The following is a 62,813-nucleotide window of genomic DNA, read 5'->3' as shown; positions in this document are numbered from 1 at the left end:
ATTTGTGCTGATAAATAAATAAAGGGAGACTAGTGTAGATCTATTTCAAGCTATTTAGCTCTCATCAGCTAGCCATACCCTTACTGGGATTTGAACCTGGGCTATATGACATACTAGGCAGACTTCTTAGCCATTAGGCCACAGGCTCTTATCCGTTGTCAGCGAAGCCAGGGTGAAAGGTATCTATTAGATTTTTACAACCCCTGGTAAGCCCCAATTATGGGAGGAAGCTAACTGCTTCCATCATCTGTCAATTGGCTCGTCACAAGAGTCCATCACGACAGAAACCCAACATTTTTACTGTTGCCTTTGTTATATTTGTGTTTTTTTTTAATTTGTGCTGATAAATAAATAAAGGGAGACTAGTATATATATATGTGTGTGTGTGTGTGTGTGTGTGTGTGTGTGTAGGTATGTATGTATATATATATATACACACACACACACACACACATACATACACAGACATATATACACACACACACACACACACACACACACACATATATATATATATATATATATATATATATATATATATATATATATATATACACACATATATACAGACACACACAAAATTTATATATAGACAGGAGGATAAACAGTAGTTTCTAGTATTGGCTAAAATTTGCAGTATGACAAGTCAAGATGCTTTATAGTCTATTGAGCAGTTACGTGGTTTTGTGATGCTAAATTTCAGAATAGGATATCTTTGCAGGTCTTAATAGAGACCAGACATAGAAAAATACTTCTTTCCTAATACAATATATTGAGTACTTCTGTTCATAAGAGTTTTTGCACATTCCTATCAAAACATTTTGACCCATTCAGCAATCCAATTTTCTGTGAGATGCTATTTAATATTAGATTAGTTTTGCTATTGCTGCAATAGTCAAAAGATGAAAAAATATAGTAATATCCTTTAATGCTTTGAGAAAACAAAGTTTTTTTACATTAAAGTTTTAATTCATGAATTAATTTCTACTAAAATTAATACTTACTCTTTAAGAGGTGTATTGTGATCATTATGTTTTCAAAAAACATCATCTAAAGTGTAATGAAAGTTACTTAAGGTTTCTTACTGTTCTCTACAGGTGTGAGACCCATAAATAACAAATGGACGACAGAAGCTATAACAACCTTTCAGATGTATGCAACTGAGAAAAAGTTGAAGGCTAGAGTAATTTCTGTAGTGAAGAATGGTGTTGAAGTGGACCTTATTGATAATTCTAATAGCATTCCCATGATCAGTGAAATATTAATAAAGAAGCATTTGGCTTTTAAAGAAGACTTAATATTAAATCCAAATACATTACCATGTGAGTTGATAACAAGTAATTTCCAAAATAATGTAATATTACTATGGTTTGTAATGGTATGACAATCTCTAAAAATTGCTTGTCTGAAAAAAATTGTGTTCCAAGTTTGAAAAATAAACTAGCCTTCTATAGAACATTTTGCACACGTTTCCTAACATAGGAAGCAAGACTTAAGAATACATTATGCCCGGGATGGCGAATCCATGGCATGCATGCCACAGGTGGCACACGGAGCCATTTGTCAGGGCACGCAAAACGTTGCCCTGTAAGTTGGCCAGCACGCATGAGTGTGCTGGCCATCTGAGTTCAGCCTTTTTAAAAGCCATTTTATGGGTGCGGCACGCCCACACACGACCCCCTGCACTCCCCCCCACTGCATTATGCTGTTTGACAATAGAAATACCCATTTTTTCATTTTTATTTGACATTTATAGGCCGCCCTTTTCCCTGAGGGGACTCAGGGAGGCTTACAATTTGTAGGAAGGGAGTGCAAGACAAAACACAAAAAGAAAATGTGGAATATAATAAAATAAAACAATAAAACACAACATTCATTCAGCATTCGGTGGGGCGAGATTAGGGTCTTATCCCCAGGCCTGACGGGATAGCCAGATCTTGAGGGCTGTGCGGAAGGTCTGGACAATGTTCGATTTTAGAATTTTAAACATTGCCTGTAATAAACATATCCTAAGCTCAGTGTTATGTTTGGCAACCTGGCTGGGGAAAAACTAAACACGCACCACTCATAACATTCAAGGTCAGTATTTTATAATCACCCATGAACTCTTAACTTCCGAAAGTGTAGGATTTAAAAACAACAATAAACTTAACTATCATAATGGTAGTAATAGCTACCTAACTCTTCTTCATTTCTACTATACTATATATCTCATCACAATTTTTTCCAGCTACTGATAAGTGGGAATGCACTTTCTGGTTTTTTTCAGGCCAATTGCAGTAGATCATAACATGGCGTAAAATGTCTAAATTTATCCCAAATTAAGGCAAAAAATCAGAAATATAAAATATTTCGCTTCAAACTTGGTACATTTTGCTTAACTTTTCTGTTCTCTTTTAAGACTAGATTATAATTATTGTAACATTCTATTCAGAAGATACCAGATACCTTAGTACAAGAGATTTTGTTTTGAAGTGCATGATGTTCCATAAGATTTTCATTGGATATTGCTGTATAAAATATGGTATAATTTTTAAAATTTCATCTGATATTATAGGTACATCTACCACCATGCAGTGGACAATGCCAACATTTTCTATTGGTGAGACATTATCGGCTCTTGTATTAGATGTGGTAGATCCTGGCTTATTTTATGTTATACCAAAAGAAATGAAAGGTAAGAATCAAAAGTATACTATGCCAACAAAAATATTTATTGACCCCATTCACAAATGATGTATTTATATAAATAAACTATATATGCAATGTGCCGTCCCCATGCATGTACCCCTACACATGCACATGCAGTCCCCTGCATGCACCCCATCCCCCATGCATGCACGCGCACCATGCAAGCAGCCACCCACACATGTGAGACAGAGACCCGAAGACCAGCTGGCTGGCATGAGGCGTACGCAGATGCGCAGCATAGCTGAACTGGAGTGACGGTTCGCGTGCCTACAGAGGGTAATGCGTGCCACCTCTGGCACATGTGTCATAGGTTTGCGATCATAGTTCTAGTTGCTTCTCTCCTGATTAGTTTCCATCCATTGTTTCTTGTCCTGCCTTCAGGTGCTGGGGCGAATAGGTTGATTCCCTCTTCTTTGTGGCAATCCCTTAGATATTGGAACTTTGCTATCATGTCGCCCCCATTCCTTCTTTCATAGAACTAGACATACTTAATTCCAGCAACCGTTTCTTATATTTTAGCCTCCAATCCCCTAATCTTTGTTGCTTAGCATTCTTTCTAGAGTTTCAACATCTTTTTTACACTGTGGCAACCAAAGCTAGATGCAATATTGCAAGTGTGGTCTTACAAGGCATTATAAAGTGGTAGTAACACTTCACATGATTCTATCCTATTGGCAGTTGGCACACTGGAAAGGATGCCATACTGGAGACAGCTGAGAGTAAAGGGTATGAAATTATGAGTTTTGCCCTAAATGCCTCTTAAAATCACTCCAGGATTTCATTTTGCTTGAAAATTGGACTGAATTGTTGAGTTTGCAACTAATTTTAAATGGTTCAGCAATGGAACATAGTAGCTTGCTCCAGATATGAAACAGATTATAATTCCTCTGCACATTTTAACAGGAAAGCAAAAATTATTTTTGATACATGTGAGTCCTATAATATTGTTAAAAAGAAAATGGCTGGCAAGAAGCTTTTCAGAGAGAAGTCGTGGTCTCCAGAAATCATTTTGATTTCCCTCAATACTGCTTTGCATGAATCCAAAGAAATCCTCAGATAATAAAGAAAACCAGAATCTAAGGCTAATAGTAATCTTAAAGCACTTCTGGTTAGCCATAAAAAGGATGAGGAATAGACAGATTTCACTGCTAGCTGATTAGCTTAAGAAGGCAGTGGGAGGAAATCAGAATAGTGTGGAATGATGTCCAGAGTGGTGTAGCTACAGAGAAGTAGGGGAAAATATATTATGATCTAGAATGATAATTAAAGACGAATGTAAAATCTGTAAGCGAACTATTTCTGTTTGCAACTAGCAGTGAGGAGAATAAATGTTTGAAATAATGGGTTTATGATTTCGAAGTTGTATCTCTATACAGAGCTGAAACCAGTGCTGAAATTGTCATGGTGTGCAACTAATAATTTTTCAAGTTTAATATTTCTATAACATCTCAAATGTGCTTCCTGATATCCTTTCATTAGTAGGCAAATCTGAAATTTTAAATAAGTGGATAGTGGATGGATAGTTGTTTTTTCTCAAGCGCACTTGATTTCCCTTAAAAAAACAGCCCCACACTTGCTAATGATACAGTGACTTCTTTATTCTTTTGAACCTGAAGTATGGCAAAAAAAAAATGTAACCAGTTTTTTTCAGAATCTGGCAAATGTTGGATAAAAAAGCACTCAAACTAAATCCTTGGCACTTTCACATGATGAAAGCAGCTTCAGAATTCTGTTCCCATTATGTCAGCACAGTTCAAAAGCTTAGCTGGTTTATTTCTATTTTAGTTGTGTTGTATTTGAAATTGTTGAAAAGCTAAGTGTGTTTGAGACATGGTGATCCATTTTCTCAACTATATTGTTCAGTGTACCTACCTAGCTTCTGAGTTTCAGGTCCAAAATAAGTAGGCTAGCTTAAAGGTTTTGTTTAAGTTTTTAGCCTTCCATTCAGTAGCCCATTGATAAGTATGAGGGTAGTGAAAAGACAGCAAGTGAACTGGGACTAAGGCAGATTTTGTTCTTTGTTACCAGTATTTCAGACAGGCAGACATAAAAACAATAAAGCCCTGTAAACTACAGATGAAGAGAATGCGGAAATGCTATGAGAACTAGAAGGCTCTTGGTGATTAGTTCAGGAGTAAAAGACAGAAAACCTCCCAGAATGGGAAGTAATTGTGCATGAGAGAGGGAGAGAGAGAGAGAGGGGGGGAGAGAGAGTGTGTTTATTTTCGTGCACACATACATAAATTTTAAATGCACATAAGTTGAAAGATCACTTTTCAGGACTTATGTTACTAAAGTAAGCCAAGGATGACATGCAAAAATAATTCTTGATCTTAAATAAAATGTTTGGGTATGTTACTCAAAAGCAGACCTTTAAAATGTTTTTTTTTTATTTCAGTGGATTTAGAAAAGCTTGAAAAACTAATGATTGAACTTGCGGACTATTGCTGTGCTGAAAAAGATAGCATCTTCCAACCAAAGATTGGTGAACCCTGTTGTGCCAGGTTCTCAGGTGAGGGAATGGTCTTGGAAAACTGAAATGTTTGTGTTTAAATAAATGGATAAAATAAAATTTTTACTTACTGTAGAATGTTCTGCAGAGATTCGTGGATTAGAGGAAAGCAGCATCATTTTAATGTATTTAAGTTTATTTCATTTAAACTCAGAAATCAATATATGCATTTAGTGATTTAACACATGATTCCAATAGCTACTGGAGAGCTGTAATAATAAAATTGATTACTTCACAATTTCAGTAGTTATATTAGGTGGTCAGTAAAGGAGACAATTTTTTTGATTCACAGGAAAAGTTAATTACACTAAATTCAGAACAGTTGGGCTCAGCAGCTTATGCATGGAAAAAGCAAACATGTTGTTCTGAATTGTTTCGTTTGATTCAAAAGCAAGGCAGAATGTGATTATTTTAAATAGAAAATTATTTAAGTTTTCTGTTCTGTTTTTATTAATGACATTGATTTCCTAACCTTTTACAATTAGGAGATATGACAATGTCTCTTCTGCTAGTGACTTAGGCCAGAAGGGGTGTTTATTTGAAATGGAACAAATCAGTAGGTCTTTAAGGAATATGTGTCACAATGAGGGAAATATTCTGGATGTGACTTCACTGAGAACAAGCTATGAAGAAATAAACCGCTGCGAGGGACTCTATGCTTCCACTGTTGTGATGGTGTTTGGTCATACTGCTTATTGTGGGCTGTCTCCCTCTTAAACAACTTCCATAGTCCCATTCTTTTTTAAACTTGTTTTGAGTTTGTAGGTAGATGACAGTTTAAATTAGAAAAAGAGGTTTTCCATTATCATCTACCCACCCTTGCTATTTGAATTAACCCCTTCTAAATTTAAGGAAATGTATTCCTTCCAAAATAAGTTTTACCTCAAATATGACTTGCTTGTTTATTTGGGAGAATTCTCAAACAATTATAATCGGTGCACTATAGGTACACTGATAGCACTACTGTATACTAAACAGAACTAGTTTTCTCTTTTAAAAAGATACTTTCTTTTAAGACTTCTCCCCTTTTCACCTTTCACTCTTCAGTTTAGAAATAGGGACATTCTCCCTATTTTGCTATGTAAAAAAACTCATTGAAGAAACAGTTGGATAGAAGAGCAACAAGTGAGTTAATCAAGATTTGGTTAACCAAGACTTAATTGGAGTGAGTGAAATGTTCATAATAGTTAAGAGAATTTTAAGAGCATTTGCATATATGCAGTTGATTAGTTTGTCTGTAATGATGACCTTCTCAGTCTTGATTTTTGGCTCCACTATTTTAGGTGATGACAAATGGTACCGTGCTCTTGTTTTGGAAATAAATGTATCCGAAGTCAAAGTAGTATATGCCGATTATGGAAATGTGGAAATGTTGCCTTTCTCTAGACTTCAGCCTATAACTTCCCCCTACTTACAATTGCCATTTCAAATACTTAAATGTTCCTTAGCAGGTAACAAGCAAACCAGTTCAATTTGTCAAAAAGTAAATATTTTATTTTAATTCCATTCTGGAATCATATATTTGTTTTATGTCTGCATAGCATTAAATTTAATGAATTAATAATCCTAGTGAGTTTCTTTTCTTTTTCTTTTTTTTTGCTGCTTCTGGATAACCACAAGAGAAGAAAGATCAGATATTAAATGCAAACAAAAGTGTGGCAGAGGGCAGGCTACATCTTTTTCAGTTTTTCATAATTATGAAAATTACAGATTCAGATGAAATTTATGCTATAAATTTAGTTATTCACATGAAATTGTATTAGTGACATATTAGTATCAGCATAAAAAAAACTTTAAAATTGATTCAGGGAGAGTTCACTCCCTTGCTTGAATAAGCTTCCCCCCCTCTTTTTTTTGTCTTAGTTATGTCCTAAAAGTCTCTTGATGTGTCAGAGATTCAGTGAAGTGTATTGATGTCTGGGGGATATTAAAGAGACGAATCTTCCTTTATCGAATTGGTGCTGAATATTAAGTTGAGCTCTAAAAATGATTCTAACATTACCATTCTGTATAGAGTTGAGTGAAACCTCTTTGAACATTTGAACCATCATGTAGTTTCTCTCAATTCCAGGTATTATGGGACGGGATGGAACGTGGTCCATATCAGCAATAGAGAAGCTGAATAGTCTCTTAATGAATAAACATGTCATAATTACAGTGAAAGACGTTACTCAAAATATTTATACAGTAATTGTGCAAAAAAAGAGTGAAAATCGTGTTGTGGATATAGCAGAACAGTTAATAATTGAAAACTTGGCAAAATACAGCAGTAATGGGAATCGTAAGTACTTCCAAACAAATACCTGCATATTTATCTGCTATGTACAGTATATGCTTTCTGAAACATAGTATAGCTAATTTTCACTTGAGTTTGTCACTAGTGGAATAAATACTTAAATGTATTTTTCCTTCATTTAGAATGCTTAAAGACAACAGATTGCTGCTGTACTGAGTTGAAAAAGCAAGTAAGTTTCAATTTGAAATTAGTTCTCTTAATTTCTAAGTACAGATTGTTTACATAGAAATGATCCACAGAACATCTATTTGTAAGAATATATTTATTGAACAAAAAAAGTAATCAATCTTTTCAAATGTATAACTTGCATAGTAAAAAATATTAACAAAAACTTGAATTTTTGGAGGTCACTGCATAGTTGATATTATGCACCCAAATGAAACTATAATCTATTCCTGAAATTTCATTAGAAATTTCTACTATCTTAAGGCGCTCAGTATATTTGAGTAATTGACTGTAAAGGTAATAAAGAGAATGGATTAGAGGGGTCCTTCCCCAAGAAATGGCTATGAATCCAAAATTAATGTATATTTCAGTAGTGTTAACTTTTACTTTAACAAAAAAAAGGATACTAGTATGAAATTAGCAAAAGTAGACATAAGAATGCTCCAAACTATAATTAGAATAATAATTAGAAAATATGTATTCTATTATTGAGGCTCATAATTTGTTGAATAAGTAAAGTATATAAATTGCAGCATTAAGCAAATACAATATGAACTAGAATATTTAGTGGTGCTTTCTGTTTGCATAAATTGACTGAAAACCTAGTTTGAGGCAAGACAATTCTATTATAATTTCTGGTTTTCTTCTATATTATAGGTTGCAAAACTTGAACAGGTTCTTTATTTTCTTCTGAAAGATCGCTTTGGTGAAGATAACATTCCTGACATTATAAAATCCTTTGAAATATAAAATTATGTATATATCATATACAGTAATATATCAAATATTGTAAAAATAATACTAAAAGTTAATGCATTTTGTTTTATGTCATATTGAAATTTAAGTTGCTGATTTTTTTAGGCCCAAAGTGCAAAACTAGTTTTTCTGTCAAGAGATACCATGAAATAACTGGTATAATTTAGAAGCAACTATGTTTTGAGTGCAATAAGTTTTTCAGATGCTATGACCTAGAACAGGAGTGTCAAACTCATGGCCCATGGGCTGGGTGTGTCACACGCTGACCACCCCACACCCGGTTTAGCTAAGGAGGAAAAAGTCACGATACGTTACATGATGACATGAAGAAGTAATTGGATCCCTAAAGTCCATGATATTCAAAGGTTGCTATATTCTTGGAATAGATCTGTGCAGAATTAAAATGTATGCAAGATAAAAATAGTGTATAATCCATATTAAAGCAATACTTTTAGATCAAGGCTGAAAAGTTCTTTTACTTTTGTGTTGCAATAATTTACCAAAGAAATAGTAAATAAAATTTCTCCATACAAGTCAAGTCGCTTCTCAGAACCATTATCTACATTTATCTCCAGTCTTAGATAGAATATTGACATTGACTATGGAACCAAACAGAGTTGTTTGATAGGGGATAGAAAAAAATGGTTAACTGCCATAACTGAACACTTATAAGTTGTGTTTTACAATAATCTTATAGTGTTCCCCTGAATTTCTATGAGGCACGGAATAAACCGTCTCTTCAAATGCCTAAGGATGCCTGCAGCCCTGCCCACTATTTCCCAAGGTATCTACAGATTCAACTACAGACTTAGTGAGAGCCAAAAACAATTACAATTTTATACATGCTCTCAGATTCCAATAAAGCCAGTCTCCAAAATGCACAAGCTCTTCTGCAGTGAATCTTAATTTAACAGCTTCCCCATTATTCCCAAATGTCTGTTAAATAACATTTACAAACATATTAAAATTCATGTACATTTACATGCTTCATTTAGTCTATTTAAAATGCAACTCCTCTTCAAATATCTAACTGAATGTGGATCTGTTCCTTGCTGAGATAAAGTCATTTGCATCTTAAGCTGAACACCTGAAGCAACTTCCTGACAAAAATAACCAACATTACAGGAGATTTTCCTAGACATCACTACATGATATACTAGTACCCAGAAGGGCCTTCTCTGGCGGCTTCCTCCTTCTGGAATATCATCCCTCTGGAAATTAGACTGCCCCCAACTCTCACTCTTTCAGAAAGCCCTGAAGACAGGTTTCTGCCAGCAGACCTGGGGAACCCAGAGTGGGATGGAGCCCCTTAAATGACTGGTATTCAATGTGTTTTGTCACTCGGGGGAGGGGGAGTTATTTTATTTATATTTATGTTGTGTTTTTGTTTCAGGTAAGTTGCCCTGAGCACGTAGGCAATAAAAATTTCCAAATAAATAAATAATCAGATCTTCGGGGGAATAGACAGTTGATGTTAGGTCAGTCCTAAAATACTGCTTTACTGATGATAGCTATGTCCATATTTCCCTTTCCTCCTGGACGCTGGTTGCAGCAATTAAATTGATGGTGTGAGATCTTGAGAAGACAAAAAGTATTAGGCATCTTTACCACTGATTACTGGACTCACTGGAGAAGAGCCTAATGTTGGGAAAGATTTGAGGGCAAAAGAAGAAGGGGATGACAGAGAATGTGGTGGCGGGATGGAAGCAGTAGGTGTGAGCTTAAATGGACTCCAGAGGATGGTAGAGGACAGGAAGGCCTGGAGGAACATTGTCCATGGGTCACGATGGGTCAGACACAACTTCGCAACTAATAACAACCACTGATTAAAGCAGAACTGGAGTCATTGTTTCAGTGGTGCAGTATGATACAGCATAAAACGTGAACTCATGCCTCACTCAAGTGCTTTGAGTAAAAGTGCTTGGTTTTTTTCCTTTCTACAGTTGCAAAAGTTGTAAATGCAGGAATTGATTACATTTTCATCACCATAACACTGAATGGTTGCTAAACAAGACAATCGGTAAACAAGGACTACCTATATAGTGTCCTCTTGCTATTGTAAGAAAAGATTTCCCTCAGATTGATATGAATGCTGCTAAAAAGTCCCAATCCTTGTTCTATCTCTTACCAAATATTTTAAACAGTACAGCAAAATCTTTTCAGCCATTAAAACTGATTCAGGATTATCAGGATACAGATCATTAAACAAATCAGGGATCTATTTTGCTTACCAAGACAATCACTGATTATAAATTTCTTCTACTCTCATATTTTACAATTTAAGAGAAAAGCTATGTGTTTCTCTGCATGTTGCAGATGCACCACTACTCTGCTGTTCGTCTCATACTTTCCTGGTGTATCCTCAAATGTAGTTGGGATTGGTCAAGATTTCAGTTTCCATAATGGCATGTGGGAATGATCTTGGGGAAAGAGGAAGAGATGCTGCCTAGGAAACAATCAGATGAGAAGTAGGAACTTTCTGCCTCTCATCTGTGACTTAATAGTCAGAGAAACTTCAAAAGGCCCACCCTAAGGGATTAAGCAGTTAAAAGCGGAGATAGGAAGTTTTGTACTTTCAGACTTGAAAGAATGGTTTCAGTCCTTGCAGGTATACCAGACAGGAAATACTACTAGATGAGCTAAATATACAATTACAACATTTAGAAAATGTTGCAAGTCTGGAAGTACAAAACATCTCCACTTAACTGCTTGATCCATTAACTTCTCAATGAACCACAACTCAGGAAATTACAACCTAGTGTTGCATGGATTGAGTCCACATATATGTGAGATACATAATAGTGATTATGTGCAGGAAAATAATAGGTCTGCGACTAAAAAGCTGTTTGATTATTTTCATCTAATTTTCATGTATTTTGGTGTGCTGAAAACAAAATATTGAAAAACTCCTGGACGTCATGATTTGCCACAACATGCAAAATTGTCTTCAAATTTATCAATTTTTTTTTAATTTTTGGTATTTTTTTTTATATTATGGATTTTTAACCAAATTTAAAGTCCAAATTACTATTAATTAATTCACATAAGTGCATTTAAGATATAAAATGCCAAAAAAACCTTAAAGGGTTTGTCCAAGTTATGTAAAAAAATATATATCACTGTAAATCTGATGGTCAGCAATATATACATAAGCTAAGCAAGTTTTAAGTCTGGGCTTCTAATGGTAGAAGGTTAATCTTTCCTGATCCAGTGGGAGGGAGACACAGGGCAGATAGCAGCATCTCCAGTCAGTGCAGGGGTGTGGCCCCTCGTGACTGTGATGTCTCGTGTACAGATACAGAGCTGCTCTCTCCTGCATGCCACACTTGTGCATGAATCATCAGGTTCTTGGTTCTAGGCTGTTCACACTTTTTCGTCGCAATTCATGTTAGCTCGTCATTCTTCAACTGTTACGTTATGGCTCCGCGAAAGTGTGTTAATTTGCCAAACAGTTTCTCTTTCATCTGTGGTGAATATACAGTGTTGAAGCAACAGCAGAATATTACAGACTTTGTGAGAAAAGTATACTTTGCATACTTTGGACTAAAAATTGGAGATCAAGATAAAGTTTGGGCGCCTCATAAAGTGTGCAAACGGTGTGTTGAGGACCTCCGAAACTGGTTCAAGGGTAAGAAAAAATCTTTCTATTATGGGAGTCCTATGGTATGGCGAGAGCAAAAGAACCATAGTGATGACTGTTACTTTTGTTCATGCGATGTGAAAGGGTTTAATTCCAAATGGAAGCATTCCATTTCATACCCCAATCTTCACTAAGCAATTCGTCCCACCCCCATGGCACAGATATACCAGTACCAAAGCCCCCTGCTACCTTGGAAGAGATACCTAGCTCCGATGAAGGTGAAGTCATACCTGAACCAGATGAAGAATCAAGTTCTGACTTTGAAGATGATACAAGATTGTTTTCTCAGGAGAAGATGAATGATTTGGTAAGAGACTTGAATCTTCCCAAAGATGCTGCTGAGTTTACTCGGATCAAGGCTGAAAAGCAGGAATTTATTGTTGCCAGGAGTGTCATCTTCATGATTCAGACATCGTGAAAAGGAGTTTGTTCCTTACTTCACCCAGGAAGACAAGTTGGTTTATTGCATCGATGTCGAAGGTCTGATGGGTCAATTTAAAATCCAATATGATTCAGAGCAATGGAGTCTTTTTATAGATTCTTCAAAAAGAAGTCTCAAAGCAGTTTTACTCCACGACGGTTTTTACGCTTCCATACCTGTAGGTCATTCCGTACACTTGAAGGAAACCTACAAGAACTTGGAATTGGTTCTTCGTAAACTTAAATATGAAGACCATGGTTGGCAAGTGTGTGGGGACTTGAAGGTCTTGTGCATGCTGCTCTGGCAACAAGCTGGGTATACAAAATACCCTTGTTTTCTGTGTCTATGTGCAGTTGAGATCACCTCCGAGAAACTTTGGTACCTTCCCATAAAGTTGTTCTACCACCTCTCCACATAAAATTGGGATTGATGAAGCAATTCGTAAAATCACTTCCAAGAGATGGAGAATGCTTCAAATACTTGGTCACCAAGTTTCCATGCATGTCGGAAGCAAAATTGAAGGAAAGTGTGTTTGTCGGACCAGACATTAGAAGGCTTATAGTTGATCAAGAGTTTGTCAATACCATGACGGATCCTCAAAAAGAAGGGTGGATTGCATTTAAAGAAGTCGTACAGAAATTTTTAGGCAATAACAAAGATCCTCACTACAAAAAGATCGTCGGAAGAATGCTGAACGCATTTCAAACTTTAGGTTGCCTGATGAGTTTGAAAGTGCATTTCCTCCAGTCCCACCTTGACTACTTTCCTGAAAATTTGGGAGCTGTGAGTGAGGAACAAGGTGAACGATTCCACCAAGACATTAAAGAGATGGAAAGGAGATACCATGGAAAATGGAGCATTACAATGATGGCAGACTACTGTTGGATGCTTCAGAGAGACATTCCAGGTGCTACTCACAAGCATAAATGCACCAAGAGGAGCCTCACAAGGAGGAAGAATTGAGTTTAGTGTGTGTAGGTGAGCTCATTTCAGTTCAAAACAGGATTTTCATGAAAATACTGTAATAAAACTTTAATTTTATAAGTCTATTTCCATTTATTTTGAGGTATTGCCTTATTTAACATAGTTACCTAAATTGTCAGGAAACGTGATGTCCTATGACAAAATGGAGGTCATTTTCGGATTCAGCACACCAAAAAACATAAAGATTATGTGGAATAACCAAAACAACTCTCGAAAAAAATTTTTTTTGCAGACCTGTGTAATGAAGCCAATGTATAAAATAAGCCACTGTGTCTCTAGAATTTCAGTAACCATTAAAACAAGATGCAGACAGGAAGAAAAATATGCCACAACTTCAGGTAGAAAAGAAATACGCCCCTGACTGAAAGGGGAAAAGCAGGAGGGGTTGCCTGTCTCTTTGACCCCAGTGTGTAATCGGTTGCAGGCATTCCTGCCCTGCATTCCTCACCTTAAAGATACACACCTGTAGTGCCGACTCCCCAATTTCCTTGGCACTTGCCGCCTTTCCGAATAGGCAGAGGCGTAAAGTCCTTCCCACCTACTCAGTTTTTCAAACGTGACCCAACGGGCCCTTGGAAGGCGAAACAGGGAAACACCCCTTTGACTCCTGTGAAAAACCTTCCACGCTTTGGTGTAAGTTAGTGCAGAAAGTTGTCTTTGCTGAAGCCGCCTGATCCGGGGCTGGGGAAGAGTGTTAAGAGTGCTGCAGAAGGGAATACAGCAGCAGTTCTCAGCGTGCCTGGGGGGGAGAGTATAACCATCTGCCCCGCGGACTGTTTTATTGCGGCAAATAAACGTTGCGGAACACAGCGCTCCACCTGGTTCACAGAAAAGAGGGGGTCGGTGCAAGGGAAACCCCGATGCTAAGTGCGGCCAGAGCTTTGCTTTTTCCTCCCGGCAAGTTTACTTTGCATGTCTGATGGGCTCTACCTTCAGTCAATAAGTTTCTTGAAACAAGGACAGGTAAGTTTTAACCTCTTCCATCCTTGCAAACAAAAGCAGCGGCGGATGAAGGATCCGAGAGGCGAAAAGTTGCTGCACGGGGGATCGTTCCAATCCGAAGAAGGGAGCCTTGGGCAAAGGCTTAAAACAGCCTCCTAGAATTGGGCAAGCTCCCCATCTCGCTCCCTCTGTTCTCGGTGTAGCTGTAGATCAGCGGAATTGAGGGATTTGGGGGAGGGAAGCATTTGGCAGATTTTACGATAATCCGATTACGAATTAAAATGCTTTCCGGGGCTCGTTTTTGCAGTAAGAGCTCGTTTTTGCAGTACGAGCAGCGACGAAGAAGAGATTATGTTCTTTATTTCCTCTTGTAACCCATATTTCCAATATTTGGCAAAGTTGTCCTGCACACAGAGGGTTTGAATTAAACAGCACTGTAATTAAACGAGTTTGGCATCCTAGCATTTTAATCCTGGAAAATGCATTGCACAATATTTTGGAAACAAGTGTCTGATGCACAATTTTAGAAGTATTGGACCCCACACCCTATCATTCTCAATTTAGTGTGGGGGTTGTAGTCTTATACACCAGGTTGAAAGGGGATAATGTTAGTTGGTGACCTAAATTTTGGAAAAGGAAGAATTTTCACCTTCTCTCCCCACCCTGACTCTAAACTCAGTTTTCTTTTTTCTTTCTTTTTTAATTCTTGTGACTGGATAGTTATAAACTGAATCTTATTGCACATTGGCTGTCCAGATCATATGACAAATATATTTTTTCCATATGCTAAAAGATCCTAAGATTGTAAGAGGTCTCATTTTTAGACCAGAAGTATTTTTCAGACCACATGTTAAACAAAGAAAAAGAAAAAAATTGGGGATTATGTTGGAATATAAAGCCTAGTTGTGGTGCCAATCCTAACATGTTTTATTCTGTCCCTGTATTTGCATATTTATGTATATATATAAGATGTTCATATGTAGATTGTTCAGCATAAAGAGAGTTTTAGAGAACTTGGAATTTTGTTTTGAATAATAACTAACTGTGACTTTTGACTTTCTTCTTAAATAAGCAGGCATAACTAGCCACATATTTTTGAGAACTGAACTGAAGAGAATGCTGTTCCTTTCAGTTCAGAAACACAATATTGTATATACAAATGGCAATAACAACTTGCAAGTGATTTCCAAGTGATTTCTTTTTTATGCCAGCAGTTCAAAAGTTGGAGAGGATTTGTTTGCATTCAGCTGTGACTTGAGCACTGTCCTAGTTTCTTCTCTGTGCAGCACACTTAGCAGATAGCTGTCTCTGAGCTATGCCAACTACCGAAGAAAGATCTACTGTATATGCTTAAGACCTTAATAAAATAGATGCCCTACCATACATGTAATCATTGCCAGATCCTATCACTTATGTGAGCTCATCTGCCTTGCTAAAGTTTCCTAATATTGCCCAAAGCAACACAGCCACTTTTCTTGTTGAATCAAACCAGGTTAGACAAAAATAAAAAGCTTTGTGTAAAAGGGAATGTTAGAATAGATGCCTGGTGTGCCCATAATCTCAGATTCCTCTTAAGTCAATTCACTTCAAAGATCTGTAACTTCCTGGACTAAGGCTCATAACTGACTTTTGAATGACAGGCTAGAGTGGTACCTTGGAAGATAATGGTTGGAATCAAGATGGATAACTAAAATGTTATCTCATTTAGATTTCAAGCTACATGCATGGTGATATGAATCTGTCCTTGCTTTTTATTATTTCTCAGCATTTCTATTTTCATAATGTGTGTTACTATTTCAAAAACATGTTCCTGTAATTGGATTCATGCCCTCAGTTAGTTTATTTTAACCATGGTTTATTAACTAGAACACAATATGATTAGTCTCACATAATAAGCTATGATAAATCATAAATTATGCTTTAATATACTAATATTATATCATTAGGTTATCTATCATTTATCGTTATGTTGCTTTTGTGGTGTGGAGACAATAATGTGGTCCTTAACACCAGTAAGAGCAAGGAGCTTATAGTGGACTACAGAAGGAATAGATCAGACATCCAGCCCTTGGTTATCAATGGAGACCAAGTGGAGCAAGTGGCCAGTTTTAAATTTTGGGCATTATCATAAAAGAGGACCTGACTTGGGACGCTCACATTTCACCCCTGGATAAAAGGATCCAGCAGAGATTATACTACCTGAGACTTCTCAGGAAATAACAACTGAACAAAAAACTGGTGACCTTCTACCGCTGTAGTATAGAGAGTATTTTAGCTTACTGCACCTGTGTATGGTTTGCTAATTCCACAGTGGCAGATAGGACAGCACTCCAGAGGGTTAACATCATTGCCTAGATGATCATTGATTGCCCTCTCCAATCTTTGGAAGAGCTTTAGAGCTCCCACTGCCTTGAGAAAGTTCAAAACATTCTTAAAGATCCATTTCATCTCAGACACCTTTTTTTGAACTATTACCATCTGGCAGATGGCCCAGGACAATAAAAACAAGTACAAATAGGCTGAAAAACAGCTTCTATCCCAAAGCAGTAACTATATTGAATTCTACTGCAGAGTGTAATATTAATGCAGTATGAGGGTTTTCAGTTCAATTGTATAGAATGTGAAGGATGTGTGTTCGTGTTTTATTTTTATAGTTTTCTTATGTATGATGCACACTGAAGATGGCATTTAATTTCGTTGAATAATTGTAGTGGGTTCACTGATGGGTGATCAAAGTGTGTCCAATTTTACAAATAGCATAACAAAATACAGCTGTGTTCAAGAAGAGTGAATCGTATTGATTTAATAACTATATATAAAAGAGATCAGAATTTCCCAGTTGTTTTACCAAGTAAGGAGTTACAAGGCAGGTATTTGAATTGTTCTAAAGGGTACAGTTTAACTGGGCGTGACCTGTAATTTCAATGGCTTCTTTGCAGGGACACAATCTTCGCTCATAGCAAAAATCTCTTAGATTGATCTCCCAAAATTGCTGTGGGAGAAAGTGTTGAAGCATGCCAAAGTTAGTGCTCTTCACAATTTGGAGATCCTTACATTATGTAAATATCTCACTTGTTTGTAAAAGGGGCTTGACTAAACAGAAGAATAAATTTTGGCAGAGCAGACAAGTCCAGTTGGACTTCCAATGCTGGTCTTCGATTCTCTGTGCCAGTACACAGCCAATCATTAAGAAGACTCCCTGGAAAAGCAAATATGTTGGACTTTTTGTGAAATTGGCTTGGTGCATATAGATTTGTAATTGTCCTTAATAAGGAACATGGTGTATGACTACGTTACCTCTATTACCTGTGTAACTTCATCAGTGTGTCATAATCCAGGCCCATACACTGTACAATTTAGCCAGGCCTGCTAAGTAAGGTAGATTTGTGGGATACATGAGTATTTTCTTGTCCTCCATTTTACAGCCTAGTAAGACAAATGAGTGCTTATACTTGCTTTACACAGCAAAACAAGTAATATCCTTATTTAATAGTATTCTTAATACTCTGATGAGAATTCAGGAAACAATAAGAGCTTGCTATCAGTTTGTACTTCCTTGTTTTCCATTCCAAGACCATAAGGTTAGGTAAGATGGATGGACTCCATACTAAATGTTACTTATCACCCAAAATGCAAAAGAAAATGGCCCAGAGCATAATTTTAAAAACAGTTCTGAAAAAATAAAAATAAATCAGCATAGGAAATAAAATGAACACAATTTACTAAATGAAAATTCTCTTTATAACAACATTTCTCCCCCTCAAAAAAATCATCAAGCCCTCCCATAAGTAACAGATAGACATTCTAAGAATTTCCTTAAATAAGCCCTCTGAATTAATTGTGCAACAGATTGCAGTACAAAGACTGACAAAACCCTTGCATTCCTTTCAATTAATGGATATGCTCTTAAAAATCAACTACATTGTTTATTCTTGACTGCAAATCAGGTGACTGACTTCTTACCAAAAAAGAAAAAACAAAGAAAGAAGAAAAGAAAAAAAAAAGAAAAGAAAAGCTATCAGTGCTTCCTTAATTGCATTAATACATGAACATTAAAACTGAGGTTTAACAAGACAAATCAATGTGCTGGAATTATTGATGTTTATTTATTGGAATTTGTCAAACATAAATGAAAACAAGAATAAGAGAATAAAAATACAATGACAGGGACATTAGGCACGTTAGTGCACTTATGCACGCTCCCTCTACTGACCACTTAAGTATGAAGTAAGACCCACATGTCAATTTGCAACGGAAACTCTGAAAATTTGTAACTGAGACAACTGGATAAGGTAGAGCAGTGGTTCCCAAACTTGGCAACTTTAAGACTTGTGGACTTCAACTCCCAGAATTCTCCAGCAGGCTCTGCTGTTGCTCCGAGTGGAAGTTCTCTGCACGAGGTGAAACAGCCGCCGCCGCCCCCCTTCCCTGTGTGCAAGAAAGCCTTTCCTGCACACAGGGAAGGGGAGGGGGCGGCGGCAGCTGTTTCACCTTGCGCAGAGAACTTCCACTCGGAGCAACAGCCCGGAGCTTCTGCTGCCGGTGGCGGCGCCTGTGCTGCGGTGGGAAGCGACCATGCCTCGTGGACTCGCAAAGGCTCGGGCTCTGGAAGAGGCGGAGGGAAAGAAGGCGGCGGCAGGGGGACCCGCAGCTCGGTGGGCGTCTCCTCGTGGGAAGGAACCCTCTCTCGCTCTCTCTCTCTCTCGCCGCTGCCCCATCCATCCTGTGACTGCCACCATGGACGGGGAGGAGGAGGAGGTGGAGGAAGAAGAAGAGGAGGAAGCGGTGGCCAAGCTGAATCCTTTGAGAGGGGACGGGAGCGACCTGGGAGACACAGGGAAACTCCGCAAAGGGGGAGAAGGAGAGAAGGGCTGTCTCCTCCCCCCAGCGCCTCCCGATTCCCACCGGTACCGTTACTCACCAGTTAAGCAGCAAGCAAAAGACGAAATGAAATGGAGACTCGCGCGGCGTGCTAAGCTAAGCGGACTCCAGCCAATCAGTCAGCTGGCTGGGATGGAAAACTTTAAGCACGCCGTGTGCTTAAAGTTTTCCATCCCAGCCAGCTCACTGATTGGCTGGAGTCCAGGCCAATCAGTGAGCGGCAGGCTGGGCTGGCTTAGATTTTTAGTGTAGAACGGAACGAGCAAGCAAGCTAGCAGCTGATGGGCGGGGGAGCGAGCGAGTTGCGAACGCCAAAATAAAGCAGGGTTTTTTGAGAATGGCCTGGGACGTGGGAAAAATTATGGAAAGGCGTGCCTGTCCCACTAGATGCGGGACGTCTTGTCACCTTAGTTACCGTAGTTTTTGATGGCTAGAAAACTTTTAGGCCACATTCAGATTTTTTTTTCAAGGTTTTTAGGCCACATTCAGATATTTTAAAAAATAAGAAAATGATCTTTGAGCATGTTAAGTAGTAGTTCATATATTGGCAAAACTAGATCTTATTGGATCTATGGAATTAATGTGTTTTCAACTCAAAGCATTTTGGGACAGAGCATTACAAAATTGCTCTGGCATTGGAGGTTGATTCTAGAACAATTCTGTCTGAACCATATAAGCTTGACTTTTGAAGGTTAGAACATGTCAACCAAAGCAGACTTAAGCCTGTCTGATTCATCTCCCTCTAGAGTTTATGGTTATACACACTGATATATCTATTTACAGAAGAATGCTTAAATAAGTCTTTTGCCTTCAGCCAAAAGAGTGTGAATAAATAAGAATAAGTGTTTGGATTCTAGCCTGTGTTAGCATCAGCTTTTCATAATACCTGACATATATTCAAGACAAAAATACTCTTCCTTTCTAAAATGATGATACTCTGGTATTTTCATGGAAATAGAAATGTTTATAGCTATTGTTCGTCAGCCATTTTTATTTAATGATTTTCCATAAAATGACACCTATTTTTGACATTTCCAAATGAGGGTGTTTTTTTTTACTTCTGTATGATGATAATACTGATGATATGATGACACTTTTTATTTATTTTTATTTTGAGTATTGAACAATGTAATCCTATCTTCATTGTTACTCTAGGAATTAGCATCTAGCTAACATTGAACAAGGTGAGCACATTTCTGCCTGAATAGTATTTAGATAGAAAACCATGAGGATATCCCAAGGTTATAAGCTGGATGGGGATATTGTTAAAAATGTAGAAAGTAACCACGGCAAAACATTCCAATATGAACCCCAAGCAAAACCTACTCTCATCTGACACTGATAATGTTACCTATTTGGGTATTGAAATGTTTGCAAGAAAACAAGCAAGAGAAAACAACCAAGGACTCCACAGTTCCATACTACTACAAAAGGGTGTCATTTATATGCCGTTTTTAGAAATATATGTTGTAATGAGTAGAATGTGTTATGTGTAATAAATAGAATGTGTTATGTGTAATGAACTTTCAAGACATAAACTTGGCATTTCCATTTAAAAAGCTTCTTGATTAATTAAATAGATCTGCTTCCAATGCTTCAGGCACAATTGTCCTTATTTGGTGTATTTTCAGATTCATGTGTTTTGATATAACATCAGAGCTGGAGGTTGTCAAGACTCAATCTTTCCATTTTCTTTTAATTAGTAATATTTCATTTCCTGAAGGAGAGAATATGTGTTGGTGTTTTACTAGATTCATACTGTCCTTTGTTGCTGATTAGTTGAGATTTTGATTCTCACATTTTTGCTGCGACCTTCAATGCCTTTGATTATCAGTGCATTTCTAAAAAAGAACAAACCATTGGATAAACTTTGTTCTCCAACCCTTGTTGCATAAAAATCAGCCTAATTGTCTCCCTTTTTCTGCAGCTTCAGAAAGTCACCTAAGTTACAGATAAGCAGAAACATACTGGATCACTGGCTAACTTCTGATGAATTTAGCATAGTGATTGCTTATAACATGGGTGTCAAACTCGCCGCATCACATTGTTGTTGTGTGATGTATCATGATGGTTTTTTCCCCTTCGCAGAGCTAGGGGTGGAATGGGGGCTGCATGTGAACATCCAGTCTGCAGGCCACTAATTGACACCTCTGGCTTATAACCACAGAGTGGTAGGTGGGAGATCCCAAAACTCTTTCCCTCAGAAGTCATACTCTTAACAATAAACAATGAAAAAAAGAAATTAAAACTATTAAATATAACCAAAATAATCACCCCTTATTTAGATACCAAAAAACTACTCCATTACGCCATTATCCATTCAACATCACCAGAAACTCATTATTTAAACCCAATCAGGTAAGTAATCTTTTTAGTTCTCAATTTTTTTGTGAGGCAAGCAAAAATACGCAAATATCTCAGCTGTTTCAAAATAATGAAAATTGCAAAGAAAAAGATTTATTCCTATCTGAAGAAAGCCTCCTTTTAATTGAAGTAGAAATTTTACTCCCAAAAAGTATACTCCAAAAATTATATTACAAATGAAAGTCAGCTGTAGTGTCCATAAATTTAGACTGCACTACAGCTGTGCACTTGATGGAAGACCCAGCCTCCTTGTCACTCACTCAAACCAGCTCATTCAGGAAATCGCTATTTCTGTTACTTTCTAGCAATGAATGACAATCCAGAGGACAGATAGATTAATTTCAGGTTTTCTCCTTAAATCTGGAGGAAGAAAAAGCCTTCTTCCTGAGTAATTGGGGGTGAAAAATTTGCAATATTGTCCAACTTCGAAGACTGCCATTTTCACCACAGCAGAAGTCAGAATCCAATTTTTACAATTCTTTATCTGTTTACGTCTTAGAAAAAAAATTCAAAACAAATTGACTTTCCCGTGGCAAGTATCTTTAAGTCTATGTAATTTCCAAATGTAATTAGAAAAGAAAGTATGGAATCTGTCTTTAAAAAGGCACTGAAAGCAAGTTGAACAAGATGTCTGTTGCGTTATCTTTCAGTGCTCAAAACCTGCCGACCTCTTCAGAAGGAGCAGCTGACTGAAGCACTTATAGGTGTTCGCCTATATCTATCACCCAGATAGATTTAAAGAGCCGGTCTGCTCACCAGGTGTTTGTTCTTCACTGCAATTGATATTGTGGAGCTGTCTTAGTTTCCATTTCTTTCTCATCATCTTTCCACACATTTCTCTGATCAGTATAAAAACTTTTTATACTGATCAAACTTTTTCTGTATCTAATAGAGGGAAATGCTGAGTTTCTGACTAAGAGCAATTGCTTACTCCTAGGAGGTTGATTGAAAGTCTAGGATGACATGTAGAGTCACAACAGCCATTGTCCTGTGTAAATCTGGACATTGTTTCTAAAGAGTAATTGGATACAGAAGTGGTAGGGAGAACAGATAGCCAAATATTGCTTCAATATACAATTAGAGTTTCCATTTACACTGGTAAGCTTTATTTATTTTACATTTGAACCTCATTTTTTTAAGGAATGTATGTCCTAGTGAGATCTAAACAAGCATCTTGGGTTCATATATTATGTCTTTTGAGATAAACATTCACTGCCTCCAAACTAAGCCTTATGGTAGGGTTAATACAGTTTTAACAGAACCAGAAACAATGCTATAACATTATTTCCAAAAAATCCTCTCTCCCTCCCTACCCGCCCCAGCCTTTTCATTCTGTCCTGATCATTGCTCCTCTCATTCTGTCAAAAAAATTAAGTGATGCTTCCAATCCCTAAAATAATAACCCCTTTGTTTTAATAGCAACACTTCGACAAGGTTTAAATCTGCTAGTTGTCGTGGTTTGATTTAATACAAACTTCACTTCTCTTCGGTTTATGTATATTATAGCTATTACTACTGTGTAGTAGGAATGTCTGTATTTGAAACTGCTCTACTGTCATCAAGAAATATCCATCCCTAGATGTTATATCTTCCATCTCAGGATGAATGACTAAAACTTGCTACAAAGTACTACACCTAAAAGCAAAAACGAAGCCCTGAATATTGATGGCGGGGATATGATAAATGGCATAACACCGAGTTCCAAACTATTCACTGAAGTTCATTCTGAATCATAGCAGCCTTATTTCTGGGTCACAAGATGATAGTTTCCATGGAAAGTTTTTGCTAGAATAAACTTGGGTACTTGCCAGCTAGATAAAGGCGTGTTTATTAGAAAATGTCACTGCTATTTAGAGCAGCACGAACAGGTTTGTAAGTTACTCATATATTTAAAAAGCAATAATACGTGACCTGAGACTGATTCTCAGATTGTACAATGTGCACCAACAGGCCACCTATTATTCTTTACCTCTGGTAAAAATTCAGGATGTATGCTATAGCATAGGTTCTGTGCCCACAGACTTTCTGCAGTGGAGATGCAGATCGGCCGGCTATATAATTGCTAATGGATCTTTCCAACCAAGTGCCTTAGAAAATCCGGGAATTTTGTTAATGATTCCCATCATTAGCTCAGCAATGGCTAATTGGGCAATAGCAGGAGCCAGATACTGTCAAGGAGAACATTTCCTGCAAATTATACAGCATGGTATTCGCTTTCTTCACAGACCAATGAGCTAAAAATAGGAAACATGAATCATTTTTTTTGTAAATTTATTCATGTTTTTCTATTTATAGCTCATCAGTTAATTTAACTTTTTAAATTTTTTAAATGAATCAAGTTAGTGGCCCCAGAACACTGCCTGAGTAGATGGCATGCAATATGAATAAATAAATAATGAGAAATTTGCCTCTGCTGTTTTTGGTTTGCCAAATATATAGATTTAACATGTTTAATCATGACCTAGGTGTATTTCTTACAAAGACATACAGAGACGTTGCAAAGAGAATACCACTTGATACCACAAGAAGCAAGAGCACCATCAAGCCATAATATGACAGTACTTCATTATAACTTTATGTCATAATGTAAAGGTATATCACTATGACTTTACAGTTGCATCTCCATCAATACAATGTCAATACTTGGATCAGGGTGTCTGTAGAGATATACACATAAAGGTTTCCATAGATTACAAAGGCTATATTTAAATGGAGGTCTTTGTGTACAGGTCCCCACTTTAGAAAATGTTGTGTTCTTTGAGATCGGTCTTGGCTAACTTCATAGCAGAACCTTTCAGAAAAGAACAGCTGGTCACTGCTTTTTGTATGGTGAATTATGAAGCCAATGCCAATACTTTTTCTGTCCTATTGTGGGAAGAAAAGAAAGTATTTCTTAATACCTCTGAGACAAATGCACATACTGTGGGTAGATAAATTATTTATTCATAACAAGTTTATATGGCTGTTGAGTTAAACAATCCTAAAGCAAGTAATGATGCAATGCAAAGAGAATGCTTAATAGAAAGTTGTTATAAACTCTGCATTTTATGAGAATATAAGTTCCTTCTCTAATCTGGTACCACCACCACCACCACCCCACACACGGGTTAGACTATAAACCTCATGAAACAGAGCCTTTTCAGCTGCTAGGAAGATGAAAGTTTTACTTCGGTGCATGTGAGGGCAGGGGCTTAACTTCAGTACCATTTGTGTGTGGTAGCTGTGCTAAATTGTGGGATATAAATGCCTTTCTGTCACATAACTCAAAATAAGTACCTTTGTCTTCCCAGCAACAGTTTATATATTGTGTTGGGAAATGAAGAAAGGGCTGTTATGCAGGCCTAGCTAGTGGAGATGGTTGGGCAGCAAGCATCTTCCTATGATCTTCCTAAGCCTTTCCTGAGTTGACGGAAAGGGAGACCTTTGGAAAGTGAATTTTATGTAGGAGTATGTGCCTTTTATTCTGTTAGAAGGAATTAAATGTAGTGTTGAGCTTCCTCTTTCACTCTGAAGCTCAAAAAATTTTAAAGTGAAATCTTCATGTATACAAAAGAGGGTAAACTTGAAGAGAAATCAATTCTTAATTATTATTGGACAAAAGAGAGTCATGAATGTTCTTACAGAATGCTTGATGTACTTGTAATGCTTGTTTGGTCTTCTCCACTTTCTACAAACTGCCCCGAAACTTTTCCAACCAACAAGTTGTCCAACCAACAGTGATTCTATCTCTTTAGCCAGACTTCTACTGTTTGCAGAAATGCCTAAGCTTAGCAAAGATATTTTCCATCAAGACGGTTAATGACTTCAGTTCTTCCCAAATTGGCTTCTGAACTGGAGAAAAGTACTGTATAATTCTTCTTGATTAGCCTATGTTGTAGCTTAGGGTTGTTGTTTTTTTTGTTCCTTCTCCCCAAATAATGATCAGGTTGGTAATTTTATGGCAGGCAAGCAAATAAATAAGGCTGCATGCTCTGGGAGGGGAAATCCAGAGTTCCCCAACTACAAGCCACTTTTATTAAGTAAAACAATTGGTAGTTGATTTTCTTGCTGGTAAATGATGCTTTGTGAGAGGAAAAAAGCCATCCCACATTAAATTGTGTATCGGCAGCAATTCTATCTGAGCTTTTTCCTGATCTGTAGTAAACTTAGACTGGGAAAGCACAATTTATGCTCAGTTACACTTATAGCTACATTTTGCTTCCTCTTATAAAATCTCTGCAAGAAATCACCCATTGAAAATGGTCCATTTATTTTTAACATTCTTCTCTCCCATCTTTTGTTGTGTTTAAATATTTCTGCTAAAATCTCATTTTGGATTGAAGGCTTAAATTTTTCACCAAATGGATATTAAAGTCCCCTATTCTCTTTACAGTCTATGACTGTAATACAGATTTGATTTGATATTAAAGTATGGGAAATAAAAAAAACAGTCAAAAATGGGTTAGTACTTATAGTAACACATATCTTTTCCCTTTTCAGTATGGTCTTCATGAACTTCCTACATTTTGAGTCACTTTGCACTTTCCTGTTTTCCCAAGGTAATTTTTAAAATTTACTTTTAGACAGCAGCGAATGAAATGATAGTGTGTGGTATAGCATGCAACACCCATCTGTTTATGACAGGGTATGGAAGGAAGGACTGCATCTACAGAGAATAAATCTGGATGCTTAGTTCTTTGAAAATTAGCATCTACCATGTACTATGTTGTAACATAGCAAGAGAATCAACATCTTTGCTCTAAATACGGTAACTTGATGGCAGTTGAAAAAATTATGCATATTACATTTGGCAAAATTCATTGCAGTTTTCAAAGATTTCAGGTATGGACTGAAATGTCTTGAGGTTGTTATCTCCACATTATAAAAGACTGGATGATTTCCAAATATTTCAAACCTTAGGCTGGTTTTTTTGAGTGTCATTAATTTTCCACTTATGATTTAAACATATTGAGTGTAATTCAAGTTTTTTTTTTTAAATAAGTCATGCACTGTGTGCTTTGTTGTATGCTTAACATATTTCATTGTTTTATATCTGATGAAGATTGTATGAGAATTTGCTATTGAAAAATCTGGCTAAAACTAGTTTTTGGGGGCGAGTCTCTAGTTTAAGATACCCTTAACAGTAGATTTATCTCTGTGGAAAAAAGAATTTAGTCTGTTGAGTCTTTCAACTCAATCTTTGATCATGCTTGATCTTGAAAACTCTTTTATAGAAGCCAAAGAATCTTTGATTTGAACCTACAAAGTGACAAGCTTAAGGCCTCGAACCAACAAGAATCCTAATTTACAGAGCCTTTTTCACCCCTAAATACTTATTTAACATTCTCTCTGTTCCTTGAAAGAGTGAAGTTTGACTTGTTATTGTCCATTGTGTTAGAGGAAATGTATGATAATGCACAGTATTTATGTCATGTTTGGCAATGGAGAAAGTTGCTTAGGGCTAGATTATTTGAAGGAGCACAAGAAGGCAATTTAACTTGCAAGTTCCATGTAGTATGAAGGTACATTTTGTGGGACCAAGGAAATAGGCCTTTTCTTGTGATTTCCATTCTTTGAAATATCATTCTGCTGGAGATAAGATTGGCACCCGTCTTGTTACTTTCTCGTGAAGATGTAGTTTTGTCAGCAGGTTTGGAGACCCCTGGTTGATACGGAACTGATCAAGTAGTTGGTGTGCGTTGTCACTTCTGGAGTGACTGTTCCATGGGTGATATTTTAATGTTGTAATCCCGTCCCCCCCGTCCCCCCAATCACTGTGTGTAAGTTGGATGGTCATATAAATTTGTTTAATAAATAAATGTGACTATCCTTTTTTCTAGCTGCCTGTCTCAAAAACTTTCTCGCTAAGTGCCCAGTGTGGGTAGTGCATTTTTTATTAGCAGATTGGTTCACTGATTGCTCCATGAAAGTAGCTAAAATTTAGTTCAGTAGCAATCCCAGTTAGGAAGCATTAATTTTGAATGAGGGTTTATGATTTTTAATGAGTCTCCATTTATTTATTGCCTGATCGCTGTATGTGATTTTATTTCTTTCGTCTGTGATTATTAATAATGCATGCATAGAGTTATGTTAGGTATCCGTCAATTGCTTCCTAATTTTCAACTAAAACACAATATTAGGGTAGTAGACAAATACTATCGCCACTGTAAACCCTGTGTCAACAACTCTACATGTTCACAATAGCATAGATCCAGCTTGATTTTTTCTTATTTTCACTAAAGACTTTATTCACTAAAGACAATAAAACCAGTTTTTCCACTTCCTATTTCATCACAGAACAAAGAGCAGTGATAAAGAGAGAGACCAGAAACTTACTCTCAGTTCAACCAAGCGATCCCTAAAGCAAGTACCATTAAACAATCATGCAAGCATTTTGTTAATTCTAAAGCATAGGACATTTTTTTACGCTCAGTCTATCATTCAGAGACACTTACCTAGGTGCTATGATAATGCAATAATATCTACTCTTGTATCTAATCAACTTTAAAACTGTTACAAACATAATAACTGCTGTGAAATGATTGATTGTAGTTATATAATGGTGTAGTGCAGTGATGGTGAAACTTTTTTGGCTATCGTGCCATAAGCTGGAGGAGCACAAGGGTCGTGCTTGGGCATGCTGCACCCATAATGCGCAACCCCCAGCATGCATGCACGCATGACAGATGCTCCCCCCATTTTTTTGCATGCTTTTTTTGCCCTCCCCAGGCTCCAGAGGCTTCCCTGAAGCCTCCGGAGTGCAAAAAATTAGCCCTAGGGCAAATCGTAACTTCGAGAACGGACTTCTGGTTTGCTCGTAGGACTGGTTTAAACCCTCTGGAGCCTTCAGGGGCCTTCTGGAGGGTTCCCTGAAGGCTCTGGAGGAGTAAAAACGACCCTATGAGTAAACCAGAAGTCTGATTTGCTCGTATGGCCATTTTTAGTCCTCCGGAGCCTCTAGGGACCTTCAGGAGACTTTCCTGAAGGCTCCAGAGGACTAAAAACAGCCATACGAGCAAACTGGAAGTCTGTTCCCAAACAAATGGCTAAAAAAAAGGGCTGAACTCAGCTGGCCGGTGTGCACATGCACGCTGGCCAGCTGAGAGGGCAACGCCTTGTGTGCCCTGACAAATGGCTCTGTGTGTTACCTGTGGCACGCGTGCCATAGGTTCGCCATCTCGGTGTAGTGCATATAAATCAGATCTTTCAGTTCAATTTCTAATTTTTGTTGCTGATTAATGTACAGGCTACATAACAAGCTGCATTCTTTTTTAGCTGTCTTCTCTTTTGTTGAATCAAATTGAAGTCTTTAGCTTTTATGGAATTTGGAAAAGAAGTTTTTAGTGTTGTGAATAATGGTGTTAATATCTTTAATGTTACAAAGAGGTTCAAATCCCAGACGGATGTCATGATTTTTGGCAGACATTTGAAAAGAATGGTATGACATGATTTTCTTGAAGTATGTTGGTAAGTGTTGACAGTTTCGATTGTTATTTAATGTTGCAGTATTTATATCATGGAGTATCCAAGAGCTACAAGTCAGTCAAGAAATAATTGAGAAGATTTCAGCCGCTTCCCAATGTAAGTATTTCATTTGTATACAGTAGTTACCGTATTTTTCGTAGTATAAGATGTACCTTTTTTCATCAAAAAGGAGGCTGAAAATCTGGGTGTGTCTTATACATTGAATATAGCATTTTTTTGCCTCCCAAAGCCCCGCTCCCTTCACCAAAATGGCCGTGTCTATCCTTATGGAGGCTTTCAAGAAGCTCCTAGGGGCTGGGGAGGGCAGAAATGAGCAAAAAAATGGCCATTTTTTTGCCCCCCAGCCCCCGGCAGAACTCTATAAGCCTTCATAAGGCTATGCATGCATTTTTTTTGACAAAAAATCAGCCCATTTTTGTGAAAAATTGCTGGTTTTTTGCTCTTTTTTGCCCCCCCCCCCCCCAGGAGCACTCTGCAAGCCCGCCCCCCAATGCTATTCATGCCTTTTATTTGAAAAAAATGAGGCCGGTTTTGTGAAAAACGGGCCATTTTGGGGAGGTTTGCAGAGTGCAAAAACTTTCCCCCCGCTTTCGGAAAGCTCTTTAGTTAGAGTGATTGATGAGAATTACATTGATCAAGTGCTGTGCCAGCAGAAACAAGTCTTAGGTGCTGCAGGTTGTCAGTGATTTCCTTCTCCAGCACATGGATAAATACACCTGGAAACAACTACCTACCTACCTATTCTCTCTGTCTCGCTACCTACCTACTATTTCTATCTCTCTATCCCTCTATCTGCCTACCTACTCTCTCTCTCCCTCCCTACCTAGTGTATTTCTCTCTCTCCCCCCCCTCTCTCTCTATCTACCTACCAGGGATGTGGAGGCAGGGGAGGCAGGGGAGGCAGAGCCTCACCACTGTCATCATGAAAAGAAAAAAAAGTGTAAGGAAAAGGCAAGAGCTGAGGTCAGGCTGAGCTAGTTGCTGCCAGAGTCATCATGGATGACTCTGCTTAGTGCTTAATTGTTTAAAAAAGCCTCTAAAAAAGTGCCTTCTACAGGAGGCGGCAGGAGAACGATGTGCCTCATCTAGTCTGGTGTTTTATGATTACTTGAGCAGAGTTAAGCAAGGGTTAAAAGCCGAAAAATTCCTGACGTAGATGAGGCACGTCGTTCTCTTGCCTCCTCCTGTAGAGGGTGCTTTTTTAGAGGCTTTTTTAAACAGTTAAGCAGAGTTATCCACAGTGATTCTGGCAGCAACTAGCTCAGCCTGACCTCAGCTCTTGCCTTTTTCCTTTTACATTTTTTTTTCTTTTTATGATGGCAGGCAACAGCAGAGTTGAAATCCTCTCTGAAACAGCTGGGAAAGGTACGTGTGTGTTAGAGGGAACGGAAGGAATTCAAACTTCATCCTCCTGGTGCAATTTTGTGTGTGTGTGTGTGTGTGTGTGTGTGTGTGTGTGTGTTTGAGAGAGGGGGGGAAGAAGCATATTGAGACAGTTCTTTAGTTTATGCACTATGTAACACCCTAATACTATGCCTTTGGGTCTTCTGAAATTTTAATTATCCAATCATAAGCAAAACAATGTTTTCAGTAGAATGAACTTCTACTTACACCTGCCAGCCAAAATACTGCTAGTGGTATTGCTAACATAGGCTGAGGAGGAAACCCTAAATTTTCTGAATCCTGGTGCAACTTTGTGTGTGTGTGTGCGCATGTGTGTGTGTGTGTTTAAGAGAGGGGGAGGGAGGGAGAGATGGAGGAAGGAGGGGAAGGTAGAAGAAAAAGAAAGAAGGAAACTTATTTAGCAAAGGAGAAAAACAAATCGGAACTGAGCATGCCTGGCTGTGGAATTCTGGGAGTTGAAGTCCACAAGTCTAAAAAAATTGCTGCCTCACCAGCCATAAACCTCACCGCACGTCACTGCTACCTACCTACCTTTATTTTAATTTACCTCTTCAAAACTTTGGTGTGTCTTATATTTTGGTGTGTCTTATACTCCAAAAAATATGATATTCGTACTATCCTTTTCACTAAAAAATCATACATATTTAATTATTTCCTATTATTACAAATTATTTTTTCTCCTTTGCAACTGCTTCTTAAATTACTTATTTTGGGTTTCATCAATATACAGTAGGGCTTGTAATACTTTCAGCTTGGTTCTAAGAAAATCCTGTGGGCCACTTCTTTAAAGCAACAGGTCGAAGAAAAAAGCAACCACTTTAAAAAGCACCAGACTTATTCCTGAACACTCTAAAATGTTGTTCAGCTCCAACACCTAGTGGTAATCAGAATGTGATCAATCAGGTCAATTTCTAGGACATTAAATACGTCCTCCCGTGGGCATTAAGGACTTATTTTTTACATTTATAAATTCCTGTTTCACATTTTATGCAGTCCAATTCTCTTATTTTACTTTTGAGGAGAAATATATATACAATCACATAGTTTGTCTTTTGAGTTCTAGAGATAATGATGTGTTGTCCAGAAGAGATGATTTCTGTTTGTATTTTCATTTGTTTATTTTATTTTTCCAGTTTATATGACCATCCATCTAGGCGAGATGTGTGGTGTACAAGTCAAATAAATAAATAAATGTAGCCAAGAAACCCTAGGCAGCAAACAAAATAAAAACAAAGTATCCTTTTCTAAAATAAACCAAATAAAGCTATATTGTTACTCAGTAAAACCACAAAAGCTACCATTCACATTGCCCATAGCAGAGCCACCTTAAAAACATTGTGACCTTAAGGACTGGGGGATGACCTTATTTAACTATATGAAAGATCAATAAAGTAAAGCTGTATTTAGAGGGGAGAAGCTGTTCCATAATGCAGGCACCATAATGAAGGAATCACACTTTCTGGGGCCCATCAGGTGACACTGTTTTGCCTATAGTATCCACAACATGTCCACTCTGTAAGATATGGTGGGATAGAAACAGTCGAAACAGGTGACCTCATCCTGTGCCATATTGGGTTTTAAAGGTAAAGGCCAGCATCTTGAATTATACCTATCAGCCTAGGGAGTCTATGAAACTGATACAGGAACAGTATTACATAGATCAGGGGTGAAATTCAGCAGGTTCTGACAGGTTCTGGAGAACTGGTAGCAGAAATTTTGAGTAGTTCGGATAACCAGCAAATACCACCTCTGGCCGGGGATGGGAATGGAGATTTTGCAATCTTCTTCCCCCAGGAGTAGGGTGGGAATGAAGATTTTCCAGTATTCTTCCCCTGCCACATCCACCAAGCCACACCCACAGAACCGGCAGTAAAAAAAATAGAATTTCACCACTGACGTAGATGTAGCATAGTGTGCCTAAGACTGCAGATGCTGCTATATTCTGGACCAGATGAAGCTTTTGTTAAAGCACAATTGTAGCTTTATTTGGTCTGAGCCTTATAAATCTGAATAATTCTGAGAAATCAAAGATTAGAATGATGATCCCTTAGTGTAACAAAGAAAGCATTAAACTAAGGTTGCCTGCCTTAGCCACTGATGTTATGCAGTTTCTATTTATATTTTTAAAAAATTGGGGAAAAAACTTTCCCAGTTTTTTGTCTGCAATGACGAAAACCAATTTCTCCCAGGCATATTTGTGCTTTGCGTGTTTTCATGGGCTCCTCCCTATATAAGGACAATCTTATATTCATCTGTTAAAAAAACATGAGATTTCTATCTTGAGGCATAAGTGTTTGGAGCAGCAAGCAATTATTTTGCAAGCAAGTTTGTCCTTGTTCAGGTAAAGCCAGGACATTATCTCAGGGAAACATGAAGTTTGTATGAAGCTTGCATCAACCAAAGCTCAGATATCTGATCTGCAGATTATAAAAGAATTGTAATATAACAACTTAATGTTCAGAACTACAGATCTCTCAGACCCGCAGCTAAAACAACCTTTTAAATCCAGAAAGGATTTACAACAATAATTATATTTGTCTTTTAAAAAACTGAGGGGTAAGGAACTCCCTTTGTGTTAAAGAATAATATGGCTTGATTTGGTTTGAATAATTGTGCTGTATAAATCTGTTCATTATGATTTGTAGCTTTAGATAATGGTTTAAAGTGGTATTGAAACTCAACTGGTTGTGACTTTACTTAATAAAGCATGACTTAGTGTGATGCATATTGTGTACACGAGGAAAAACTGGTTAAGCACCTAAAGGAATAATATCTTGTGTCTAGTTAGAAACAGCTGCTGTTCTCAGAATGGTTCCATTTTAGTCCTCCCAATAACAACCTTTTCTAGTTGAATATCTGGAAGAATAAAATGCAGTAATATTCAACCACAAGAATTTCATGTAAAATCTCCACATTCCTTAGGCTAGGCTTTTCAGATGTCTTTAACTCTGATTCCACAACTTCCATGGGATATATTCTGGGTCAGAATTCAGAATTATCTGGAAGGTATTGGGTTGCTTGTCACATTTTAGATAGGGGGAAAGTTGCAGACTGTCTAGGAGCTATTTTTAACTATATGGTTCAGTCTTCTCTTAATTGGTACTTTCCAGGGATAGCTGGAAGAGCCGAGGTGGCGCAGTGGTTAGGGTGCAGTACTGCAGGCCACTTCAGCTGACTGTTATCTGCAGTTCAGCGGTTCTAATCTCACCGGCTCAAGGTTGACACAGCCTTCCATCCTTCCGAGGTCGGTAAAATGAGGACCCAGACTGTGGGGGCAATATGCTGACTCTGTAAACCGCTTAGGGAGGGCTGAAAGCCCTATGAAGCGGTATATAAGTCTAGCTGCTATTGCTATTGCTATAGCTAAAGGCTGGGAGTTGAATTGAGGGAGAGGTTGGATGATACTAGAATGAGGACATTTGTTAAACTGAAGCCCAGGTTAATGATCTCTAACATTTTCAGGATTTTTAATTGTGATGGTTAGGAGAGATAAGGGGAAAGCTAGTTGGGATTTATTTATTCATTAAAGAAATGGATGAAGCTACACAACTCAAAATTAATGAGTCTGGTTGGCATATATCAATAAAAATCAAAAGCAGTCAAAATTGAACAAAGGAATAATATATATAATCAAATTAGCCAGCTACATCATACACATACAACTGAGACTAACTCATTCTTCCAGCAGGACAGACTCAATTGCCATACTGGTCTAATGCATAGGACAAGGATAGGGTGGGGTGGGGTGGGGTGGGGTGGGGTAGCGTAGGGTAGGATAGGATAGGATAGAATAGAATAGAATAGAATAGAATAGACCTTGGAGATCTTCTAGTCCATTCCCCTGCTCAAGCAGCAGACCCTATACTATTTCAGACAAGTGGCTGTCACTTGTCTTAAAAACCTTCAATGATGAAGCACCAACAACTTCTGAAGGCAAGCTGTTCTGCTGGTTAATTGTTGTCACCATTAGGAAGTTTATCCTGAATTGCAGGTTACTTCTTAATTGCAATTTGCATCTCTCCTCGATTAGTTTTCATCCATTGTTTCTTATCCTACTGCACAAACCTTGGGGCTTGGGGCAGCTTCTTCCAAAGGAAAGGGAAATTAACAAAAATATCTCCTGGATCGCATTAGATGATACTGCCTCAGAGAGGAAGCCTGAAACATGACTCCTATACCACCAACTTGTTACAACTGATGTTACAATGATCAAAAACACTAAAGATATATTATATTGGCATGTAATAATGCTTAGCAAGTAATCTTATAAACCTACCTACTAGATTAACCTGATAGTTGAGAATATATAATAATATAGAAGCTTTATATTTTAGATAGTAAATGCAGCGATGGCTGGATCTCCTCTTCTTTCCCTTGTTATTTACTGTATTATAAAAATGTTATTAATAGTGACCTTTATTTTTAGTGTTCATTTCTCTTTCTCTGACCCCCCTGTTCATGATCCCAAAACAGCAGAACAGTTCAAAATGTTAAAGTTAAAGGTTATGAGAAATTGCCTTTGTCTTTTTTCAGTAATGAATTGCTCTGCTCCAGTCGATATCTTATTTCTGTTAGATGGATCCTATAGCATTGGCAAAGCAAGCTTTGAAAGGTCAAAATATCTGACAATCAAGCTTTGTGATGCATTGGACATCAGCCCAGAAAAGGTAAGTATACTCATATATTTCTCACAACACTAACAGCATTGCAATAAAATTTAACCTAGGGATCTGTGAGTAATGAATCTGGAAAGAACAATTTCTCTCTGAAATGTTTCATTCCTTCTATCTTTATTGGGAGGAGGTGGTATTTTATACTGTTCTCCATTTAGGTAGGTGGGGCATACTTTTTAAAAAAAATTTTTTTTTAATTTTTATTGCATTTGTTAATGCTGCCCAACTACAGAAATGTCTGGATCATAATAGCAATAGCACTTAGGGCTGTAAACCACTTCACAGTGCAGTGCTATCTAATGTGGGGTTGTCAGAGCTCTCTGAACTTGGTTGTTTTCTTGCAGACATTTCATTACCCAACTATGTAACATTATCAGTGCTAGAATGGAATGGGGCTTCTCTCTGTTTATATACTAGTGGTTTGCCCTGTTAGTGTTGGTGGAAGTATTCTTGGTTTCTTGATTAGACTGCTATTTACTGTTTGTAGTTCCTTGATTGAAGTGTTCTTTACTGCTTGTTTTGCGCGCCCACCAAACCAGCAGTAATGCCGGAAGCAACCCACCCCTGGTATCCATCTATTTCCATTTCCTTTGAAAATGTAGAGATGATCTGTTTCCTTTTTTTCTTTTTGGTGTTCATGGTTGCTGCAGTGTTTTTGTACTTGGCTAAGTAGTGTTCTTACACAGCTTCTCTTTTGAGAATTTGGGCTGTTTCTTTGATAGGGCAGTATTTGATTAGTATGGGTGGTTTTACAATAGACTTGTGTTTCTAATTTGCCACCATTGCCTCTGCTGGCTAGTGTATTGTTGTTTTCTTCTTCCCTTTTGAATGTTATTCCTCTGACAATGTTGCTTATAGTTTCCTATGCTTTCTAACTAGAAGGAAAGGAAAATATCAGGAGCAAAGGAAATTTTAAAGAGAAGAAATTTAATTTGCTTATTTCGTTTCTGTAGCTTAGCCTATTGAGATCACCCAAACTTTATCTTACCTTTTCAGGTTAGAGTTGGAGCAATACAATTCAGCAACACTCCTCGCTTGGAATTCCCATTGGATGCATATTTCACTAGGCATGAGATAAAAGTTCAACTCAAGAAGATTGTGTTCAAGTAAGATAGATTTCATATTTGGACTCTTGCTCTGGATCATTGAATCATTTAATTGCATTAAATGAGCTCAAACGTCATGTGATATCAACCAAAAATTGTAGATGAACAGGTATCCAACCTCTGTTTAAAGAAAGTTCTTTCAAAGTAAAATGACATTCTGTTATATCATATGGAATCTCCCTAAGTTTACTCAAACATTAAAAATTATATCATATGATTAATAAGTCTGTAATTTCTCTTATCAATTTATATTAGCTATCTTTTAATGCTCAAAATCTCCCCATTAGTTTCTATGGCCGACACTCCCTGTCCTTAGTCCTAGTACAATATCACATGATCTCCGCCATGCATCCTATTTCTCATTAGCCATAAATATTTTCATTTTTCTGATGGGCCTGTATTAGCTACTTTCTCCAAATCAGCCAATCATTTTTATATGTTCCTATGCTGTCCTGTGTTTTTGTTTACTCTGTTATATAAATTAAAAGGAGATTTTAAGTTGTCATGTTGCCACATTTCAACCACAGGATAAAGAACAGTAGGAATTGCGTTGAAATTATATCTGTATACCTACTATATTCAATTCTATCCTATTGTCTCTTAGTCTCAGCCCATGTGAACCATGTGTATAAATATATAGTTGCTACCAACAATTCAGTAAGGCAGTTTTTCCAATGGCATGTTAACAACATGGGTCTGCATATTAGCTTTTTATGGTTATATTTAACGTGCAAGTATAGAAAAAATATCCTGAGAGCTTTGTAAATTTAAAATCCAAGAGTTTTCTAAATCAGAAAGAGTTTTAGCTCATTTATCTATAAGCAAAACTTTTATATATAATATTCTAAGATAATGTCCCAATCTGATGAACTCGAGATATACTGGGTTGAAAACTAGAAATCTCAGACCAGCGCTTGGAGGAATAAGAATAAAAGAACTTTTCCCCACTCAAATAGTATCGGACTAAGTTTCCCGGTTTCTAAGAATTACAATTCTAGTATATCAATTAGTGGAGGACTGTTTAAAGATACGGACTTTATCACAGAATGCAACTCTAAACCCAACTGTTCAGTGAGTTTAGGTTTTGGGAGGTGGAAAATGATGGCAATTGACAAAATGCAGCTGGTCAGGAAAAGCATGACTGCCACCACAACTTTGTTGATGCATTCCTGACATGGAACTTTAGAATAATGCAGCAGAGAGCAAGAATAAAGGAAAAGCTTTAAAAAAAGAGTTCAAAGACAATTTTGCCAGGAATTTAGAGTATTAAAAATTACAAGCTGTTATAGAGAGAAATGTGTAATTTAAAGCATTAGGTACCATAAAGCAAGAGTGTGATCAAATGCTGAATACACCAGGAAATAAAAAGTGGATGGAACTAGTTTCATTTTTTCAAAATAAATAAACATTTTAGGGTCCATTTCTGAACTATGAGGAAGAACGTTTTGTTATAAAAGTGATTTATTTATTTTTCCATAAACTCCAATCGAGGCCAAAGTACTAGAATGTTATTCTAATTTTAATTGCAAACTGCATACTCTGGGTCATACTATTATAAGTGATATCGGTGAGCTTTTTTCTGTTCCTTTATGTCATATGATATGATATGTTACTATTCTGAAAGGATGCATAGCTAACTAACTAGCCTAGCTAATACTATAATGAGCAAAAGAAAGTTGATTAGATTATCAAAATTCAATAGGACTAGTCAATCATATGCTATTGCAGAATTAATAACCCATTTGGGCTTACTAATAAAAGAATAATAAAATAATTCCCTTTGGAATTAGCAAACAGTAGGAACCTCAGATGCTTTCTGACTTATAGATCAGTATCACCATCAAACAACTCACTAGGATAACTTAAACTTGTCTTCACAAAAGACATAATAGAAGTTTGGTCTTTTTTTTTTTTGATATTCATAAATTAATTTTGTCACTATGTTCTAGCACCAGATACAATTTGCTGTGGATATACAGTATAAGTATTTTGTATTATTCATATCCATTTGTGTAAAAATGGATCTGCATGATGGAAATCTGATCCCTCAAGCACTAAATTGTGTTCTATTTTGGTTGCTCAAGCATCTAGCATTTCCACTCTTCCTCCTATTCTTGCCAGTCTAGATCCCTTTTTGTTAAGCAGAATAATACAAAGTTTTGTGGCTGCCAAAATCTTCTAATCAGCTGGTACAATCCAAATGGGTTTCTGAAAGCTGCACTTAATTTCTGGGACTCCTAGAACTGACTTTCATTCCCTGTTGAAAAGGAAATCTGGGGATGGATATGAAACCACACCTGCCAGATGGGCACTGAATCTTTAACAATTGCTGGAAAACAGCCACTCCTTCAAGGAGAGATCAACACAATTCATAAAGTAGGCATAATTCTGGTACCCTATGCTTTTTAGTTAAATATATCAATATAGTATATTGTGTTTAAAGGAACAAGGAAAAGTTTTCACCCACAAATCAACATCTGGGTTTTTATTCACCAGGAGTGAACTATCTCCTGTGCAGCTTCATTCTTCTCTCCAGGAAGTAGCTATTTCCCCTGTTATAATAGATATGAACCAACTTTGTATAATTGTAAAGCAGTTGTTTTCCCTTTCAGACTAGTCATTGTTTTGGCAATCAAGGCAGCTGCAATTCTCCTGCATGTCTCTCCTTGATTCTCATACCTATTCACTCTACTTTCTCCATTATATCTTGAAAAGTCATTAAAGCTTAACATTCATTGCAATAGAAAAGAAGAGCAGGATAAATGGCTATAAGACAGGAGTGTCAAACTTCCGCAGGACACCCCTGGAAACAGCAAAGGACCGGCCCATGGAGTGTTGCAGGAGGTCGTAGCAGCTGAAAATGAAGCTTACAAGGGCCATGGGTGACCTTCCTGAGCTCTGTTTTTGTTGGCAGAGGGTTGCAGGAAGCTGTTGCAGCCAAAAATGGAGCTCAGGAGTCCCACCACAGGCACCTCCAACAAGAGCGACATTGAGCTGGCCATGCCTATCCTGGCTACGCCCCCCTGGACCCCCTCAAGGTCAAACATAACCCTGATGTGGCCCTCAATGAAATCGAGTTTGACACCTCTGCTATAAGAGATTGGCTGGTAGAAATAATTGTTTTCTCCTGGATTTAGACAAGAGAGCATGCCATGATGCTGTTGGATTTGGAAATAGTTCTTGGTGTGGGCTAAAGCAATGACTAACTGCAACTCAATTACTCATTGTCACTCTAGTTCTCCCCCCTTCCCCAGGACACTCAAACAGTCACTCCCATTTGGAGGTAACCAGAGGGAGACTATTGTCCAGTTGTTTTAGCTGTCTCACCTACATTCATACAATTGCATAGTTATTTTTCTCAAGATGTTTAATATACATATATTTTTCCCACATGTTAGGAAAAAGGGAATAAATAGCATCATACAACAAATGAAGGGAATTACATGATTTGTTTCTACTGCTATGAAAGGATGTGAAGGAATAAATGTAAACAGCTTGAAATCATAGCTTATGAAACATAATAATAATTATAATAATTATATTATAGTTTCTGATAATCAACGTTGTCAGGGCAGATAATGTCATTTAAAAATATTAAAATGACAAAACGAATAAAAAGTATAAATAACACAGAAGCGTATGTATTATTTATACTATAAATACTGTATATTGAACAAAAGGGCAAAAGTTGACCACAGATACTTCAGATTCAAAGTAAATTAACTTTAATAGGCAGTTTAAAACTTATTTGAAAAGGAATGTGTAAAAAAAGCACCAAAAACACAGTTACCAAACTTCATGGGTTGTTAATTTATAATGAATGTGGAGGTTGTATTTTATTTTTTAAATAAAGCCAAACAAAACTATGAATTACTAGAAATACAAATATCAATTATGGAAACAAGATGTTTTTAGAAATAAATTTAAAATGGTCAAAAATAATAAAAGATTCCTGTCTGAAATTGATTTACAAATGACATTATCTGACAACTGTTAAAATCTACCACATCAACAAAAGTCCTATCTCTGTTACAGAATTTACATCTATGTTTATGTGAATTTATTTCTATGTATGCTGATTATTAGTTAACATATTGAATTAATTAATACTTTATACAGATCTTGCTCTCTCTCTCTCTCCCTCCCTCCCTCCTTCCCCTCCTCTTTCTCCATTTTGTTCAAGCTTTTTCAGATTTTAAGTAGAACTGCAAGACTGGAGATTAAAAACTGAAAAAAGATGTTGCAGATTGTACAATCATAGTTTATTCTTCAAAATAATACAAATGAACTTCACTGCTGTGAAGACAATTACAATAAGATGCATTTTTATTTATTTGTTTATTTATTTGCTAAAATATGGCTTTATTTTCTTATAAAGAAGAATTTCTTATTTTCTTCCTATAGTTAAATATATCAAAACTGCTTCCCAATATTATCTGAACATGGAAATCCTAAATAATGTATGAGGCTGTGATTGTAATAAATTCCTACATTCAATTTGATGTATTATCCAATTAAGTGCATTCAATTTATTGATGCAGTTTGATTAATATATATTACCAGACTAATCTTTCATCCCTTTATCTTACTTGATAATAATGTATTTTGTCTGAAGTAATAAAATATCTTTAAATGAGAGATATCTACCATCTCTTGTGCAATAATTTACCATCCATTTTTAATAGTTTTTCCTAAATCCAGTATTTTTTGAAGATGAACATCCAACTATAATTTTTTGTTTACTAAGTGACAATATGTCTGATCACCTTCAACATAGGAAAAATAAATGAAATTCTCATAATGATTAGAACCAAGAAACTGCCAGGAGTTTACTGTCCTTAGTAGTAACTCTCAGATTGAACTCCCAATGTAGTAGCATTTTTAATGAAGTTTAACAAATAAGCAAAATTATATTGTTTAATATCAGGGAACATAAGGTACCATGTTCATAAGAAAGCTATATTTTCAGTAAAGAGATCCTGAGTAGTTGTTTCTTTGATAAAAGAACTATTAGCTTTGTCAAGCTGTTTAAATATAATTGAATGTGCATATGTGTATGCCATAGTTATAAAACATTTCATTTCCACTTTACTTTTGAAAAAATATGTTATGTATAGATATTAATAAGGAATTATCAGAAGTTAAGAAGACAAAACTGGGTGCCTGAAGCTTTCCTAATGCTCGCTTTTCTTGCTTTAGAGGTGGGCGAACAAAAACAGGTCTTGCTCTAAAACACATTCTTCAACAAGGATTCCGTGGAGGCAGGAACTCATCAGTTTCCCAAATCCTTATAATCTTAACTGATGGGAGATCTCAGGACAACGTGTCAAACTTAGCCCAGCAGATAAAAGAAAGGGGGATTGCGGTGTTTGCAATTGGAGTTAACTTCCCAAAGTGAGTTGACATGGAATGTTCCATTGCTGTTGCCACTTAATACCATGTTTCTCCGAAAATAAGGCAGGGTCTTATTTTATTTTGACGCCCCTCCCGAAATAAGCACTTGGCCTTATTTTTGGGGAGTTCTTATTATTTTTGAGGTACAGGAGGCGGTGAGCGTGGTCACCTCATGGCTGCTGCTGTGTTGCAATATTTTAGGGGGAGGGCTTTGTTTAGTTCATACGCTCAACCCCCCCCCATTGGTCTTATTATCCAGGGAGGTCTTATTTCAGGGTGACAGAGTAGTTAAAGGGAATTGAAGGGAAATCCTGCAGTAGATAGAAGATTTGGCATGCACATCTTTCAAGAACAGAGAGGATCCACTATGTAGGAGCTTATTGCCGTTGAGAGTTTAAAAGACCAACAGTGGGTGTTCTTTTTAAAACTCAGTCATTAATTACTTCTTTAGCATACCAAAGATTCCAGTGCATTCCTTGGCAGCTCCAGATAAATATTGACACATTTTAATCTGAAGTATTGGGAAACTGGTAAAATTCATTCTAAATTTTAGAAGCAATTCTAAAGGATGTTCTTGACTTAGGACCATTTGATTAGTGACCATTTGCAGTTATGAGGATAACTGAGGATACTGAAAAACAGTTACTTGTGATTGGTCCTCAACTTGCAACCATTGCAGCACCCCCGCAGTCATGTGATCACAATATAGGAACTTTGCAAATGCCATGTGTTTACAATAGTTGCAGTGTCCTCGGATCATGTGATTGCTGTTTGCAACCTTTCAGGCCATCACAAGCAAAGCCAATGGGAGAAGCTAAATCACTAGGCAATATGTTTAATGATTTTGGCAAAACAAGGCATCATTTTAGGTGCAACTCAAGGACTACATTGCTTAGTGATGGAAGTTCCAGTTTCAATGGTGGTTGTAAGTTGAGGATTGCATATAAAATTTAATAGTACGGCAAAAAGTGTTTCTAAAACTGAGCACATAATGTCCTACATCAAGGAAAAAGCCAGAAAGGTGTTAGGCATGAAATGAAGCTTCCCACTGGAAAAAAGGGTAGCCTAAGGGTTGTAACCAGTTTACATGTTTGTTTGTTGTAAATAACAAAAATAATGCGGTTTAATGAAGAGTCTTAGGCCATTCATTTTAAAAAATAAGCAGCATGAATGACCCAATTCTGTACAATGAAGATTTGTATGTGTAAGGATGTACAATGTACTTTTAAAAAAGTTTTTGCATTTGTGCAGGTGGGGAGAATTGTATGCACTAGCAAGTGAGCCAGTGGAATACTATACGCTGTTTGCAGAAGACACTGATGATGCCTCCAATGGGCTTTATACCGTGCTTGCACTCTCTGATATCTGCAATGCTGCATTTCCGGGTATTTTAAGTTTAATTTAACCAATAAAGAAGAATATTTGTAGCTCAGGGTTGAAAGGACAGTTCCTTGATGCTCTCTGAGCTTGGTTATTTTCTTGCAGATGTTTCATTACCCAAATTATGGAACGCCATCAGTGCTAGCTACTAGCACTGATAATGTTACTTAGTTTGGGTAATGAAAGTCTGCAAGAAAACAAGAGAGCACTGAGAATTGGGTCTTCAGTTTACTTTAAGAACTCATATTAAGTGTTATTTAGTACCTTCTGTTTTTATTGTGCCTTGTTTTCCATTAGCTCAATTAAGAGCTATGTTTTCACTGTGCCATTCCCCCCTCCCAATAAAGTTGTTGTTTCTATATAAGTTGATTTAATTTAGTCAATTTGGTATAGCCAAAACCTCTAGATGACAATAAAATTAATTTTATGACTCTTTGACAGATAGGGGATAAGGGAGCTTTTCTATTGTTTTCTATTGCCTCATTACCTGATGTCATTTGAAGAATGTTAAGAGTAGATTCCCTATGATTTTATTATCTATTTTGCAACCTTCCCACAGTTTTTTGTTTGATGGAGAAAAATGTCGTGCAGCTTTTCTAGCATCTAAGAAAGATTCAAACAGCAACATAGCACAATAAAGGAGTAGTCTGAGTTAAAATTGAATTCTGGAGTGCAGGACATGGAATATAGAATAGAATAGAATAGAATTTTATTATTTGTATGCCGCCCTTCTCCGGGAAGACTCAGGGTGGCGAACAATTCAAAAGGGGAAAAAGGGGAATATAAAACAAACTACAGATAATTAAAATAAGCAAGAGTCACACAACCATACAAGTCGAGAGGGGAGGGAACTCATCACCCCCAGGCCTGCCGGCAAAGCCAGGTTTTGACGGCTTTTCAGAAGGCCTGGAGAGAGGTGAGGGTCCGAATCCCTGCGGGGAGTTCATTCCAGAGGGTCAGAGCTGCCACAGAGAAGGCCCTCCCCCGGGTAGTAGCCAGATGGCATTGGCTAGTAGATGGAACCCGGAGGAGGCCAACCCTGTGAGATCTAATGGGTCTGTGGGAGGTAATTGGCAGCAGGCGGTCTCTCAAGTATTGGATATTGGATCCAAGTTATAGGAAGATAGATTCAGTTGAATGGTAGGGCGGGGGAATCAACAGTAACAGTAATTCAGCATTGGAATAAATTATTGAAAGTGAATTCCAATTGATTGGGTGTGTTTAGGTTACTGGGTAAATTAAAGTAAAACCAAGGCCAATTCTTTAGTTTGGATCCTCTATTAAACAGAAGATTGAGCTCAGAAGCTTAAATGACTCTTTCCATCTCTAAGATTCAGGTATTAAAAATAATTACAAATATTTTAGAAAGTTGATTTTTAAAGGGCATGCATTGCTATACCATAAATAGCAACATGTATAGATACTGGTTGCAGTTTCTTTCTGTATAGCCAACAGGTGGTCTCTGCAAATAGAAATATTTTCAGAATGATTTTTCCTGCACATCTGAATAAGTATGTTGGAGATAATGACAGAGAGAATGAGAGTGAGCTATCCTTTTCCTTTACTTAAACTTGTATTAATGTTTAATCAAAATGTTATTGCAAATCAGAGAACTTGCCAAGGGACAAAGTGCTTAATTGTCAAACACTAAAAATTGCTTTAGATCAGCCCAGCCTACCTGACATCTAATCCAATCTTACCTGTTTTGACTGGCAGTTGCTCCCCAGAAATTCAGGCAACCATGTTTCCCAAGATGTTACCTGATGTTAGAAGCTATTAAATCTGATTTATCCATGTAATGTCAAAGTGCTACAGATTTGTTACACCACTATTTTGGTATGCTTAAGTTTCTTGTCGCACACAATTAATACTGATTCTGAATTCTTGCCTCTTGCACAAGCTTGCAGGGCTGAACCTCATCCCTGTGAACGCAAAACACTTGAACGAGTAAAAGAACTGGTTGGAAACTATTTTTGTTGGAAAGGATCCCAAAGCAGAAATATTGTACGCACATCACTCTGCCCTTTCTACAAGTAAGTCACCTTAATCTTCCTCCTCCTCCCTTTCTCCCCTTCTCCTTCTCCTTCTTCTTCTCCTTCTCTGACCTGTGGCCTTTCACAAGGCTTTGCAGGAAGAAATCTGGCAAATACAGTGTGTGTGTGTGTGTGTGTGGGTGGGTGGGTGTTGGACATAAGGTGCAGATTCGAATGGGTTTAGAAGACTGAAGATTTAAATATTTGCACTTTTTAAAAATGCTACTTTGTTCCACTTTTCCAATTTTTTTTCAGAAACTACCGTATTTTTTGGAGTATAAGACGCAGCGGAATATAACACGCACCAAGATTTTGAAGAGACAAATTTTTTAAAAAGTTTTTGCACTCTGCAGACCTCCAAAACAGTCTGCTTTTCTATCAAAAAAGGGCATGCATAGTCTTTAGGAGGCTTGTAGAGTATTCCTGGGCTGGGGCAAAAATGAGGAAAAAACGGTCTGTTTTTCGCAAAAAGGCCCATTTTTTGTCAATAAGGCATAGCCTTTAGGAGGCTTATAGAGTGTTCTATAACACTCTATAAGTGTGTGGAGGGGGGCAAAAACGAGCAAAAAACAACCTGTTTTTCACTCATTTTCGCCCTTCCCAGCCCCCAGGAGCACTCTGGAAGCCTCCTAAAGGCTATGCATGACCATTTTTGCAAAGGGGGAGGGGTTTGAAGAGGCCAAAATGCTGTATTCAGTGTATAAGATGCACCCAGATTTTCACCCTCCGAAAAATGGTACACAAATGTAAAAATAGGGGAATGTTATTGTTTAAAAAAAACTAATTGATAGAGAATTATATTGTTAATAATTTAATTAATTAAATTCAGTATCATTGCTTCACTATTTTCAAATACAAACTCATCTAAGTTTCATTTTCTTTAATATTGGCTTCTTTAATTAAGCTGGAGAAACATTTTCATCAAATATCCATCTACATGCTATCGAACTATATGCTCAGGTAAGGTCCAGATCTCTAAAATCTAAAATATAGCTGCTTCAAAATAAAAGTGATAAAGTGAAAAAAAAGGCACATATCTATTAATAATTGGATGAAATCCAAGGTATTTTTCCATTAGCAACATGAATGGTTCCCTCAAAGAAGAGATATTATTTTCCCAAATTTCTTCCTCCCTCTCATTTGGCATTGTTATAGAACAGTGTTTTTCAACATGGAAACTTGAAAATACATGAATTTCAACTCCCAGAATTCTCCCATCAGTAAGGGGAATTCTGGTATTGAAGTCCATACATCTTCAAGTTGCCACAATTGAGAAACACTATTCTAGAGAATCCCTAAACTATATAGGCACTAGGATAGCTATTCAAGGGCACTAGGAAGAGTAATCATCAGTAAAAATAGACTCTTAATGCATTCTGCCAGTGGTGTTCCTCCACTAGATTCAAAATGTTCTATGAACCGAAGGAACCAATTTATCAAATGTATTCCATATGTTCCCCATGCAGACAAATTTAAAAATTTATAACTTGATTTCTTCATTATTTATTTTTCATTTTTACTTTCGTTCAGTCAAATTCTTTGATTATAGAAAAATATTAATCAGTTTCAGTTGAATTGTGTTAGGTCCTTAATTGAGCTATAAATTATGTTCTTTCAAGTCAAGACTGATCATACGTATTTTACTGTTACAATGAAAAAAATTACATGTTCACCTTTGAGCTTTTCTAATCTACAATAAAATATTAACACTGAAGAAATTAATAAATTCAAAACTTTATCTTGAAAATTCATCCACCCTCAATCATTACCCTTTTATTAACCAAACTAAATTCTGTTTGGAATAAAAATAATTGCATGAATCAAGACAAGTATCCATTTATCTCTTTATGATCTCTTTATAATACCTTGATTCTAGGGAAACGATCAGTGTACAAAGTTCCATAATTCTAAGGGCTTTTATTCTTGCTTTATTTTTACTATCTTACTTATAAGAGATGCCTGGTAGACACAAATTAGGGGTGATGGAGTAATAGATTTTAATTAGATATACTATGAAATGTGTTGCTTTTTAGAGGTTAGTGCTGCTTGCTATTGAAAGAGGAAAACAATGTTATAAGCTTCCATTTATCTTTGTTTTCTGAACTTAGATCCTTGTGATTCCCACCCTTGCCAAAATGGAGGCACTTGCATTCTAGAGGGATTAGAAGGCTACCACTGTGTCTGTCCAGTGAAATTTGCAGGAGATTCCAACTGTGGTATGTTGTTTTATTTTAGGGACTGGAATCTTGTTTTTAATGTGTTGGTAACATTAGCCCGTTTTCTACAAAAACCTCTGATTATCATTATTTGTTCTTTAATAAGGAAAAGCAGAATGGGATAAGAATTAGACAGTTTGTTTTAAACCACCATCACCATTAAGAATTAGTGTATGTAATATCCATATCTGAACGTTCCTCAAAATAAAATATCATATATTTCATATATTGTATCATATATGATCAGGATAGCAGAACATGTTGATTTAATTTCCCAAACAAGCAAAAACTCTTCAATATTTGTATAGGATAGAACCATTTATCCAGCTCCTCTGTAGTTAATAAGAAGTATGTTTTGTCTGGGTGACATTTTTAATTTATACTTTATTATGACGGAGGAATTATGAGACTGAAAATTATTAATATGAAATATCCAAATTACATTTTTCAAATCTCTCTGGTGTGGGACATTTATACAGAAACGAAAGGAGTTTCTAATTATATCTCTGCTTACCTATTCTAATGCTTTTATTCATACTGAATTTTGGAAGATGTTTCTATCATCTGTGGTTTATGACTTGGTAATCTAAATAAACAACTGAACAAGAAATCCATCTCTCACACACACCCATCATTTATTACATTTTTCCAATGAACTAAGTCTTAGTTCTTTCTAATACCATATTAGGTTACATTTTGTGATTAAATATTTGAATCAATCAATAAAAACAGAACTAAAGGGACTTTGGAGGTCTTCTTGTCCAACTCTCTGCTCAAGCAGGAGACTCTGTACCATTTCTGTAACTAAAAAATGACAGGCCCAAAACCAAACCTTACTAATAGTTATATATTGTACAATATTCTATTTTAGAAGATTCTTGTTCTGCATTCTTTTTGGGTTTCTAACAGTTTTTGCTTATTTTGTTAAACAGCACCAAATATAAATACGGAATGCAGTGTGGACCTTCTTTTTTTGGTGGATAGTTCATCCAGCACTACTCTTGAAGGTTTCTTGCATTATAAAGCTTTCCTGAAAAAGTTTCTCCATGTAGTGTGGAATACAGAAACTCTGCGAAATGTGGCCCTGGCCCATTATAGCAATGATGTCAAGATGATTGTCCAAATTGGGGATTACAGAGATATGTTCAGTCTGGTGAAGATCATTGATTCCATGGAGTTCATTGGAGGAAACACTTTGACCGGCAAAGCTTTACGATTTATTACACAACAAGGCTTTAAGCGTCCACCAGTGTTTTCTGATGTTCCTGAAGATCTTCCCCATGTTGTCGTATTGCTCACAGATTCAAAAGCTGAGGATTCAGTGGTAGAAGCAGCTAAATTCAGTAGGAAAGAAGGCATTTCTATCATTGCAATTGGCAGTGAAGTTTTAAGAAGAGAACTGGATGAGATTACAGGGAATCCAAAGCGGACAATTATCTACTCCACCACTCAAGATCTAGTCAATAAAATTACTGAATTACAGAGAAAAATCTGCAGCATTGATAACCAAGGTGAGAATTCAAGATAAAGATACCATATCAATTGTTTTTCAAATATCTATTATTGGTTCAGTGTCACATAGTATCCTGCTGGATGTTGTATATATTTCAATTCATTAAAGAGAGATAATACAGTAGCAAAGCTACTGCAGAGAGCACATTAATGTACCTTGTATTAATCAATAAATGAAAAAGAGGTTGCCATTTCCTAAACCACTTGAAAGGTGTATATGGGGCTGTTGTTAATTTCAATCTCTGCTGTTAGTCAGAGGTCATATAGACCAATTTAGATTTGTCTCTCTAGTGTCTCAGGGTATTGATTAGTGATGTATTTAAATTGTGTTTAACTATCTTAAAATTGAAATTTAATTAAAAATGAAATAAAATATTAGTTAATTTTCTTTATTACTGTATATTTATCTCCCTGTTTTTCCAAAGAGTTCGGAGAGATATACACGGTCTTCTTTTTCCCCTTTTATTCCAGTAGCACCATAATATAAGCTACATATAGGTAATGATAGCAGACAGTTTTTGAATAAGCTTCATAATTCACTGAGATTTCAGTTCTTCCTAATGCAGCCCTTGAGATATTACAAGATACAGATTTTATTTTGTTTTATTGCCAACTCACCTCCTGGTGTTATCACTAAATCTCCAGATTTATAACTTCTAGTCTGAAATATTGATGAAATCAAAGTTTTTAAGAGCAAAACCTTATTTGTATCCCAGTTCCCCTATAAAAAGTCTTGTCATTTGTGTGCATGTTTGCAGCTGCAGAATGAAGTGAAACCACCCTTTCCATGGAAACAGTCTTAATGAGAAACCTGTAGAGGAAGACTTCTGCTGCCAACATAACCGTACTTAAATGTGATTCCCTTTACTGTATCATATAAGACTTGTAGGTATCCACATGAATGAGTCACATTCTTCAAAGGCTGATTACTTCTTCTTCCTCCTCAGGCTGCCTATCTCAGCCCCTGGATTTGGTCTTTGCTCTGGATTCTTCAGCTTCAACTGGAAGGTTTAACTTTGCCCAGATGAAAAACTTTGTCAGCAGTCTCTCTTCCCACTTTGGCATCAATAGGGATGTAACGCAAGTCAGCCTTGTTGTCTTTGGGAAAAGGCCTCAAACAGTATTTGGACTAGATACACATGTTACTAGTTCAGCTCTACTGGAGGCCATCAAACAAGCTCCCTTTACGGGTGGCTCTGCCTCAGTTGGAAGTGCCTTGCTTCATATTCATGATGATGTCACAGTTGTCCAAAAAGGAGCAAGGCCTGGTGTGAAAAAAGTTGTGGTAGTTCTCACAAGTGGAGCTGGAGTGGAGGATGCCGTAGTCCCTGCCCAACAGCTACGCGGTAATGATGTATCACTTCTTATCATTGTGAAAGAAAGTGTACAAATGGACCTTTTGTTGAGGATTGCAGGGTCTTCTAACAGTTTGGTGAGGATTTCTTCTTATGAAGATCTCAGACACAAGAAAGACTTTATCATGGAAAAATTGTGTGATGGTAAGGTATATTTTGATTTTCTGTTTTACAGCCAACAATTGTAGCAACATTTTTTCTTAACTTACCTTCTTTTTTAGTCAGCTCCAAACTTCCAGCAGAGGCGGCAAAATACAAAAGTATAATGAGAAAGAGATGTAATCTACATCAAATTCAGTATAAGGCCATTTCTTCTAAAAACAATGACTTTATTTTTACCTCACTATGCTTAATGAGAACACCATTCTCCTGTGTGCTGCTCCGGGAATCCAATCATGGGTTAACTTAGCCTTCTAGCCTTGAGACTGAGTATGTAAATTTCAAAGTCACGCCTCCTCTGACTGGACTTCCGTTTCCCTCCAGTTCTATTACTCAGTCCAAAGCCTACGAGACCTATTTTCAATTCTCTCTTGACTAATTGATAATTTCTCAGGGTTAATGCTGGATTTACTTGGTTTTTTCACTGTGGATTTCTTGCTGGATTGGAGGTAAGGCGGCAGTTTTTCTGCCAGCCGATTCCTCCCTCGCTATTTCCCTTGTAGGGATATCGGATTACTACAGCTGGAGCGTGGGGCGATCTTGCCGTCTGCAAACGGCTTCTCCGCCTGTCCTCTCTTTAAGTTCAGCGCGCAAGGAAGCTGAGTCTCCCAGCGCTGCTTTCCATGCCGGATAGCACCCGCCTGCGGGCGCGGTCAGATCCGAAGCCGTGGCTTGTCGGAGCTGGTCTTCTCCTCCCCGTCTCCCTCCTTTGTGCTCTCGCTGGAGCAGCTGCCGGAGGATTACATGGATCAGCTGTTTGGGATTTTCCCCTGCTGTTTCTTTAAATTTCGCGCCTTTGATGCCGGTTGCCTTATTTGGAAGCGTTTTCACGCATGCGTGATAATGCCTGGGGATGAGAAGGCAGAATTTGTTCACGCGCTTGAGTTTGCGCACTGCTTCCGCCCCTCCCTTTTCCCTCACTCGAGGTTGCTGACTCAGGAAGGAGGTCGCTTCTCTTTGTCTCTGCTTCCACGTGGCGTTCTTGGCGAGTGCTTTTCAATTGCATTCCTTTGTTTCGCTGATTGAGCTCTTTCAGGTTCATACCATGGCTGATCAATCGGTAGTGCAAGGTACTGTCGGGCCAGTTTCTGAGCCCCGCTCCCCTGGCGAGGGGGGGGGCTAGCCCTGGGCCTAGTAGGGCCGCGACCAGGGCCTCTAGTAGCAGGCCTCGAGCCTCATCTGCTGTTCGGGATAAGTCGCACAAACGCAAAGACAAAGCCAAGGTTCCCCCCAAGGCATCTGGGGCTCCCATTTGTTCCCCTCCGGTTCTGATTCAGCAACCTGTGTCTCCGGTGCGGGTCGTTGAGCAGGGTTGGTCCCCTGATATTCAGCTTCCCCAGGGCCCTATTCCTGAGGTAGGGGTTTTCGGGCCTCGATCCCCCCCAATTATTTCTGAGGCTAGTGGAGCTTCTCTTCGTTCACCTCCACGCGCTGGGCCTTCTGCCACGTTCACCCCCACAGCTGCAGGCCTCAGGCCTCTGGAGGGCCAGGATTTGGGCCTTCCTGCTGATTTTTACAGCATGATCTCAGAGGCTATTTCCAGAGGGGTGGATGCGGAATTAGCGCGTAGATCCCAGGCCTCCAGGCCTACTCTGGCCTACTCAGGCCTGGCTCCTCAAGCAGTGCAAGGGGATTCTTCCATCCTGCAAACGGATCCTCCTTCCCCTTTACACTCTGTGTTTAGCGCACAATCTTCCTTAGTGGAGGAAGGTGAAATCCAGGATAGGGAATTCTCTGGTGATGAGGGCCTCCCTATGGATCAGCCTACTGCCCCTGGGCTCTTCAGGCACACTCTTTTCAAGTCTCTGCTGTATAAGGCCAAGACTACCGCCCACATGGGGGAGGCAATTTCTGCAGAAAGTGCTGCTGTGGGCCTGGATGCCACCGAGCGGCTTTTTGCTGAGCAGGTGGCTCTGCAGGATTTTATTCCATCCCCCAAGCTTTTTCTTGATTTAATCCAGAAGCAGTGGGATGAGCCGACCGCAGTTAAGCCCCCTGGGTCTGGTGATAGGAAGCTATTCACATCTTCTCCAGAGTTGGAGGCTCTCCTCCAGTTTCCCACGGTGGATGCTCCCATTGCTGCTCTTGCTTCACCGGCGTTAATTCCTTCTGAAATTTCAGAAGGATTGAAGGCCGAGGACCGCAAGGCCGAATCGGTCATTCGCAAAACTCATCAGGCAGCAGCGTGGGCCTTGCGCTCAGCTACTGCAGCTTCCTTCTTTAATAGGACTTCCTTAGTTTGGCTGAGACAACTACAGGAAAGGCTGGACCCGGAGGAACTGCGCCTCCATCAGGATGTCACCAAGCTGATTGCGGCCCTAGAGTATTCTGCAGATGCCACCCTTAGCGCGGCAAAATTTGCATCCCGAGCCGTGGTTTCCAATGTGGCTTCTCGCCGCTTGCTCTGGCTCCGCCACTGGCAAGCTGATGTCAAATCTAAGTGGCGCCTAGCGTCCACACCCTTTAAGGGCGGGGCTTTGCTTGGTTCAGTGCTGGATCCCATTCTCATTGAGACTCGGGACAAATGCAAGGTGCTTCCCTCCACAAGCGCCCATGTGACCAGAAGGCCACAGCCTTATAGTAGACGGCAGCCCTTTCGGTCTGGGGACTCGGGGTTTACTTCCGCCCCCTATGTCCCCAGCTACACCAGGGGGTTCTCCCAGGCACAGGATCGTGGCCAGGACCGAGCTGGGGCCAGAGACAGGGGGGGCCAGCAGGGTGAGGCGCAGAGTAGACGGTCTTTCTGAGGAGCGGGCAACCGATCCTTTCGTAGATACCGCTGACTCGCAGGAGGTAGGGCCCATAGGAGGACATCTCTTGGCCTTCGCCCACCAATGGGCGGAGCTCACGTCAGACACCTGGGCCCTTCAAGTGGTGAGTTTGGGTCTCACGCTAGAATTTCTATCCATCCCCCCGAGAAGGTTCATCAGGTGCCCTGTGCCCAGGTGCCCGTCAAAGCGGCACCTTATGGACACCGAGATATTCCATCTTCTCACCATCAGGGCCATAGAACAAGTTCCCAAAGGGCAGGAAGGCCTAGGGTTTTATTCCATCTTATTCCTAGTACCAAAGAACTCCGGGGGATGGAGGGCAATCCTAGATTTGAAACAGCTCAATCAGCATATCAAATACCAAAAATTCAAAATGCAATCTCTAAAGAGCATATTGGCTTCCATCCGCCAAGGCGACATGATGACTTCCATAGACATCAAAGAAGCGTACCTCCATGTGCCCATTCATCCGGCACATCGGAAGTTCCTGCGGTTTCACTTCAACGGCTGCCATTATCAATACCGGGCCTTGCCATTCGGCCTCTCCTCGGCCCCGCGCACGTTCACCAAACTTCTGGCAGTATTGGCAGCCTCCCTTCGCTCAATTCCAATACGCATCAATTGTTATTTAGACGACGTGTTGGTGCTGTCGTCCTCTCGAGATCAGGCCCTCCGAGACCTACAGGTCACGATGGACTCATTGCGAAACCATGGATTTGTCCTCAACCTGCCCAAGAGCCATCTGCGTCCAACCACGTCCCTCCTCCATCTGGGAACCACCATCAACTCGATGTCGTGCGAGGTTTTCCTGTCCCCGGAAAGGAGGCAGAGCATATACCACCTGGCGCATCATGTGCTATCTCAACGGCGAGTACCGCTGCTGTCGCTGTCCAAACTGCTAGGGAAGATGATCTCCTGCATCGGCGTGGTGCTCTGGGCCAGGTTCCATGCGCGTCCTTTCCAGTGGTTTCTGCTGCCCTTCCAGAGAGCGCATACCAGTCATTCCCACATCAAGGTGCAGCTCCCGGGCAAGGCCAGGCGGTCCCTGCATTGGTGGATGTCGTCCAGGCTCCTCCGGGGATGTCCATTCAAGGAGCCGGACCGCGTTCAAGTTACAACGGACGCCAGTTTATTTGGATGGGGGGCCCATGCCCTGGACAGGGTGGCCCAAGGTCGCTGGTCGGATCAGGAGCTGGCGAACAGCATAAACTGGCTGGAGTTGCGGGCCATCCGTCTAGCTCTCCTGGAGTTTCGGGACATTGTATCTCATTGCCATGTGTTAATTTTGACCGACAATGTGGCCTCCAAGGCCCACATCAACCGCCAAGGGGGAACACAGTCCAGAGCTCTGATGCTGGAAGCGGAAAGGTTGTTCCATTGGGCGGAGCCCAGACTCTCATCGATTCGGGCGGAGCACATCTCGGGCGAAGCCAACACTCAGGCGGACTGGCTGAGCAGAGCGACTGTGGATCAGGGGGAGTGGCAGCTCCACCCCATTCTCTTCCAGGAACTCTCTCGCCGCTTCGGCCTACCCAAGGTGGATCTGTTTGCTCACCCGCACAACGCACAACTTCCCCGGTTTTACTCCCGATACCAGACTCCGGGGGCGGAGGGAGTAGACGCTTTACGCAGCCGTTGGCCGGCCGGCCTTCTTTATGCCTTTCCTCCTCTCCCAATCCTTCCGTTCGTCATTCAGAAGATCTTGGCAGAACAGGCGGAAGTACTGCTGGTCGCTCCGATGTGGCCCAGACGTCCCTGGTACGCGGACCTCGTCCATCTGTCCGTTTCGCGTCCTTGGAGGATTCCGGACGACCAGATTCAGCTCAACCAAGGAGCTCTCCGGCACCCGGGCCCTCAGCTGTTGCAGTTAGCCGTGTGGCACGTGAGCGGGAGATGCTAGCGGCCCTTCACTATTCGGACGAAGTCATTTCTACAATTCAAGCGGCCCATCGCCCGTCGACTACCCGTATTTACGAGGCTACCTGGCAGGCCTTCTGTCGGTGGTGCCGGCACACCGGGGTCGATCCCATCAAGGCCTCGGTGCCCCAAGTTCTGGATTTCTTGTAGTCCGGCCTCAACAAGGGGTTGGCGCCAAACACGCTTCGCCGTCAGGTCACAGCCTTGTCGACGGTGGTCGGGGGTGGCCAAGGCCGCTCCTTATCTCAGCACTCGCGAGTTCGAACCTTCCTTAAGGGTGCTTCCAACTTACGACCGCCGACGGTACACTGTTATCCCACGTGGGATTTGACCTTGGTTCTCAGGGCCCTGACAGCTGCCCCCTTTGAGCCTATCCATTCCATCAGCCTCCGTTTATTGACACTCAAGACAGCCTTCCTGGTGGCCATAACATCGGCCAGGAGGGTGTCGGAGCTAGCAGCCCTTTCTGTTCATGCGGATCTTTGCATCTTCAACCCGAACAAGGTAGTGCTTCGTTTGGATCCGACCTTTCTTCCAAAGATAAACTCATTGTTTCACAGGACTCAAGAACTTGTCCTGCCGGACTTTTGTCCTCACCCGTCTCATCCGCAGGAACGCCAGTGGCACCATCTGGATGTTCGCAGAGCTCTTCGTCGCTATGTGAAGCGCACTGCGTCGTTCCGAAGATCGGAAGCTCTGTTCGTCTCCTTCCAGCCATCTTCAATGGGACAGAAGGTGTCCTCCCACACCATCGGCCGATGGTTGAAAGCTTGCATTGCATTGGCGTATGACACCCACTCCAGACCGGTTCCAAGGCGAATCACTCCTCATTCCACCAGGAGTGCGGCCACCACAGCGGCCTGGGCGACGCAAGCGTCTGTAGAAGAGATTTGCAGGGCGGCCACCTGGGCGTCCCCCTCACCTTTTATTCGCCACTACAAGATTGATGTCTTTGCCTCGGCTGAGGCGTCCTTTGGGCGGAGAGTGTTGCAAAGGGTCCTTCCGTCTGCGGAGGAGCCTGACCAGCCTAGCTCCCGCCCTGGGACTTAATTGCTTTGGCATATCCCATGATTGGATTCCCGGAGCAGCACACAGGAGAATGACCGTTGTCTTACCTGAACGGTCCTTCTATGGGTGCTGCGAAGGGAATCCAAACCCGCCCGCAGTTTCGGCTGGTCAGGGCTCCGTTTTGATCGTGACTCTGTGACTTCTTGTTGCTGACTGGACTTGACTATGTAGTACCGGATGACTGCGGCTTGATTGATGATTGACATAATGCTCCTTCGGTGGACTTCGTAAAGAACTGAAGGGAAACGGAAGTCCAGTCAGAGGAGGCGTGACTTTGAAATTTACATACTCAGTCTCAAGGCTAGAAGGCTAAGTTAACCCATGATTGGATTCCCTTCGCAGCACCCATAGAAGGACCGTTCAGGTAAGACAACGGTCATTTCCAACAAGAATTACTTTAAAATAGCTACTGATTTTTTTAAAAATGTACTTGAAATAAAGAGAATGATAAATACTCTGTACTTCATCAATAAATAAATTAGGATTGTGCTAAAATCTAAACAATGAATGACTGTATGTGTATGTATGTGTATATACATACATAAAACAATATATATAAACAGTTGTTTAGATATATATATAAACAACTGTGGAAATACTGTAGATAAAATACTTTGTTCTGTTAAAGAGGAGTTTGTTTTCTTTTTGAAACAACGTTTTGATAAGATTGAATCTGTAGATGGTGAGACAGGTAGTCCTTGCTTAATAATGGTATTTGGGATCAGAATTTCAATCATTAAATGATGAGGTTGCAAATAATGACACTATGTGACTGCACTGCTTAGCAATGGTAGTTCTGGCAATCTTTGGTTACCATCGTTAAGTAAATTGATCTCCTACAATTTATGATTTCTTGCCAGCTTTCTCATTGACTTTGCTTGTGGGAAACTGGTAGGAAAGATTGCAAATTGCTAACATGGGACCAGGGAATGCTGCAATGGTTGGAAACCATGCCACTACGTAACAGCTGGATTGCAGGGATGGGTTGCTGCCAGCATTACTGCCAGTTTGGTGCGTGCACAGTTGCCTATAAATAGGTCTGTGCATGCGCATAACGTTAAAAACTAAAAATAATGCCGCGCCGACCAGGGAACCGGTTCAGAGGCATGGCAGGCCTGGGTCACTGCCGGTTCCGGCGATGCTGGCCAGCAAACCACTACCGGTTTGGCCGAACCAGTAGGAACCCACCTCTGATGGCTTGTGATCATGTGATTACACTGCAATAGCCAGAACACTGCAATAGCAGAACTTCTAGGACTAGTCATAAATACCACTCATTTAGTACTATTGCAAGTTTGAACAGTCGCTAAATGAATGGTCGTTAAACAAGGACCATTTGTAATAATTATCAGATTCTATATCGGGAAAGAAAGGAATATAATGAGTCATGAAGAGAGAGATATTAAACAATAATTCTGAATTTAGAAATATACCATAAATAAGGGATAATACTAAACTGTATTCAGCAATAAAGCATTGCTTTGGTCTCTGACTTTGAATTAGGTTAAACCAATATAGTGGTATTTCGGTACTTATTGTTAATTTATTCCGGAAGTTTCGATAAAAACCAAAAACAATGAGTACCAAAGACATTTTTTCCATAAGGAGTAATGTAGTGAGTCACAAGGTAGCTGACACTGACAAGCTCTAGCCCAAACAAACAATGACAAAATTCTAGGACAAACTTTTTATATCAAAATGCATTGAGTAGCAAATTCGATGAGTTTCGAAGCACTTGAGTACCAAGGTATATAAATAGAACTAGTCTTTAAGGTAAACCTCCTGATTTGTGGTAGAAGCTACACAATTCTTTTTTTAAGGCCCTTTTAATTCCCATAGTCTCCAAATATATCTGCTTTTCTTAAATTCTGTAAATTGCAGATCCTGGCTGGTTACTTTCCAGCAGTTATTCCAGTATCTAATTTCACATTGGGGAGTTCGTTCAAACACATAAAGGTGTGTTCACTGACTTCCATTTACCACAAGTGCAACAAAAGCCAGGTATGCAGCTTTGAGAGATGAAACTTAGTTGTGCCCAAATAGCCAGCACTGTTTTCTATTTTCTCTGTTACAGAAGCCAAAATGCCAGTAAATATCTGCAAACCTAACCCCTGCATGAATTCTGGAATTTGTATCCCTAAAAATGACAACTACTGGTGTCAATGCCAAGGCTGGGAAGGATTTCATTGTGAAAACAGTATGTATTGCTTTGATCGGCAGGAATTTTCCTTAGAATTTCAATGCCATCTTAATTATTTATTTGACCTCATTCTCAATCCAATCACACATAAAAATTAAGGAAACCCTCTGGGAAAATAGGAAATGGGTTTTTATTTCTAAACATATCTCATGTTTTTCATTTAACATTCACTCTACTTTATTTATTATCCCTTTGGCCATATCAAAATGCAGAGATCCAGACACAAATTATTAGTAAAATCTGATAAAAATAATTTAAAATGGAATTGGATAAAATGCAATTTAAAATGAAATTGGACTAAAGTACAATAATTTAATAAATAAAATATAGTAAAATTATGCTTCGGTGTCACCCCTACATACTACCCCAATCAGTCCCACATACGCTGATTTCAAGCAAACCATTTTGCTTAAGTACTGTGCTGTGTTAAATGTTATTTTCAGATTCTGCCATACACAAGGTATGTTGTATTGATATGGGGATCCCAATGGTTTTCATTTCTAAAAGGGATATGTGGGTTTGAGGCTAAAATGTAACACCATGTTTAATGTTGCATAATAAAATAGTATAATTAATATATTCATGACAATGTTCCTTAAAGCATACATGGCTTGATTTTAATTGTATTTGTTCTGCTTAGATCTTGCTGGCTTTATTCTAAAAGAGTAGATGTGCTAACTTAATAACGATATAAACACCAACAATTGGCTGGTTTTCATTTAGTTTTGCTGAGCAGCAGAATTTCTACAAATGCATCTGGCAAACAGTTTGTTCTGTCTGTGAAGAATACACCAACCATCTGCTTTGAAGAGCCTGGGAAACTCAAGGGCATCTCTTAGGAGGTGACTGACAATTGAAAGCTGATCATTCTGAACATTAGTTTCATACTGGCTCTGCAATATTATTCTAGTAAAAGTGGTTCTTAATATTTTAAAGACTTGATCACAAAAGATCTCAGTATGAAAAACATAGCTCATGTTCACCTGAAGTTATGTGGGACCCTTAGTGCTTTTTGAGCTTAGTTGTTTTCTTATAGATTTATTACCCAACAAGGTAACATCATCAGTGCACTCAGAGAGCACCAAGGGCCACTGAGCTACACATATTCTCTTCTGTTGGAATTCATGTCTCTCTAAAGTTCTTTTAAGGCTCTTAATAGACCTTGTAATGCAGTAGTGGGATACGATCTGTGCGCCGTGGTACGGGCGTACCGGTGCCTGCTGGGGGTACCGGGTACCATTCCGGTATGATGCTCCACCCACCCTCCTTGCCTGTATTTGAGCCAATTGGTGCTTATGCACATGGAGCATATGGTGCCTGCACGACACTCCACTAAGCAACTGGAGCATTGCAGAGTTGCCCTGAAACTTCACAGGCGGTAAGTTCGCACGCATGCACTGCACGCGTGTTGCGCCTGTGCATGTGGTGGATGCCTAGTCCCATTGCACCGTACCGGTTGCACCAGGATCCGGTACCCACCACTGTTGTAATGTCATCTATATTTTGTTAATAAATTAATTAGGTTGTGAATGCATAAGTACTTGGTTGTGAGAACTAATAATTACGTTTACTTTTCCTTTTTTAAAATACAGGAATTCGAAGCAGGGACACTTCACAATCATGGAAACATCCTGCAATGATCCATACTCATTTAAATTGAGGTGGTTGGGGCAGCTATACAGAATTCATCAGTATTAGAAGAAGAAGAAGATGACGACACATGGACTAGATGCACTTAAGTGGACAAAAGAACTTTTGCCTTTAGTTACTGAAAGGGAAGCGAAATATACATTTGCAAGCAGTACGCTGTTTCTAAGCTCAAAAGTTTTGCACAAAAGTATCTTATTGTAATTGAAAATAAGGTGACTAATAATCTAGCATATTTTATATTGCATATTTATGTTTGATATACAATTTTTTCATCATTACCTCTATATAATGATTGCCATAAATCAAAGGTTTAACTGTAGTATAACTTGACAAGCTCTGACATAGCTTACAAAAGCTATACTTATGTTGCTAGATATGACTATAACAAGTGAGAAGCTTTCATACACAATAGTAACCCAGATTTGAACACTGAAGGCTGATTTTGTTAAACCTGAGTTTATTTCCAAATATACAGGATAAATTCAATTAAGGCACATTTTAGTCCTTTAATGACTTCCAGATCTACTGGTTTATATAAAATGTTAGATATTGGCAAATTCACCAAAGATAATGACTTGTATGCATGGTTTTACATGGCTGATCTATTCTTTCCTCCCAATTCCAACTGCAATTCCTTTACTTTTTTCCCTTTAATTAGGGAGTTATATCCCCTTGACCGAAGCAGGAATAAAATATACTCCCATTTCCAACCATTTTTTGGCATTTTGGGGGCATGCCAAGTTTACATTGACTGCAAAAGGAAGTGGTTCTTATATCCTGCTCTTATAGTTTCATTAATTAAGTCCTATGCTTTTATAGAAAGTATCATCTGCCATCTAATCAGAGAAGAAGGATTGTAGTGTCCTATGGATAAACAAGATAAACAAGAGTTTGCTTTGTGTTATAATGGAAAAGATTGTTTAGTACTGGCATGCTGAAATTGCAGCTAAGAGAACAAATATTAATGGTACAACATTGCTGTAGTTCAAACAGAAACATACATGAGAAGCAAACCAGCTGCCAAATGTGTTAATTTACTGATTATGTCTCAATTCGTGAAATGAACTATTCATCTGTTCTTAATAATCTTTACTTTCTTTTGCTTATGATCTTTTATCTCCAAGGTAACAAATAAATTGCATTCTTTGTTATATCACATCCTATAATAGCATTCTGGTGGAGGAAAAGGAAGCATAATGCATAGTTAATAGGTATTTTATGTTTAAGTTCTCCATATCCAAACCAAAGTGCCTTTATACAGCTTTGAATTGTAACTGTTATGCTATCTTGAAATTTGTTTTAAAATATAAACTAGGTATACCATGTCTTGGTTGTGACAACCACTAATTCCAGCAAAGAGATAAATACAGAAGACTATTTCTATGTTGCTATCTAGAGATCATCTTTTTAGCTCAAATATGATGTTCCTAGCTTCTATAAATGCTTCCACAATTGAAGATAAAGAAACAACTTTAACTGTACAGAATTATAGTTAAAGTAAAGACCAAAAGCAGAATTTATAGAAGTTATTATGAGAACTCTGAGATGATTATCTAATCCAGCTTTTTTTGTTATATAGCAATCCAAAACTGATTTGAAGTAACTCTCAAACATAAAAATATGGATATAGCACCATTTCACTGCAATTGATATATAAAATACACTGTCTGCAAAGCCAGAGATGGTAGAGTACAGTGGAATGGTGGTAACTTTGATAGACACATTCTCTATAAATTTGTCCCCATTTAAAAAATTATCTAAGTTGCTGCCTTCCACACTCATCCAAAATTATAGTAAATCAATAAATTTTATTTATTATGGTTAGCAAATAAACATGAGTTTAAAAAAGGGAAAAAAGAAAGTCAGAATAAATAATCCTGTATAAAAATCCCTCTGAAATGTTACTGTGAGTTCCATGCCAAAGTAGTGAGATGCTAAATTACAAAATTATCTAACATTGTAGGTTATATAAAAACCTAATCAGTGAGAAGGTATTCAAGATGGTAACTGGCTGATTCTCCAGGTATTTCTGGTAGAAGGGAAAAAATAGGATCCTGATGCAATGTTGCATTAAACTGCAGTAAAAAAGAACATACATTATTGATTCTACTTCTTGTGTGTTACAAGAGTAGAAATGGAGAACCACAGGGAGTCTATAATATTTCTCCTTAACAGTGCTGAAAGAACAGCTTTGATAGTTGAAGTAGGATCAGGGAGAAAATGTAGGGTAACTGTGCCTCTTTGATTCATTCCTTTTGGTACATAGAAAAAGATGGGAAAATATCACTGGAAGCAGAGTACAGCCCAGTGGGCTGGTAGATGAGCTTAAGACAATAATTGAATATTACTGACCAGATCTTTACTCTGATCTGCCTTCCCCAAGCCTAAGAGATACATTTGAGATGCATTTGAAGTATCAAGCTTCAAAAATTATTTTTAGAATCTTGATTGAATAGATCCCAAGAGATTAAAGCTAGAATACGGTCCCTTAGTTGCCCCAGTTAAAAGTTGTGCTAAAGCTTTTGCCAGATAAAATGTAGGGACTACAGTACCAGATTCCCTAATTTCACAAGTTAAGAAAGGCTCATTTAGTGAGAAACATATAAATAGGGAATTGGAGCAGTGATAGGAAAGGATGGAGAGAAATACTGTATTAGGAACATTATTTGGCAAGAAATTCCTCAGGAATTATATATCTGGAAGGCAAGTTATTTTGTAACTGCTACCAATCTATTTTAGAGCTCCCTAGATAATAGTTTGCTATCTAGCCTTGAAATCTTATATGTGTCTGCTCCAAAGTAAATCCCATCAGTGTAGGTTTACTCATCATTAAAAGGTTTTATGATTTCAGCCTAAATT

The 62,813-nt window shown here is 38.5% G+C and overlaps 2 protein-coding genes across 2 annotated transcripts in view; both read left to right on the top strand.

Moving 5' to 3' along the window:
- Positions 1-8,414, top strand: part of TDRD1 (tudor domain containing 1) — a 47,842-nt gene extending 39,428 nt beyond the window's left edge. Inside the window, exons 17-23 of the mRNA XM_032225609.1 lie at positions 1,098-1,322; positions 2,558-2,677; positions 5,090-5,203; positions 6,487-6,654; positions 7,275-7,484; positions 7,622-7,668; positions 8,322-8,414. Coding sequence (XP_032081500.1) covers positions 1,098-1,322; positions 2,558-2,677; positions 5,090-5,203; positions 6,487-6,654; positions 7,275-7,484; positions 7,622-7,668; positions 8,322-8,414 — 977 coding nt within the window. The remainder of the gene's footprint in view (positions 1-1,097; positions 1,323-2,557; positions 2,678-5,089; positions 5,204-6,486; positions 6,655-7,274; positions 7,485-7,621; positions 7,669-8,321) is intronic.
- A 12,099-nt stretch (positions 8,415-20,513) lies between these two features.
- On the top strand, positions 20,514-61,350 carry VWA2 (von Willebrand factor A domain containing 2). The gene is made up of 16 exons (XM_032225608.1): positions 20,514-20,568; positions 21,574-21,646; positions 26,132-26,190; positions 29,138-29,212; positions 35,054-35,187; positions 36,190-36,299; positions 41,499-41,693; positions 42,945-43,078; positions 44,974-45,106; positions 46,011-46,066; positions 47,215-47,322; positions 48,255-48,833; positions 49,782-50,333; positions 58,179-58,301; positions 58,748-58,764; positions 61,270-61,350. The coding sequence occupies exons 1-16, from the start codon at positions 20,514-20,516 to the stop codon at positions 61,348-61,350; spliced, it is 2,484 nt and encodes an 827-aa protein (XP_032081499.1).
- The last annotated feature ends 1,463 nt before the right edge of the window (positions 61,351-62,813 follow it).

Source organism: Thamnophis elegans, chromosome 10, assembly GCF_009769535.1.
Source record: "Thamnophis elegans isolate rThaEle1 chromosome 10, rThaEle1.pri, whole genome shotgun sequence".
Taxonomy (NCBI): Eukaryota; Metazoa; Chordata; class Lepidosauria; order Squamata; family Colubridae; genus Thamnophis; species Thamnophis elegans.
This window is presented reverse-complemented; position numbering and strand designations above follow the sequence as displayed.

Bases quoted from the DNA above. Each gene is read 5' to 3' on its own strand.
- VWA2 (XM_032225608.1), top strand. From the start codon at position 20,514: ATGAGGATATCCCAAGGTTATAAGCTGGATGGGGATATTGTTAAAAAT. The intron at 41,694-42,944 runs GTGAGTTGACAT...GCATTTGTGCAG, and splicing joins ATTGGAGTTAACTTCCCAAA to GTGGGGAGAATTGTATGCAC. The intron at 50,334-58,178 runs GTAAGGTATATT...TCTCTGTTACAG, and splicing joins CATGGAAAAATTGTGTGATG to AAGCCAAAATGCCAGTAAAT.